The sequence below is a fragment of the Peromyscus maniculatus genome, chromosome 5 (genome assembly GCF_049852395.1).
Source record: "Peromyscus maniculatus bairdii isolate BWxNUB_F1_BW_parent chromosome 5, HU_Pman_BW_mat_3.1, whole genome shotgun sequence".
NCBI lineage: Eukaryota > Metazoa > Chordata > Mammalia > Rodentia > Cricetidae > Peromyscus > Peromyscus maniculatus.
In genome coordinates this window covers 46511240-46583328 of record NC_134856.1, presented here as the reverse complement: position 1 = coordinate 46583328, position 72089 = coordinate 46511240, and positions in this window count along the sequence as shown.

The following is a 72089-nucleotide window of genomic DNA, read 5'->3' as shown; positions in this document are numbered from 1 at the left end:
GATTCAATGTGCAACATGATTTTTACTCTGAAAACATTTTATATGTCTTAATTAATCTAAACTGGAACATATCACACCTAAAAGTCTATACATGGCCTGTTAGGATTTTTAGAGAAGTAGAGCATTAAAATGTGCCTCCATGTCTGCTACCTCTTGCCTCAAATAAAAATCAAACAAGCCCCAACTCTAGAGGAGTCTTTATCATTAAGATATGATCAAGAGGGGATTAAACAATGTGTGGTTTTTGAAACTGTGTTAAAAGTCATGTGTAAAGGTCTAGTCCAGGCTAGCCTTGAATTCACCTTGCAGCTGAGGATGTCCTTGAATCTTCTGGGTCCACTTTCCAAATGTTGGAATTACTGATGTTGCTACCACATGTCACCAAAACACATCTTATGAAACATTAGCTCTAGGCTTAAGAAAGGAGAAAGGCGGTCAGCATTTAAGTCTAACAGCCTTGTGTTTGGGAGAAGTGTAGGGAATAAAGTAGGATCTTGACAAGAGCAAGGACATTGGCATCACAGAGATGGGAAAGACGACAAAGCTAAAACAAAAAAAACAAAAAATAGGGAACCCAGAACCACAAATCAGTATGCTATCTTCAATCTGTGCAGATCAGTTTTAGTTACTGAGTAACAGTATTTCTGGGTTCAAGACATGTGACCTAGAAATCAATTACATCATTGTTTGACACTAACTTGACATCTCTGTTTTGTTTGTTTGTTTGATGGTTGTGAGCCACCACATGGTTGCTGGGAATTGAATTCAGGACCTCTGGAAGAGGAGTCAGTGCTCTTAACCTCTGAGCCATCTCTCCAGCCCCTTTTTGTTTGTTTTAAGTACAAGCCAGAGAGACGTAGCTGAGAGGGAAAAGACACTTGCTGCATAAGCCTGGTGACCCTGATCCCTGGAATCCAAGTAAAGATATAAGGAGAGAATAGACTTTAAAACACTGTCCTCTGCAGGTGGCACACATGTGCAACAGTCCATCTCCATCTTTAGCATACATGCTCATACACAGAAATAATAAATAAAATTAGCAAAAATAAAATAATAAAGCTGGACCTCTTAGCCATTCTTCAGTGACAGGCTGCTTAAGAGGAGTGAAGGCATCTTGGCCTTTCAGAATTCAGTTAGGAAGAGAGTGTGTGGCAGGATGACACACAGGAGCCTTGGAATCTCCTAGATGGTGTGTAGAAGCTGCTTGAGCATTCCTTCGCAGGTCTTACATGTCAGTGAGTAAATTTACATCCTCGTGGTCTAAGAACATGTGTGCCACCCTCAATGTTGCAAAGGAAAATCTGCTGCACTGTGTATTTATTAAAGAAAATTACTACAGCTGGAAAAGGGGCCATAGGAGAGGAAAAGAGATGTTAAATGGGGTAACAGAGTACAAACGCCATGACGACAGAAGGATAGACCGTGTGGGGGCAAGGAATGGAGCCAGCCAGAGGGGAGGAGGGGTCATGGAGCAGGGCAATGTGAGAGGGGGCTGGGTATACAAAGTCTAGAGACACATGTATGAAATGTCATGGCAGAACCCATTGCTTTGTGTGCTACCTAAAATAATTAGCAACAACAACAATAAAAATAATAATAACATGCCAGCCAGCACAGGGCTTGTGTGTAAGCATGAGGACCTGAGTTCAATCCCTAGAACCCACATAATAAACGAGATGCGGTGGTGCATGCTTATAACCCCAGGGCAGTGAATCCCTGGGACTTGTAAGGAGCTAGCCTAGCATGATCAGGGAGCCCCAGGCTCTTGCAACAGTGACTGTGTCTCCAAAAAGCGAAGCGAACGGTGTCTGAGGAATGATGCCTAAGCTTCATATACACACACCAGCTTCCACATGTGTGTGTATATGGGTCCAGTTGCATTCACACATGTGCCCTCCCAAAAGACATGCATACAGAAAACCAAAGCCTATAATATAGCAATCTAATGCCTGAAGCAATAGAGTAGACATGGCAGAGAGACTGCCGTAAGTCTAATAGATGTTTTTTAACCACTGCTTCATTTGAACCTTATTGGTACTGAGACACTCCCAAGGATCTTTAATAGTCATACAGAAAAGTGAAAAAATATTCTGACCCAAGTTATGTAGGGTTCAAACATAAGCTCTAAGTTCTTATGAAAAGGAGCTACTAAAACCTTCTTTAGAAAGATGAGTAGGTGGGGCCAGCGAGATGGCTTAGCAGGTGCTACCAAGTCTGAGGACCAGAGTTCCATCTTCAGGACACACATACTTTGGGGGAGAGAACTGAGTCCCACAAGTTGTTCTCTGACCTCCAAATGAGGCCTCTCTGCTCTCTCAATAAATGTATTTTTCAAAAGGAAGATGAGCATGTATAGACACTGTACATAACCACACATTGTTTTCTTCTGTCAGAACCCAGAAGTCTTGGAAGGAGGGGGGGGAAGAGAAACAGAAGGAGAGAGAGAGGGAGGGAGAGAGGGAGGGAGGGAGAGAGAGAGAGAGAGAGAGAGAGAGAGAGAGAGAGAGAGAGAGAGAGAGAGAGAGAAAGAGAGAGAGAAAGAGAGAGAGCGCTAAGGAGACACAATGTCATTTCAAGCAGCCTGGTCAGGAGATACTAAGGTCTAAGCTGCCATGGCTTTAAACTCCAGGCCAAAAAATTATGCCTCCACCTCCTAGATCCTGCCCTTCTTGTAATTCATTTTTGTGAGTTTTTTTTAAACAGAGTTTCCTTATAGAAACCTCTTATGTTTTACTGCCTCTATGATGAGCAGATTAGCTTTGCGTTTGCAAAATTAAATTACTTTCCCTAAGTATTTCTTAATTTTTGTGCATATGCCACTGAAAATTCAAAGAGCAAGCAATGTCGTTAGCTGCACTTTAAATACCAGGAAATCTCTGTGTAGGAAGGAGAAAGGAAGAGGGGAAATTGACTCTGCTGTTAAGACTGAACACCGGGGTGTTTGTTCCGTGGCGTGCACATCTGGAGCATCAGCGTCTCAGGGGAAGATGATTTCGGAGCTCAAATTTTTGGGTGTTTCTTGTGTCAATCTTCTGGATCGATATCATCTACACAGGAAAAAGAAGTTGCTCTAAAAATGAAACAAAATGTAGCACATGAGGGCAGTGAGATCTGGAAATTGAGTTGGCCTGAGAGTGAGTTGAGATTTGTCATGATGTTATGTTTCTGACATCCTTCCAGCGTCATGCCTGCCTCCCTTCTCTAAACAGCCTCCAGAAACCCCTAACGCAGTGCTTTTGTCTAAAACAAGAGCCAACATTTCCTCTGTCCTCTTAGATTGGTCTCTGGGTCCTGCAGATTAAATTGACAAAAGGTATGTTAATAAACTCACCCATTTGAAGAGTGGGGCCAACAGAGTAACTGGCTTATTTCATGGATAAAATTAAAGATTTATATCCTAGTTAGTAAAGGAAGGTGGAGGACAGTGCTGTTGGGGAAATTAATTAGGTTTCTTTAGAAATGACAGGTTGGTTGCTTTTTTCTTTTTTAAAACTATTTATATTTGGGGACAGGGAATGAGGGACCATATGCCACTCCACACTCGTGGAGAACAGAGGACAACTTGCAGGAGTTCACTGTGTGTGTCCTGGGGATTGAACTCAAGTGAGTAGAGTAGGCAGCAGATGCCTTTACCCACTGGGCCATCTTGCCAGCCCCAAATATTGTTTTGTTGTTTTGAGAACTGTTGGGACTTAAGGCAGTCTGGGGTATGGTGAAGATCACCTCACACAGTAAGAATGGCTGTTTTCAAAAGGATAAAAAAACTAATGAGTTCTCATCATGTGTGTGGAGAAAAGAGAAATGCTGTATTCTGCTGTTGCTGAGGAGGAATACCTGTTATAGAAAGCCATATGGAGGTGCCAGAAAAGTGTTTTAAAAAGATACAGCCACTATGTGAGGCAGCTAGTCAGTTTCTGGGCACTTATCTAAAAATATATGTCTATCAAAGAGATATGTACACTCACATGTTTAATGTGGGACTGTCCGTAATAGCCACAAAACCAAGAGTCTACCAATGAAGGGATGGATAAAGAAAATGTGTTACATACACACAATAAAGTACTATTCAGCTAGGAAAAGATTTTAGTCCTGTCACTTGAGATAACATGGCTCAAATTATCTGCCATTATGTCATATGGAAGAAGCCAGGCAAAGATGAAATCCACATGACCTCACCCCAGTGTGCAGTCTAAAGGACTTGGTCTCATAGAAGCTGAGGGTAGAATGATCATTACCAGAGGCTGGGGATATTAGGGAGAAGTAGGTCATTGAGTACTGAGTTATAGTAGAAGGAAACAAGAAACTTGCATGTGTTGTTACATGGTGGGGTGACTCGATAAATAAGCTGTTGTATTTGTCTCAGAAAAGTAAACTGTACTATGTGTCTCAGAATGCTTGGACAATGTTTTCTAAACTTTTGCCATGAAAAGATCATAAATGGTGGAAGAGGAGCATATTTTTAAATCGATTTAAACATTCCACAGGTTGTGTATCAGCACAACATGCAATGGCCCATGGATGTTTGAGGTGTAAGTGGTTATTAGGTTAAGTGTTAATCTGACTTAATTAAGGCTTAATTCCTTGGAGGTTTCTGTTCTGGGTTAGCTACATCCCTAGAAAGCTTGTTTTCTGTGTGTGAGCCATATGTCTTTGTCTTGAAATCATCTTGATGCCAATGATAGATTTTAAAAATATAAACCATGGCAATTAATCTTGATCAGTAACTCATCCCGATTTAGAATTGTCTGAAGACATATCTCTGGGTGCATCTGTAAGGCAACTTGTTATCAGAGAGGTATAACTAATATGGGAAAACTCCTTCTGAATGTGGGTGGCACTATTTCATCAGCTGGTATCCTACACTGAATTAAAAGGAGAAAGCAATTGGAGAATGGGCTTCCATACCTTGCTGCTTTCTGACTGTAGACAGATCAGATCTCTGCCTCATCCTCTTACAACCACACCTCCTCACCAGGGTGGACCATATCCTTCTTTAAGCCTCAACAAAGCCTCCTCTTCTTTGTCAGGCATTTGGTCAAGGCTACAAGGCAAGTAAAACACTTATAGAAGGATGCTGTTTCTTAAGTGGACACTTCCATACAACTTGTAGAAGAAAAAACATATTCCAAGCCTCATCAACCTAAGTGAAAAAGCCCCACTACGATTCCTTCTAAATAAGTTGTCATCCTGAATGGTAGAGCTATCGTTATTTTTTCCCAGTAATTATTGGCCTGAATGGTTGTTTAATTAGGCACCAAATTTTTCACAAATAGACACTGAAAATACATAAGTGAGGTTACAACTGAGCCACTGATAAGTGGCAAACACCTGGATCAATAAAAAAAAAAGTCAACATAAAGCCAGACTGAGATGATTTGTTTGGTAGTATGCACACACACACACACACACACACACACACACACACACACACACACCACATCACACACCACATGTGCATCACCTCACATACACACGCCATACCCACACCACACACACACACACACACACACACACACACATATACATTGCACACACAAGCATGCACATAAACACATGCACATGGCACACATGCAGTAGTCTGAACTGAGAGTTTTAACCAAGAAAAACAATGACATCATGAAATTTGCAGGAACTATAAAATGTCATCCTGAGTGAGGTAACCCAGACTCAGAAGGATAAACATAGTATGTACTCACTCATAAGTGGATACTAGATGTAAAACAAAGGATAACCAGACTACAGCCCACAGCTCCAGAGAGGATAGCTAAGAAGGAGAACCCTAAGAGTGGTGCATGGATTGTCCTGGGAAGGGGAAATGGATGATATCTCCATGAGTAGATTGAGGGTGAGGGTGTCATGGAGGGTAGGGGATGAAAACATAAGGGAACAGGATGGTCGAGCTGGGACAGGGATGGAAAGGAAGAGCAATGAAAGAGATGTGATAGAGGGAGACACCATGGGTATAGGGAGAAACCTGATGCTAGGGAAATTCCCAGAAATCCACAAGGATGACCCCAGCTACTACTAGTTACAGCAGAGAGGGTGCCTGATCTGGCCTACCTGAGTAATCAGATTAGTGAACACCCTAACTGTCATCATAGAGCCTTCATCTATTAACTGATGGACGCAGATGCAGAGATCCACAGCCAAGCACCAGGCCTAGCTTCAGTCTAGTCGAAGAGAAAGAAGAGAGATTCTGTGAGTAAGAGGCATCAAGATCATGATGGGGAAACATACAGAGACAACCAAGTCAACCTAGTGGGAACTCATGAACTGTGTGGACCAATAGCCTCGGAGCCTCCATGGGATTAGACTAGGCCCTCTGCATAGGCGAGACAGTTATGTGGCTTGATCTGCTTAAGAGGCCCCCTGGCAGTGGGATCAGGATCCATATTTAGGACGTGAACAGGCTTTTTGGAGCCCACGGCCTATGGTGGACCAACTTACACAGCCTTGGTGCAAGGGGAGGGGCTTGGACCTGCCTCAGCTGAGTGTATCAGGCTCTACTGACTCCCCACAGGAAACCTTGCCTTGGAGGAGGTGGAAATGAAGGTTGAGATGGTGAGGGGGAAAGCTGGAGGGTGGGAAGACGGAGGGGATCTGTGGTTAGTATGTAAAATGAATAGAAAGTTTCTTAATAAAAAATACTTAAAATAATATATATATATACTTTATTATTTTATATATAAGAAAATTAATAGATCCACCATTCATGTAGTGATAAACGAATGCCAGAGTTCTAAAGGATAAATCTCATTCATTATTCATACATATTGGAATTACTTTCCAAGGGCTCTTTTCCAATACCCAAATGAAAACAAGTAATGGAGTAAATACAATTATTTTTACCTATATTAGAGAGACATCTAACAGGTAAAGTAAAATGAAAATCTTCTGATATTTTCTTCATTGATAGAGCAAAATCCATGGCTTTAGGACTCGTAAGAGTTTTCTTCACTTTTTGGGGGGAGGGGGAAGTTACTTATCCAAGAAAATATAACAGGAATGTCAATGTAAGTCCATCTTGTTTTTCCACACTAAAACTTCATGGCTATTTTCTTGTAGAAAGTTGACAGCATGAAGGACCATTTAGATGCCAGATGTCTGGCACATTTGGGTCTCTATGTTCCCAATGTTATTTTGGATAGAAAATGAAAGTCTATCTTATCCACCTTAATTTTTGGTTAACAGGTGGGTGAAATGTAATATTCTGAGCACTGAACCAATGCTTCTGCAGCTAAGTGGTCTAACATATCCAATGAGCATATCAGGGTTTTAAGCTTAATTCAGACACCCCCAAGTACAGACATCATTTAGTCAATGCGTTTGCTCCTCTGTGGCCACAGAAAGCAAACCAGCTCCCTTTTATATCTTATACAGTAAGTTTTAAGTCCAAGAGTCTCCATCAAATAATATCAATGACACTCAGCACACTGAGCCATAGTCCCTAGACATATGCTAGCCCAAACGTCTCTCTCTTCCTCCCTCTGTCCCTTCTCCATCCCCTTTTCTTCCTTCCTTCCTTCCCTTTCTTCACTTTCTCTCCCTCTCCTATACCTATGTCATACTTGCTTTGTTTCCCTGGAGAACCATGGATAATGTAACCATCCACCTCTGTAGTTTCTTTGAACAAAAGTGTTTTGGGGACGGTATTGCAGAAGCAACTCTCTGAGTTTAGAACCCATTCTTTTGTACTAAATAATGTCATGACATTGGGAGACGGATTCACACTTCTGTTTCTCATTTATAAAGAGCTAATTTTTAATAAGTGCATTTTAATCAGCTTTGCGTACCAATCGAGATACAGTTTGCTCTGGAAACACTGAGTAAATGTTAGCTGTGATGATGAAGAATCTTCAGGCCATTTTCAGAATATGTCTCATTCCATGACATGATAATTACAAATTAAGGGAAAGATGAGCATTTTTTCCCCCCTTGAGAAACTGCATGCTTCCCAATATCTCATTCCTGGTCTCAGAGACTGAGCAGAAATATACTAAAACTGCACTTGCAGTGGATAATGATAGATACCAACCTGTGGCTGGAGTTTTCTCCAGTCCTGTCCAGGTCCACGGACCCCACAACCACTTATAAAATAATCACTCAGAAGCTCATATTAATTAAACTGCTCAGCCACTAGCTCAGGCCTACCACTGTCTAGCTCTTACACTTAAACTCAGCCCATTTCTGTTCATCTATATGTCGCCACATGTTCCGTGGCTTTACCTGCTGCCTTTACATGCTGCTCCCTGGATGGCAGGCTGCGTCTCCTCCTCTCAGCCTTCCACTTCCTTGACTTCCCCTCTCTTTGTGTCCCGCCTATACTTCCTGCCTGTCTACTGGCCAATCGGCATTTTATTTACCAATCAATCATTCACAGCACCAACTCATTCCCTTACTTTCTCGTGAGATTCTCAAGTAGGGCAGGATTCGTGCACACTAACAAGCTTCCTTACATTTACTATTTATACAGACAGGATGAGCAGGCTTTATTAAGAATTGTAACATTTTATGCTTTGCATTCTTTGCCCATCTGTATTAACTGGAGGATTTGTATGAGTTCATTGTTTCTCTTGAGTGAATTTTCTTGGGGAGAGATGTACAAATATCTGTTTGCCCCAGATAGGGCACCAAGCCAGCTTGCGGAGCTGGCTACTTGCAGAGATGCGGCTGAGAGGATACTTATAACAGCATGTATGATGCAGAAGCAGATGCACCGCCAGGCAGCCCCCACATGGATGACAGCTCGGAAAAATGCATCCCTGGAGCCACTCCTCAGGCAGCTCCACTTTGCAGGCAGCTCCACCAAAGAGTCCACCCCATCCCCCCAGCAACTGTCATTGCATATTCCTTTGGGGAAGGGCCTGTGATTCCTGTGACTTTCTTCGCTTGTGTGTTTCCTTAGCTTCTTAAAGCCACTGGGGTTTCTCTCCTCCCCCAGGAGAGAAGGTTCCTATTCACATAACTGCACCACAGTTTTCCCAGTAGATTTCGCTTAACATCACTAATACAGAGCTATAGCTGTTGATTTAAGATCAGGTGGGCAAGTGTCTCCATCAGTTTGCTGGGTTCTCCTGGAGTAGATGAGTGAGTGTCATTTAGCTTGGTTTCCTGGAAGGTGAAGAACAAACCCCAAATCACATGGCTGGCAAGTAATAGCTCGACTGTCACCCGAGAACTAACTTGGTCCCAAGCTAAGCAAGGCTGTGTTTTGAGACTCGTGATAAGTCTTTTCTCTCTTCTCTCCTTTCTCAAGCTTCTCTCAGTAGAAACCCTTCAGACACATTAAGCCTGTCACACTTTATTTAGAATTTCACTTTGCTTCTTTCAACAAATATAAAATAAAATTAAATCTTTTCCTCCAGGAACTTGACATGAGAGACCTTTAGGAATTAGAGTTTCCTCAAAACTGCTGTCTCATCGATTTACATTTGGGAAGTTTGCCTTTCCTGCAGCGCACATTTCTTAAATGAGGCGAGAGGAAACTTTTGGTTTCTGTTTGGTGGAAAGCTCCCAAGATGCCATAAATCAACTGTAAGGTGACTTTTCTGGAGGAATTCTCCAAAGAAATTAAGCAGATGGCAACTTTAATTGGTCAAAGCAGCGTCAGTATTTATTGCTATAATTTATTCTTCGATGAATCATTTTTGCAGAAATGTACACAGAATAAGATGCCAAAATATCCCAGTTCGAAGGAATCTAGAATATTCCATGCAGGAAACTTCACTCCTTCCTGTCTCCACTTGACTTAGCAAGCAGGACACAAGAGGTCCTCTGACTTATTATGGCCATTAGAATTCATTGGCTGTGGAAATAGTGACAGGATTACCACTATAAAAGGGGGGATGGCAGTTCTAGTTAATTCTAGTGTGGCTGTTGTTTGCAGGGTGGGTGGAATATAATATTGCAATATATGTTCCTTCCAGGTTTCATGGGAAATGTGAAGGCAATCTCATTTGTCTTGCTCCTTTGTAAAGAAGAGGAGTAGTGAGACCCCATTACTATGGCTGTGTCTGCTCCCTGAATGGTTGTTGTCAGGTATCAGATTAATCAGCTTCTCTCTGAATCATGTATTCACCAGCCAGGCACCCACGGCAATTACCACCGTCTACCCAGCTGCTGGCCTGGTTGTTGATGGATGCTCATGTGTTATGTCTACATGTCCGTGTTACTAAAAACACACTGAAGCATGCAAGGAACCATTTTCAATGGGTTTAAGGCATGTCCTAATTTTCTTTTCCATTTTGGAAATGGAAATGGAGGTCTCACGATGATGCCCAGGCTGGTCTCAAATTCCCGAGTTCAAGTGATCTTAGTGACCTTGGCCTCCGAGATTCTGGCACTTCAGGCATGCATGAGCCACCATGACCTGCCCTGATGTCTAAAATCTTTCTAAAATGAAAAGAAATAATGAAACACCAAATGGTGTGGATCCTTATATATTTAACGTGCTGAGTTGTGCTACCACATTCTTTAACGTGGTAGTTTCAGAAATACAAAATGTCACAGCAGAGTGACATTTTATACAATATGTCCCTTCAACTTCTTGAAGTACTGTACTGATAGCTAACTAAATATTCTTACTAAAGTGCAGAGCAAGAACAGAAATAAGTGGATCTTTAAAAAGCTTGTGTGTAAATCCGACATCACAGATTATTTACCAATTCATATTGTCATTCTTTGAGTAATAAACTCATCACTGCCTATTTCTGTGATGGAGTGTAGTAATAGAATGCTTGAAATCATATCAGTATGTCTGTAATACAAGATGATCATTCCAAGTTCAAGTCCCACCTGGTATATAGTGAGCTCCATGCCAACTTGGGCTACAGACTGAGACCCCAATGAAGTCTTCAGCGTCATCCACCATAGTGGATGGATCCACCTTCCATCCCTTATAGTGTTCTGCTTTCTATTCCACAGGCTTTCTTGAGACCCAAGGAGAAGGATTTGATGAGGACATACCATTTAGTGCTGAATGCTTCAGAGTCTCTCACTTTCTCCACAATGTTCAGTTGTGTGTCCTTGTGTTAGTGTAACATGAATCTTAAAAGTTCTTATTAATAAAAACAAAACTGGTATTGGGGTCAACACTGGAAGATCAGAGAAGCAGAACAAGCCACAGCCACCTCACCTTGCCAATTCCTCAGATGATCCTGTTTCCTCAGGCTGGAAGCCTCTGAGTCCTTATCCAGAATGAATCTCAGCTGAACTGCTGCTCACAAGCCTAAAAGCTTAACCAGGCTAGTTCCTGGTTTTCATGCCTTATATATCTTTCTGCTTTCTGCTATCACTTCCTGGGATTAAAGGTGTGAGTCACCATGCCTGGCTGTTTCCAGTGTGGCTTTGAACTCACAGAGGTCCGGATGGATCTCTGCCTTGGAATGCTAGGATTAAAGGCATGCGCTACCACTGCCTAACCTCTATGTTTAATATTGTGGCTGTTCTGTTCTCTGACCCCAGATAAGTTTATTAGGGTGCACAATATTTTGGTGAACACAATATCACCACGTTAGTTCCCATCTACTGATGGTTCTCTGATGAGAGTTGAGCATGACATTGATCTATGGGTATAGCAATATTAGGTACGGAAATATGCCACCAGGAGTCTTTTTATTGATATGCTCCTTTAGTAGAATAATAACATAGGTTTCCCCTAGGCCCGTGGCCTATCTAGTCTCAGGTTCTTGACCACTGCTGGGAACAGGAAAATCAGTTTTCTCCAGGGACCTCTCACTGGATAGATCAAACACACTCCAGGGCAGGCTGATGCCCAGAAGTAGTTGCCTAACACAAAACAGATTCCATTGTTGTTTTGTTTTTGATGTGTGTGTGTGTGTGTGTGTGTGTGTGTGTGTGTGTGTGTGTGCACTTTTTGTTTTGCTTTGATATTTTTTTTGTCTTATTTTCTCTCTTTGGTTTGTTTTATTGATTTTTTCTTCTTTGTGGTTTTTTTTCATGTTTTTTGTTTGTTCTTTTAGAGAGAGAAAAAGAACATGAAGTCGGGTGGGTAGGAAGGTGGGAGGATCTGGAAGGATCATGGGGGAGGGGAAAGAATATGATTAAAATGTATTGTATGGAAAATTATTATAAAATAAAAATAAAGGATTAATTAAATAATAAACTAATGACAGTGACCAATGTTTCCTCATCACTTACTGATTTTATTTTCCCAGTTTCTCTTTTTAGAGATAGGACAACAGGTGAGGATGACACTTTTTTTAAAAAAATTAAGGTTTTGGGGGAAACATACATTTCTCAAACATTCTCATCTTGCTTCCTCAAGTACCTACCATGGTAAGCTGTGATAGTCATTATGAGAAACAGTGTGGAGGCTCCTCAGAGAAGTAAGAATAATGTCTTAGTAGATTTCTAGTGCTGTCATAAAAACACCACGACCACAAGCAACTTGGGGAGGAAAGGGTTTACTTCAGCTTGTTCTTTCACATCACAGTCCATCACTGAGGGATATCAGGGCAGGAACTCAAGCAGGTCAGGAAACTGATGCCAGGGCCATGGAGGAGTGATGCTTACTAGCTTGCTCCTCGTGGCTTGCGCAGCCTCCTTTTTATAAACCCAGGGCTACCAGCCCAGGATGGCATTGCCCATAGTGGGCTGGGCCCTCCCACATCAATCACCCACCAAGAAAATGTACCACAGACTTGCCACAGGCCAATCTTGTGGGGGCATTTCTCAATCCAAGCTCCCTCTACTCAAATGACTCTAGCTTGTGTCAAACTGACATGAAACTTGCCAGCATAGTTGAAACTACCATAAGACCTAGCAATGCCAATGTTGAGAATCTCTCCAAAAGATTTAAAACCATTTTCCTGGGGCCAGAGAGACAGCTTAGCAGTTTAGACCATGTACTGATCATGCAAAGGATCAGAATTTGGTTCCTGACATTTACTTCCAGTTGCTCACAACCACCTGTAACCCCAGATCCAGAAGATCTAACTTCTTCTTTTGGTCTCTGTAGGGACTGCGCGCACGCACACACACACACACACACTTAAAAATAAAATGGTTTTTAAAAGAAAAAATCTTAAGCTTATCTCTATATTACCATGGCCAAAATCACATTGATCACCATAGACAAGAAATGGAAATCAACCAAGAGCCACCTGATGGCTGTATGGATAATAAAATGTGGCGTATGCTTACACTGAGGTGTACTCAACACACACAAAAAGGAAATTCCACCTTCTTCAATGGTATAGATATACATTTATGATATATTATTAAACAAAAAGCAAGACACAGGAAGAAAAATACCACAAGATCTTGCCTGTATGTAGGACCTAAGGAAAGAGAAGTCAAATCCATAGGAATAAGAATAAAATGGTGGCTTCAAAGGCTGGAAGTGGAGGCAGAGGAGAGATGCTGGCCACATGGCAGTTATAAGGAGAATATGTTTAGGAGAGAAAGAATGCAGCATGCATTTCATATTTGAATTTTTTTGAGAGCCTAGATTTTTACTTTTTAAAACACACACACACACACACACACACACACTATGCAAAGTGTTGGATTTGTTTATGAATTTGTCTGTGAGGAAGGCTGTAATGTTCCTACGGAAAAACATCACATTACAAATCACCATGTACACCATTTTCATTTGTCAATAGATACATCTATGACAATGCAAACTCTAGCTTTAGTAACTGGGAAAATACACCCAATTGCAGGTCTGGATGGAGCATGATCTAGACAGGATCTTAAGAGTGAATGCCGGACATGAAGGTGACATAAACCCACAAAGAAACTTTGCTGTTTGAACTTTCATATTTTGGATTGTGAACTTGACAAACTGTGAGCTGGTAAAGAGCACAGTCATAATTCATAGAATATCTGTTAGATTTGTAGGACCCAAGAAAATGATAGATGAGGCACTAGGAGGGAGGACATCATGTCCCTTTCAATTTTATTAAAATATGGTTTAAGTGGGTGTAATTAGATTCCCCAGGCATTTGCTGAACATGAAGCCTGGAAAGGCTGCCGGGGTCTCAACCTGGAGTGGGCAGGAAGATTCTCATTTTGCTCGGAGGACAGCAGCACCTGGGGTCCACCTGGCACAGAGCACTGCTTTGAAGCTGCAGTCGAGAATTAGCACTGCTGTATTTGAGACCCAAATTAATATAACATCCTTCCCACAAAATGTTTATGACAGTGAGAGGATATCTTCCTGAAATACAAGGCAGAAGAAGAACAGATAAAAGAGCACACTTGTGGCTCAAAAGTGCTTATTCAGTCCCCAGTGTGATTAATTCTAAAGCTTTACAGGGAAATGTTATTTTTAACTGGAGAAGATTAGCATGCTTGGCAAGTGGAAAATAATGAAGGAAGATGTAGAGTGGGGAGGATATTGTGAACAAAATAGAATAATGTGTCTTGAATTCAGCTTGTACAAGGCAGAAAAGAATGAAAAGTTAATTTGCAATCAGAATTTGGAACTTAGTAAATGACTTGCTAACTTCAAAAATTGGATTTTTTCCCCCCTAAGGTCAGGTGTGGTGATGCAATCCCAGTCCTTAGGAGGTGGAGGCAAGAGGATGAGGAATTCAGGGCAGTGTTAGCTGCATTGTTCAAGGCCACTCTGGGATTCGTGAGACCTTGTTGAAAGAAAGAAAGAAAGAAAGAAAGAAAGAAAGAAAGAAAGAAAGAAAGAAAGAAAGAAAGAAAGAAAGAAAGAAAGAAAGAACAGAGGGAGGGAGGGAGGGAGGAAGGAAGGAAGGAAGGAAGAAAAGTAACAACAACAAAAAATTTCCACAAAGTCCCAAACTCAAATTAGGTCTTATAGTTAAAAAAAAAAAAAAAAAAAAGTCTGACAATGATAGTACCTAAGATATTATTCATGGTGAGGTTGGAAAGCTTTTTCACTGGGAAAAGTAAATTAGTCATTATAAAACATACTATGGAGAACTAAGAATTTAGGGGCAACCTGACATGGGGGTGGGCACGGGGAAGGGGGTTGTTAAAATAATGTAGACCAGAAAAATGGGGCAGATCAGAGAGGAGAAGAGGTAAGAGTAAAGGTTGAAGAAAACTGGACTGCACTGAGGGCCAAGTTCACTCAACAACTTTCCTCTGGCCTCTTACGGGACTCCAAGGTCTCCTGTGATAGCCATGAAAATGGAATCTGTATCTTTCACGTTCACACGAGAGACGGGACTAAAAACTAAGTTATTAACATCTATTGATGGCAAAGTAGCTTGAATTAAACCAAACTTCTAGCAGGTAACTTCGAACCAATATAAGAAAGTGACATCAAAGGTCTTGAAAATGGTCAAAGGTGTCAGAATATTCCGAATAAGTTATTTTATTTTATTTATTTGTGTGTGTGTGTGTGTGTGTGTGTGTGTGTGTGTGTCCATGCCACAGCATGTGTGTGGAGATCCGAGAACAACTTGCAGTAGTCAGTTCTCATTCCCCAGCACACAGGTTCTAAGGATGAAACCTAGACTTGGCAGCAAGCACCTCTACCCACTGAGCCCTCTCACAGGCCCCCGGTAAATGATTTTGAAGACAGAAGAGAAAACTGCAAGTAGGATTTATTTCTTGCTTTTGCTTTGCCAGAGATCAAGCCTTAAATCAGAAACCATAGTCTTACAGCTTGCTAAGGTCTGAATGGCTCCCATAGTGGTTAGAATATGAGATGAGAAAGAAGAGCCTGGAAGGAGAGCCCAGCATCCTGTGTCAGCTAAGACCTTAGTTTATGTTTAAACTTGACTTGTGGAGAGAAGTATGATCCTGAAGTAGCAGCAGGGTAACTGAAGAGGTATCAGCTGCTGCTCATCCAGAGAATCCTTGTGACACAGTAGCAATTAGAATCAAAAACATGTCAAAAGGATTTGAGCAATGTCAAATCTAGGCAGAATTTGAAGTTTGCCAAATTAACAATTTCCTGATCCCAAAAAGAACACTGACAATGAATACTACCTGACATTTTTATATAAAAAAAAATATGGATATTTGAAGGGAAGATAGCAGACTTCAGAACTTCCTTATTATCAGCAATGTGTTGGGCATGATACGAAAAAGATGCTAACCATGTAAAATCAGAGAACAATGGAACCCTGATTCAAGAGGAAAAGAACAATACATAGAGACAGATCCCAACGTGAGACAAACCTTTAACTGCCAAACAACAACATTATATATATATCTATTATAGAGGTATTTTTCAAGGACTTAGAGGAAATTATGAACATCATGAGGGACTGGAAGAATTCAAATGAGGAATTTTAAAGAATAAAATGGAACCTTAAAGCAATTCTGGAATGAAAATGTAAAATTTGTAAGATGAAGAGAAATGAATGGGTGGATTTAGCAACTAGAAGAAAACAGAAGGATGGGTGGTAAATCTGGAGACATGAAATAGTAGCTGACCACTCCAAAGAGGAGAAGAAGCAGAATTAAAGTCATGGAAATAGGACTGAAACATTTGGGAGGAGGACAGGGATCAGATGGAAGGATGGGGACAAGAAAGGTGGATGAATATGATCAAAATACCTTGCATACCTTCATGAAAGTGTCATAATGGGACCTGTTTTTTTCTTTTATTTGAAAAATAATATTTTAAATTTGTGATTTGAGAATTTCACACATGTATATTTTAATTACACTCAATGCTCTTCCCCACCCACCCATTTTCCAACTTCAACTCCTGTCATGGACACCTACCTCATGACTCCTTCCTAACTTCCAGTCACTTTTCTTAATTTTCTGCATCTAATTGGTGCTACCCATGTGTATATGGTTGTGGGGCTCTTCATTAGAGTATGATTGACCTAAAGGGGGCCATACCCTTAAAGAAAATTGACTGTCTCTCTTCAGCCATCAACTTTGAGTAGCTCCTGAACTCATGAGCCTCTCCTCTGGCCATGCTGGAATGGTGATCCTCTTGATTTTGTACAGGAATTCAGAGTTACTGAGAGTTCATGAGTGCAATGACCCTGTCATTGTCAGAAGACATCATTTTGCCCAGTCATCCCAAACCTCTGGCTCTTGCCATCTTTCCATTCTTTCTTATGGAACATTTTTATACTACTAAAAACAGGAAATGAATCACACCTCAGAGACTCATGAAAGACATGAAACAATATAACAAATACATAATGTGAGCCCAGAAGGAGGGGGAAATTGGGTCATAATTGCTTAAGTGTTTGATAGCTGTGATTGCCCAAAATTTGATGAAAACTACCAAACTCTCAGTTTATTATGGTTAGCAAATGCCAAAGATGGTAGGGTGTAAAGGCCTGGCTGAGCACACACCAGTCAAATTGCTTAAAACAGAGGAAATGGAGAAAGCAGAGAAAGAAGAGAGACATGTGAGGGGACCAGGAACACAAAGCATGAGTGATTGTTTATGAGAAAGAAGCCAGAAGATGAATGACCTGTTACTATTTGTTTAAGAAAAGAGTGGTCAGTCTACACTTTATAAAGATTCAATAAAGATATTTCCAGATAAGTAAAAACTAAGTGATGATGAGATTTAATATAATAAGGAACATCAAAGTTCAGGGCAGGGGAATGTGACAAGTGGAAGCTTGTACCTCAAGAAAGAAATGAAAAGTATCAGAAGTGGTAAATATAAAGTGTTTTATTTTTAACTGTGTTGCTTGGATTCTAATGGCTCCCTCAGGGGAAGGGCTTAGAAGGTGTGGCATCAACAACTCAGACACTGTGAGTCCATTGAAAGCAAATAACAAACTCAGTTATTCAATAACAGGAAGGCCTTATATACCCTCCTCCCAGTGCCCAGTCTGTGTGGTCATCCCTCATTGGCTCAGCACGATCAGGAACTCTGACATCACATCGACTGTTGCTAGGTTCTCAGGCAGACTCAGAGTGATCAGAAACTCTGACAGTGACTAGGAACTCTAACAGCTCCTGTTCCTAGGCCCTCAGGCAGACTCCAGGTTGGCTCTTAAAGAGTATGTTATTTGCATGCATGCCTTGGCTACTGAGCCCATTTCCTCGACCCTATGGGCCTGTCCTACTACAACTATGTTTATATGTATGTGTGTGGGGTGGTATGTGCACATGTGAATGAAATAACTGTGGAAGCTGAAAGAGGGTGCCAGATCCCGTAGAGCTGGAGTTATAGGCTGGTGTGAGTCATCATGCGGGGGCTGAAACCCAAACTCTGGTCCTCTGTAAGAGCAGTTAGTGCTCTTAACCTCTGAGCTATCTCTCTAGCCCTCTATTTTTTTTAATCTTTTCAAAAACAAATACTAATATTTAAATAAAGTGAGGTCATTTCTTGTGGGGAGGATTGTGCATTTGCAGCAATACATGTAACAAGATCACAGATAACAGGAAACACATGGAACTTCACTTCTATGTGTCTTTGCATTTTCGTGGGAAAAGCAAACTGTGGGGAGTTAAGGAAAATGACTGTAACTCCTCAAGTAGCCTCTACTAACCAGAGTTTCACAAGAGAACAAAACACACTGCTGGAAATGAATGTGGGAACTGTATTTTCAATCATCCCTAAGAGGCAACATAATTGTTTTCATGCTGATGGCATGTTAATGAGTTAACTCATTCCCTTCAATGGATGTCTTGGGCTTTAATGGCCTCATGGAAATCAATCTGAAAATGAGTTACACACAAGAGAGTGAACATAGCCATCAACATCAGGGATAAGAGCAGAGACATTGCTATAGATAATCAAAAGATAATCAGGGAATATTAAGGGGAAATGGTAAATGCAGTCAAATGAAAACAATACACTATATCAGGGAAACAGAACCACAAATGATGACTGATTTCTCCTCAAAAAGCCAGAAAAGAAGGTGACCATAAACTTGAAATTCAAGTTCAAAAGGACATACTCATAAAAGACAGAGATGAACCAATGGTGGCAATCAAATTGAAACTATAAACAGCAGCAACAAAATCTCTCTCTCTCTCTCTCTCTCTCTCTCTCTCTCTCTCTCTCTCTCTCTCTCTCACACACACACACACACACACACATACACACACACACACACACACAAACACGCGCGCGCGCGCGTGCTCTCACACTCAATCAATACAATTCTTTATCAAATAACCTTCAAGTAAACACATGGACACACAATGCAAACTCTAAGAAATACCATCAATCAGATAAATTCCCTACCAGAAATTTGAGGAAGTAGAAAGAAATCCCAACTTGACTTATGAGGCCAACAACACCAAGATATTAATGACATCAAAAGAAAATTACAGGTTGCCACCTCTTATGGACATAGCTGCAAAGATCCTTGGTGCAATGCTAACAATTTGAATCAAGGAACACATCCACAGAATTTAATTTAATATTAAACAAATCAATCAATGTGATTTGCTATTTTAAGAGAATCATGGAGAAGTTTTGCTAAAATTGTCATACCTGTCCTGGGATAGATAAAGGATCACTCCAGACAATTAATAACTTGATTATGGTTCAGGCTGAGCTTCCTATTGTGGAAATGGTAGAATCTAATTAATGTCGCATTAAGATCTAAGCAGGAGTGTCTCTGCTAATGCCAAGAGCTAGCCATTGTGCACAGTTGCAGGCTTATGTTGGAGGCAGCTTAATCTGTAGATTATGTTATAAAGGGGAAAGTTATTTTTTAAATATCTCACTGTGATTTTATGCAATTTCTGTCAAAAATATTTATATATTATTCCAAAGTGTTGGAAATCATAGAGTCTGTTGTGACTCAGTTCTGGTTCTATTGACCACTTCACAAGTTAGGATCAAAATATATTTTCAGAACAATGATTCCTATTTTAACTCATTGAGGCCATGAAGGTATACTTTGATTTGCCAGGAATCATGCACACAAAAGCTACTTTTACTTTCTGAAACATCTTATGTAGCATGATACCATGTAAGTTCATCTTCAGTTTATGAATTAGCAAGTTCAAGGTGTGATGTCTACTGGTGGCTGGTTCTAGATGGATCTGACAGTTCCCTACTTATAGAGCAATGTTCTTGTCTAACCCTCCACCCTTCAGAAACTTGTTTTACACTATTTTCAAGATAGACTCAGAAACTAACATTAGCACTATGTTCTGTATCTTTCCAGATAATTTGTGGTAGTGTATGATAAACTTCTTTTAACTATGAATTTCCTATTAAATATTTCTGTTGGGAATTGACTAGATGAAAGTAATTGCAAAAATCTCCTATTTATGAATAACATGAAAACCACCTGTGAACCCAAAGGGGAAATGATTAATTAGATTAAGTAGAGCTCAGGGGCATTGGAAAAGACAAAATAAAACAAAACACCAACGTTGCAGTATCTTCACAAATTAAAAAGTCAACATTTTACTTTTCGTTTCTCAGTGTTTCTTTTCCTGCAGCATAGTTTTTGGAATTAAGTTCTTGTAAAAGTTGAATCTGCTCAATACAAAAAAGATGGTTTTAAAATATACTGAATCGCCGGGCGGTGGTGGCGCACGCCTTTAATCCCAGCACTCGGGAGGCAGAGGCAGGCAGATCTCTGTGAGTTCGAGGCCAGCCTGGGCTACCAAGTGAGTCCCAGGAAAGGCGCAAAGCTACACAGAGAAACCCTGTCTCAAAAAATCAAATATATATATATATTATATATATATATACTGAATCATAGGTTCCCTCTGAAGAAACCTGAAGAAGTTGATTTGTGTGTGTGTTTGTGTGTGTGTGTGTGTGTGTGTGTGTGTGTGTGTGTGTTTTCGCATGCACACACATGTCTGTGTGTGTGTGTGGAGGCAAGAAGTCCACCCCAGACATGGTCCCAAATAGATTGTTTACCTTGTGTCTTGAGTCAGAGTCTCTCATTGGCTTGCAATCCGCTGAGTAGGCTAGGCTGGCTGGCCAGTGGATCCAGACATCGTCCTGTCTCTACGACCCCTCGGCATTAGAATTGTGAGTGAATGCTACCATACCCTGCCATTTTTATGATGCTTCTAGGGATCAAATTTCATGTCTATGTGGCAAGCATTTTATTAAATGAACTATAACCCCTGCACAAGAAATTAAAATTTAAAGCATGAATCAAATGCTCTCTTTTGGAAAAGGTTCCTAACATCTCCTAGTTTTTACCACCTGAAATCAAATCCCTAAACCTGCTGTAGGGTTGCCACAGACCACCATCCTGATTCCCATCTCCCATGGGCTCCCTCCCCATTGTTACACACTTAAACTACCTACCTAGAAAACCACACACCATGTCCCCAGGGCCATGCCCCCAGAGTCTTGCTTTATGCTGTCACCTCTCTTCAGAATGTCCTTCCTCTTGTCAATCATTATGTTGCTTACTTTCCTACATATTGTTTGGACACTTCCCTAACTTTTCTCAGGCAGGATAAATCACTCCACCTTCTGTGATTCTGCATATACATACATGAATATGTATATGTATATAGATATGTCCCATTCATGGGACTTGTGCCTCAATTATATAAATTACAATGAGGCATTTCGGGATTGGTCAGGGGCTGGCAAGGTAAGCTGGCCCTTAGCCTAGATAAGTAAAGGAAGCTTCCCAAAAGCACAAACACATTGTTTGTTTGTTTTAATGTATCATCACCAGGTGATTTTATATCATAGTGACAATATGGCATCATTGCTGCAGAGTCTGCTGTGGGAAAGCCTGCTGTATTCACTCTCTGGGTCGTTATAGAAGTTTTCCAGTCCTACTAGAGTGTGAGCTTCCAGAGAACAGAGAGGTAGTTACCTCTGACCTTCTGACCCACTGCTCCATGCTGCTCCCAACTCTTAGGAACAAATGCATTACAGTGCTAAAGAGCATCAACTCAGATAACCAGCCTTCTCTGCCTAATCTCACCACGTTCTAAATGAGAGACCTAAATAGAGGCCAAGAATCATCTTTGGCTCTGTCCCCCCCTCCCATGGAATGAGGGTGATAATGATAGCCAGTTCACATGGCAAACAGGAGGGTTACTGAATGACATGCACTCAATACTTTTACTATTATTCCTAATTATAAGATGCTATAGTGTGTTAGCAACTGATTTAAGTAATCCACGTCTCACCTCATTTTCATCCCCATTAAAGTGAAAGGGAATGCCTCAAGTCTCCTCCACACCTCCATCATTCCACGATTCCATGGGTAGTTCACCATGTCCTGCTGACCTTTACAATGGCTTGATATGGGGCTGTGAAGGTCAACACTTGACATTGGCTTGGTCACAGAGACCAGCTGACTCAGCCGTAGAATCCAAATTATTCTCAGAGACCAAAAAAACCACCATTTGGAAAACAAGCTTTCATGCTGCAGGAGCTAAAAGCCTCTACCAGTCAAGCACAGCTAAGACTGGACCACGAGCCACCTATGACCCTTCTCAGCAAATCAACTTCTGTAACTCATCCAAATGTCTCTGAGAAGTCTGTAGTAGAGTCATTTGAACATAATGAAAACCACCAAGTCAGCTTTGTTTATTTTTGCTCTATATAGTTCCATTTCAAAAATACATTTTTTCAACTACTTGGAGAGTTACACAGAGAATGTTTCTCTTTTAAATTTAAAAATGTAAGAGTAAATGCTAGCCATCAGAAAGTAACAGGATAATTATATTTTACTACGCATCTGCAAACTTTCTTTTTTTAGCTTCCTATTGCCAAAAGGATATATAATCTTAGATTTAGGGCCTTTCAAAGAATAAACAGAATCTGACTGAAGTACAAGGAATAAAAAATAAATAAATTAAAAAAAAAACATGCTTCAAAACCTCCGAGAAATTGTGCTGTCAATCAAATACAGTGGCTTGATATTTAGCTCCAAACAGAAATGTACTCCTTCTCTTGGTAAGGAAAGGCCCTTACATGCTGAACATGACAGAACACTCTGGAGACATAGTTTTAAAATGTTATTTCACACCTAAGATAAGCATTGTCTATAGTAAGGATCAACAAGGCTGATTAGCTTAAACAGAACCTTAAAACAAGAGAGTTGGAGTCTGGAGAGAGTTGGAAGGTATCAGAGTAAATTTTCCCTTCCTCCCTTCTAACAGTGCTCATTTCTGGACCAGTGACCACAGTGGAATCTACTGGCGTTTGTTACCTTTTGTGAGCTTATTAGTGCTAATCTGTATAATCTGCTAAAGTGTGTATGACTCAGAGGCTACATTTCCCATCGCTTGTACTACACACTTGTATTCATTTCTTTGTTATGTGACATTTAAATAATAAATCAGTGCTTATGGATCTCTCTAACTTTTGTTCTCTCTCTCTCTCTCTACCCACCTCTGTGTGTGTGCATGTGTATCAGTACCTACTTAAAAATAATATAGCCAATTTTTCTAAGATGTATAAGAATTTTCTGAGTGTTTTAATTAGGCAAGAAAGAGGAGGTTAGGTAACTTGAAAAACACATGGAACTTTGTAAATTAAACATGGATCCACACCATGGCAGCCTTTTATTCTATCCGCTGGCAGATAATAATTACATGTTTTGTCTGTGCTTTTTTTTAAGGGCTGTGAATTTTAAATGATAATGCTCCTCTCACCTCAGTGTGAGAAATTGAGTCTGTATAATCAGCTCAAGTTATCCCTGCTTCCCCGGTATCCTGTTATTTAAAGCCTACTCTTTTTCAGTAGTTAATTATTATATATTATCCTCCCTATAATTATTTTTTCTTTTTCTGCATCACTTATTTTCGGATGTCACAATTGCACTTACTTGAATACCAGATAAAAATACACTTGCTTGCTCTGCCCCTCTACTGATCTCAGTTCTTTCTCGTCTTAACTTCATGGGATTCCTTCTGTCTCGTGTTTCCTTTGTGTTCCTTCAATGAGATCAACTTAAAGCCAGGCAAGATCTTCACTGCCCTAGGATAGAGGAATGAGTCTCAACAGCATTTGTGGTAACAAATACTTGTTAGAAAATCTCTTTACTTGTATCTTTTTGTCTCCAAATCCTCAGAGGCTAGATTTTTGAGTTTCAGTCACATTACTATATATAATACAGTCTGTTTCAGTAGGTTTGGCTGTAAGGTTACTAATCAGTTAGAATCCAAAGGTTTTCAAAATTTCAGGGTTTTTATATGGTAGCTTGTACTGTTAAACTAAAATTTATTCTGTAGTATAACTTGTATGTCTTAGTTACCATGCTGTATCTAAGGTAGTACACACACACACACACACACACACACACACACACAGTGCCATTCCACATGATGCTGATGTTGGATGATATTCAGCAGGAATGTAATTCTAGAAATTACATCAATCAGGATCCAATTAGGAGATAGAAATCATACTAGTTGTTTTAGTAGAAGAACTTTGATTGAAAGAGTTTATAACTAAATGTGCTGGTTAATTTTGACTACCAAATTGATTGGATGAAAAAAAAATAGCTATTGGAAATGACAGGGCTGTTATACATGAACTTACCAAAACTGTGGTTACCTGCATACAACCTATATAAGACAAAAGATTCCAGAATGGAAGGGTGAGTGATCCTGAGGCTCCACTCCAAGTTGAGGAACTACATTGTCTATTGATGACTACTATGAGATGGAGAGTCACTTTTCTTGGAGGTTGGCCATTAGCAGGTTGTCCATGCCCCACTGTATGATCATGCAGCCATGAGTAGCCATGGGCATGTGCAGCACTAATTTGTCTCAATGGATTAAAAAAAAAAAGAACTTGGAGCTGGAAGGGAAGGTGGGAATGAAGAGTGGAGTAGAGGGATTGGGGGCATATACAATCAAGATTCATTGTATATACTTACGGATTTTTCAAATACTAAATTTCTTTAAAAAGAAATACCTAGGCCATTAATGAGACACATCTTCAGGTATATCTGTGAAGGCTTTTCCAGAGATTAACAGAGGGTAGAGATTTGCCCTAAGTATGAATGGACCACACCACTCCCATGTATTGAGGTTCTAGAATAAATTATGAGGAAAGGGGAGGAGAGACCTGGCTACCAGCATCCTCTTTGTTGATCTGCTAAGACTAACCTAGCAACCTCATCTTCCCATCACTATAGATGGGAGTGTCTCCTACCTGCTTTCCCCACCATGACGGACAAATACTCTCAAACTGTGAGCCTAAATGCTCCCTCCCTCACATTACTTCATGCCAGGTGTTTGATCACAGCACCAAGACAAGTAATTAACACACCAAGTATAATCAGTTGTTCACTAGGTAACTGCAGAAGTCAACAGAGAAGCCGGAGCCATTGCAGGTAGTGATTTCAACAATAAGTTATTATCACTGGGGTTGTGTTTGAAACACGAAAAATGAGAGACTTGCAGGGAGAGCAATGTGTGGAACCGACACTCAGGCCTCCTAGGGAAGTCATTGCTCAGCTAATGCTGACAGGCTTGATGACACAGGAGGTTCCCAGAAGGCTCACGAACTTTGAAGACAGGCTTGACTTGGTGCAGTCAAGTTCAACCTTTTGACATCGCAACATGTGCTGTCATCTGTAAAGTTCACACTCTAGAACTGCTTGATCAAGTTCCCAAAAACAAATGAGCAAACAAAGAAACTCACAATGTTTTAACCAAATTTAAGATTTTTGTGTCACGCTATGTTTATAGCTATCCTGTGGCCCAGAGACTGAAGGTTGGATATATTTAGCAGCGTTTCTGATAGGAAAGCTTACACACTGAAAAATCCTCATACTGGCTCAATGGCTGCTGTAACCACGAACTATAGCGCCAGGGTGAAGAAGCACAGCCAAGACAATGGTCACAGGAAGAGGAAGGAGACAGGCTGACCAAAGGCAACAACAGGAAACAACCAGGAAGGAATCGTCCTGCTTCCTCCTGGAGCCTGCAGTCCTAATAAGTCTCCTTCCTACAGTCCTAATAAGGAAAATGACTTAGGGGAAACACGACTTGCACTCCCCCTGGCCTGTCTGAGTGTGATTCCTGAGGTACTGATGAGACAGCAAGGCACAGAACGGATACATGACTTAACCATATAGTTATAAGTTCACCCGGTTCTGAGACGAGGACCACAACACATCCAACATCACCACTCTCACCATGGGACCTGGTGACTAAGAGAAAGCTATGTCATAAAGATTATAAGTGCTGAAATACACATATATTGCAAATTTAAGTAAAATATATCAAAGGTTTTCAGGCATTTTTTTTTTTGCAAAGCCCAAAGGAAGATGTTTTCCTTCACATTAAATGTGTAGAGGATCTGACCTTTTGCCTACATCCAGTCACAAAAATAGTTCTCTAGGAAGAAATGACCATTCTGCTTATCAACTAATTATAGTTATGTTTGATTTTCTATTTTAATTTGTGTTATTTTCAGATAATATGCTTTCAGTATGTGTCTGCAACATATTTCTGGGCCATAGTTTTAAACAGTTATAATTAGTGAGACTATTAAGTGTAGGAACAAAGCAAAACCCAGCAGCATCTGCAGCCATGGAGAGAGTTAGAAATTTGTCAACAGGTGTTTGTAATTGTAAAATATCCCCTTTGTGTTAAAACAAGATAATTGCACAGAGGCACTTTTCTGCTACTAAATAAATTTTGTTTATACCGATGTTGGCCATTTTTAGCATAGAGTCACATTAGTCTTGCTGTTTGCTAAAAATATTTGCTAGTCTGAGAACAAAAGGGAATTCAAAGAGAATAGCATTCAGTGGCAGTTTGTACAGGAGCTCTAAAAAACAGGCCTGCTGGGTATGGGTGAGCTAGGGCTTGTGTGATATACCATTTTAATAACAGCTGTGACACAGTATTTAGCCACAGTCATGTGGGAAACCCTGTTCTCTACAAGTCTCCAGTATCTTCAAGTATGTTTCCAGTTGGCTTGGGTAGTGATCTGGAGTTTGATATTTTAGATTATAGCAAAAATTCAAATGCTTTTGAAGACAATGTAAAGATGATAAATGAGCCCGAAAGGCAATATGCAAGTTTCATCCCTCCCGAGAGACCCTCTTGTCTTATAACATCACAGAGGCGATGTCGACATTTACCAACTATTAGGAAATGCTGTTTTCTTAAAAAATATGATTCAATCATTCATGCAATGAGAGTTTATTAATTAAGTCTTCTATTTTCAGGAGAGCTAAATGCTAGGGAGGGCAAAAAAATGACCAAGACTTTGAATGCCCTTACAGAGGTATCAATTAATCATAGAGACAATATTTTTATCCAAAAAACAAGTTGAAAACAGTTTAGAGTGTTAATTAATTACAGCAGACTTTCTGTAGTATCCAGGGAGATAACCCATGATGGATTTAGGATGGAAGAGAAAACTTACTTCTAATTAGTTTTGGAGGGGAAGCTCAAAAGTGAAAGGTTGTCTGCATCTACCCAAATGTGTCTTCCTCCAGACCTGCACTTTTGGATCCCCTCCCAGATCTCTGTTTGCCCTGTTTCCTCATCTCTATGAGATTCAGAGGTGTCCTCACTATGATCCTTCATAGAAGTTTTGTTGTTCTATAATGTGGGCTCTTCTTGCATTTGTCCTTCTGGATCTCGGGGTCTCCTGTGCCCCATCCAGCCCCTGCCCAGAGAAGAGCCATTTGGCTCATCAAACCTGATCCTGCTATCTATGTGCACCCTCTGTTTATTATTCTGGCTGTCAAAGCAGCTTTCAGGTGATTTAAGACTTTTGTCAAGGGAATCTCCTCCTGAGGCAATTTTTAAGAACACCCAAGGTAGCCTATCCCATACAGACCAACACTCCTCAGAAACTGAACTGGTTTGCCCACACACATCATTGGAGTCTCCTTACATCTCATGCACAGGTTGCCAGTCTATGGAAGAAATTAAAATCATGCATGAGAGGAGGTGGGTGAAATCAGGAAAAAAATGCAGTTCTTGGCCAAGATACACTGGTATTTGGTTTAGTGATAGCAAAAACAGTCTTACTTGGAAGACAAAGTTCACAGCTCCTGACTTGGGCCAAGCCTGCTGCAGGGTATAAGTTCCTGGTTAGGTATGGGAATTTTAAGACACGTTCCTATCCATACTTGGAGATCTCATTGTTGTCTGGCCTTTGCTAAATGCTTAGGATCCTGATCCCTGGACTCAATACTATATAGTGTTGTCCACAGATGGCCCTCACTGCCCACATTATCCAAATGCCTGATGTGGCTAGATGAGATACTCTAGAAGATTCTTGAATCTTCAGAGTGTCTGAATCCTGCCCCTTCCCTCTCCCATATGACTCACAGTAATTTGTTCTTAGCCTTACAAGGTTTTTAAATTTCAAAATGTTACATATCATAAAAGTAATAGAGTCCAACTAAAATTAGTGAGAGAGAAGATATATTACTTTCAAGGTACAGTCAACGAAACCAGAAATAAACAACAGAACAACAAGCTTTTGCACAACTAAGGGACTATTCAAGCAGCTAAAAGACCACATATGAAAAAACATTTCCAATTCTGTCTGCTAATGGATTAATCTCCAACACCTGTAAAGAATCCTTGTGAGTTGATTGCAAAAAATTTAATAAACTGGTTTTAAAATAGTCTAAGAACGTAAATCTCTCTCTCTCTCTCTCTCTCTCTCTCTCTCTCTCTCTCTCTCTCTCTCTCTCTCTCTTACACACACACACACACACACACACACACACACACACACACACACCACCTCCAATGGACACATTATAAAAAAAGACCCTCCATGTTACCATTATCAAAGAAATATATGTGAAACCACAGTAAATGATGCCTTATAGTTTTTAGGAGTAATCAAAATGGCCACAGCATTGGCAATGTTGTAGAAGATTAGAACTTGGGGCATAGTTGGTGAGAAGGCAGCATGGTACAGATATTATAGGAAACAGGATAGAAATCCATCAGAAAAAGAACACAGGAAATGCCATATGTTCCCAACAATTCTTCTGGGTATTTACCCTCCCACCACCCCAAAATGAAAGGAAGATCTCAGAGATACCAGCACCTCATTTATTATTCGTATGACAATCTAACTATACACTGACAGATGAGTGGAAAAAGAAAATGTGGAGCAGTGTGGGGTAGAATAAGCTTTAGCCTCAACAATAAAATTCTACAAATCTAACAATAGGGATAAGATTTCAGGGTAATCTGTGAAAAAACATAAGCTATCACAGAAAGACAAGTGCTGATTTCACGTAGAGAAAGTGTCCACACTGGCCAGGTAATATCAAATACAGTACCATAGTTTGAGGGTGGGAGGAGGCAGAGATCTAGACTATTGTCAACTGCATGACATCTCAGGCAGGCCAGATATGTAAGCTCCCCAGGTCTTCTGTGCACCTTTGTCCTTGGAAAATGACCCTGGACAGTCTCTGGTCCCCTGTGGGTTCACATGTACAGATCCTTCAGCTATCACAGGGCTCCTGTCATCCATGTCCTGCAACAGTTGCTAATGAATCCATGAAGGATCTGATTTATTTTGTTTCATTGTGATTAAAAACATTTACATAAGATCCGCCCTCCTCAAAAATTTCAAGTGTGCAAGACTTTATGAGTGATGGCAGACAGGAAGTTTGTACAGAGATCATCAGGCTAGGTAGAGAGCACCTTTGCCTGCTGAGGCCTACACATTTTTTTTGTTTGTTCTGTTTTGTTTTTCCCTGATGCTTTAGATCAGCAGCTCTCAACCTGTGGGTATCAACCCCTTTGGGGGTCAAATGACCCTTTCACAGGGGTCACCTAAGATGATTGGAAAACATAGATATTTACATTACAATTCATAACAGTAGCAAGATTACAGTTTTGAAGTAGCAAGGAAAATAATTTTATGGCTGGGAGTCACCACAGCAAAAGGAACTGTATTAAAGGGTCGCGGCTTTAGGAAGGTTGAGAACCACGACTTTCTATTCTAAAGTTTAGAAGACTTTGGTCTTGGATCCAACAGTGGGGCTGTTTAAACCTTGAGAGGGGGGTTGGAGTTTCAAGCTCTTCCTGTGGGTTTCTCCTTCGTTCTTGCCATTTGAGGGCCCTGCAGGTGTTCATACCCCAAAATAGAATCACAAAGTCACATCTGAAGCTTGCTGGTCATTACAGAGATTATGCTGGCAGTTCATAAAGGGATTATGCAAGCGCATTTAATGACTGCCTGGAAGGCTGTCTCCACAGACTCACCAACCCCATAGGCCCTGTAAAAATAAATAATAGGCAAAATTATACAACAGCACAGTGAAGGCAGCCAAAACCAGAGACGAGGTTGAGGTCTCCGATTTCATTTATCACTTACAATGGCCTAAATGAAATTATCAGGCTAAATTATGGCACGTCTGTTGGACTATGTTTCAGTGGGTCAGACTGATCTGAAAGAGTGGGTTTGTTTTTTAATTGAATGATGATCCTAGTGACCACATGTCCCTAACACAAACTGGGATTTTTAGCTCTGTTAAGTACAGTGCAAATAATAGGGCCAGCTATTTGAACTCAAGGAAACTGGAATTTCTTTGGTGGGGGAGGGTTCTTTTTGTACTCTTTCGTATCGATTTTCTTACTATTGCTTAAGACATCTCCCAAAAGCACGTGTAGAATAAAGAGAGAGAGGAACACAGAAAAGGAAAAGTGGAGAGAGAAGTAAAAGCTTGTTTACCCCCTAGACATAGTCCATGCACCTGTTTAGGCTTGTGTCACTTAGCAGCTGAGAGTCTTGCTCTTTCTAGCTATGATGCTCGCACGTACGTGTGCATGTGCGTGTGCGTGTGTGTGTCTGTGTTTCTGTCCTGTGGCTTTGTTACTTTTCTATTGCTGTGAAGAGACACCATATAACTAAGGAAACTCTAGACTCTATAACTGTAGAAGAAAATGTTTATTGGAGCCTACGGTTCCGGAGGGTTAGAGTCTATGGTCATCATAGCACAGAGAAGGGCAGCAGTCAGACATGGCACTGTAGCAGTACCTTGGAACTTATCTATAAGCACGAGGTAGAGAGAAGCTAATTGGGAATGGGTTGGGCTTTTTAAACCTGAAAGCCTGCCCCCGCTCCCCCTCCCCTGTAATACACCTCCTCCAACAAAGCCACACCTCCTAATCCTTCCCCAAGAGTTCCACCAACTGCTTATCAAGCTTTCAAATATCTGAGCCTATGGAAGCCATTCTCATTCAAACACCCACACCTGGCTGTCTCCCCTCCCGCTCTTTAACTGTTGTGTTTTTCCTAATCTGTCAGGTGTCTTAAAGGTGATGTTTTGTTGAGGTCTTGCCTCTGTGAATGCATTTGAGTGAACTAAGATTACTCTGATCTCTTCATTCCCTTCTCTCCGGTCCATGCCTGCCACCCCCTCCTCCTCCCCACAAGTCTCTTCACCATATTCATGCCTTTTTGTTTTCTTTTGTAACTCACTGACTTTAACTCCAGTTTTGGAACTGTCTGATGGAGTCTGGTGGGCTCACTGCTTGGCACAAAACTGAAGTCAGTGATTGCCTTTCTCCCAGAATCTATCAGTAGTCAATAATTCAACAGGGTGGCTAGTGAATATTTTGCCAAAGAAATAATTACAAAACAGAAATTCTGAAATTTACAATATTATCAAACACCAATCTCTGAGAAGAAATCATATTATCTATTATACAAAGTCTTGAATATTTTTAGCTCATAAATGAGATATCTGTTAACAGTATTCTACAGAAGGAATTTTGTATTGGTATCTCAAGCCACACTGTACATGCCTAGCATGCTATTCACAGACATAACAACTGGCCACCAACCAGGCCCCTGGAAGGAATGGATGGAACACTCTGAGTGCATTGAAGGGAATTTAATGCAGAGACCAGGTGCACAGGAGAGCAAAATCACAAGCAAGGGTAGTGGGGAATCACCTAGAGTCTAGTCCTGGCAGGAAGCTGTTCCTATGCCAAGGCCCAAGCATAAAAGAAAGAATGGGCAATTCTGGAACCTGGAGAAACTTTAGCAGCAACAAGAGTGTCATCTGACAGCCTTTATGGTTCCAGGTGGACAGCCACAACCCAAGCACAGCAGTATAGGGGAGAATCCAGGAAAATGAACATCCTGTCTTCTTTCTCTCTGACTACCAAACATCAAAATCAATTCGATGCCAAAGATGAAGGGAGCCCAGTGAATACAACAGTGATCCTGTGAAAACAGAAAGTAGTACTCCCCTGACCCCAGCATTTTCGGCTCATCAAGTCTCTCTATTCTTTTCTCATCCTCCTCCTTCTCCAACCCCTCCTCTTCCTCCTCCAGGCCTTCTCTTACCTCTCTTCCTCTTGTCTCTTCCTGTATATTTACAACCTCAAACCAAACACATACCAACCAAGGGGGAAACCATGACATCCCCCTTCATCACTGCATTATTTCAAGGGAACTTAATTTAGTCAGAGTCTAACCTGGAAGGTAAATGGTGGCTTTAAGCATGGCTCTTTTCGGTGTACAGGGGGACTGAAAAATGCAGGAGCAACAGTTTCATGCAGGGTACCAATTACTATGTTGATCACTCAACCATCTCCTCCCACCAGGGATCCCAAGATCCTCACAGTTGTCAGCACCCAGTTCTTCATTTCCTTTGGGCCCAAGTCTTGTGTTTGTCTTTTTTAGTTCATTATGTTTCCCAGGATCACGGCTCTTGGTGTATAATCTCTAAGATGCACGCACACTAGTGAATTTCTGAATCCTAAAGTCTGTCATGTCTATTTTCAGCAGTGATTTTCTCTTAGAGGTCTGGATCAATAAGTCCAGCCAGTAGAGATGCACTTACCCCCCAACTCCCACCTTGTCTCTAGTGGCTCAGGGACATGATGAGCCTAAAATGCCCGGCATGGAGGGAGTAGCAATTTCTAGTTTTATGGGATCACCGCTGTGTTCACTGGGGTGGATTTCTTTTTCTCTTGGATATGCCCTTTTCTGACATGCTTTCTGGGTCAAGAAACAATTCCATTAGAAGGTGATTTGGTATGGGCAAGGTTCTGTATATCTAGATCAACCCTTGTTTCCCTGACCCAAGGCAGCAGTTAAGAACCACCGCCTTAAGACACAGCATCTAATAAGACGTAGCTTCTGAATCCATATGGGGTAGTATAGCTGAACACAGAGCTCAATAAAATGTTGGCAATAATAAAAAGTTTCTAGGTGTTCAATGACCAAAACATCAATTCAAAATCAAGTGTGTAATGAATTTGAGGTGTTTCTAGCCTTGATTACCCATATTGCATCATGGGACTTGACTGCAGACTTGCTTCTGAACACATAAATCCTGCACTTTACCGTGTGCATATGCCATCATACCACATATTGAATACTGCACAAAACACCCTAGCTCAGATTCTAGACACTTGTATGTTAGCAATTACAATTATTTTACAGCAGATACAGAATTTTCTGCTCATCTAGAGGCACAGTGCTTGCATTACAAAAAGCAACAGGTTTTTAATATTTCCTACTATCATCCCTCAGCATATAAGTATGAAATTAGTATATCTTTGGATTGAGATTTGTTGAAATGTTTGATTTTTTAAAAAAATTCCTGTCTGAGTTGCTGACTTGAGTGTCACAGACCGCCATTCAATGAACTTTGGCTTGAGATTAGGGCAGATTTTCCAACAATTTCTGAAATGGCACTAAGCATAATTCTGCCATCTTGCTCTGCATATTTATGCGAAGCTGTGCTCTCAGCACTGACGATTTTAAAAGGGAAATATCAGTGGACTCTGGAAAATGCTGATGATGGTCCCTGTCATGCAGTTTCAAACATTCAGCCAAGATTTAATTTTTCATGTGAAAATAAACAAGCACACCCTTCTCATTAGTATGTAAATTTGCTTTCACCTTTAATAAATGACAAAATTATATGTACTCCAAAGAATTGTTTTGAAATAAATTTCTCTCTGATTATCAGTAAATATTTGATTTGTATATCTATTTTACAGACCTATAGACCAAGCATCATCAAAATTGTTGGATTAAAAAGCTCCTTTGGCCAAGAGAATAGGATCTCTGGGTAACATTCCTGGTAGGCGGCAAGGTCAACCACTGTGCCAAGAGACAACCCCTGGAAAGGTTATCTCACCTTAAGCCATGCTGAAAAAAATAGGTGGAATAATTATTCCTATAATGAAAAATTGTACTGCCTCTTCTCAGAATCCCTGTCCTCACCCCCAGCGCATTTCCTTATACCGTAGACACGAAGCTTTGTAATCCTGCCTGCTTCCTGAATTAATCAGAAAAGCATAACTTTTCCTGTTTCCTTTTATATCTGCTCTGGGTATGCATTCCCCCAACTCTGGGCTTTCCCAACATGTTGGGGTTCCTTACTCCTTCTCTAAAGCTTCCCTCCCTGCCATGTGCTGTGTGTCTACCATGTGTCTGACCAGCTCAGATGCGATGGCATTTTTCCTTCTCTCCTCCATCCTCAACCTCTGGGCAGCAGCTGAGATGTACAGATTGCCTGTTTGGGGGTTTGGGTTTCCAGAGCTAGTAAAATTGTCCTTAAGCATCGGGGGAAAAAAAATTCTTGGGTGAAAAGGGTCACGAATGTAAAGTGGTTAAGAAGGCCTGCTGTTGGGTAACCAGGTGGCCTTTCAGGGTTGCCATTAGTGAAGAGAATTGTGGCTGAGGCCCTGCAGTGTTCTGTTGTCACTGCTGCCTCCAGCTGGTAAGGCCGAAAGACCAAGTTCTCCAGCAGGGTGAGTTCATGGCTCCCATTTCCTCAACCCAAAATGAGCTCCTTGGGCCGAGACAGTGGGTATGAGTTGGTTCTCACCATTGTTACAGAATACACAACAAAAAGCATCTTCAAGTAGAGACTTTATTTTGGCCCAGGGTTTGAATTACAGTCCATGATGGCAAGAAGCAGAGGGAGGCTGCAGGATGTTACAATGACTCTGCAAGTCTTAGCAGAGTAGGAAAAAAAATGAAGCAGGAAACAGGGGCAGGGTACCACCCTCAGGACCATCTCTAGCCATCAAATTGGGCCTGCTAGCCACCATGTCTCAAATATTCCACAACCTCCCTAAACAGTGCCACCAGCTGGGGACCAAGAGATCAGAGCATGAGTCTGAGGACTTTTCACATTCAAACTGTGAGATCAAAACTCCTCCATTTTTAAAATAAGGCTTCCAATTTGTAAGAATCTTTATTCTAGGTTTAGATTTTGAGTTTCCACAGTTGATCCAAGTTCCAGGAACCTGAAAGTATGAAGTACAGAATCACAAGTTAACCATGTGATGGTGACTGTGTGACCATGGAATGTCCCAACCCCGGTCTTCCATGGCGATTGTTTAACCACAGAATGTTCCTACCCTCAGGCAGCCAATGAGAAATGGTGACAAACAACCCCCCCCAGCAATAAGATTAATAAAAGGTTTCCAGTAAGTTCCTAAAAATGAGCCAATCAGAAATGTACATGTATAGAAATCCCCTGCTATTGTAATCTTGTGGTTTTTCCTTTAAAAGCTATGCTCAGTTCAGGCTGGGCACCTCCTCCAGCCTCCATTGCATTGGATGTGCTTGACAAGGTCCCTACCTAGGCTTGAATTGCTCCCTAATAAAGCCTGGCTTTTGCATTCTGGTATGCTTGTCTTCAGTGGTCTCTCTGGGAGTTGCAATCTGGGCACAACAAAACCATAACATAGCACAGTTTTTGTTGGGATACCGTGTTGATAAAAAGACATTATAGATTTAGAAGAAGCTTTATAGACTGAGAAAGTGACCCCGTATCCAACTACATATATATTCTTCTGAGAAGAAAGTTTTATCTGGATTGGGTAGATACCCTTGCAAGCACAAGAGCCCAGGTTTAGTCTCCAGAACCCACATTAAAAAGCCAATGAAATAGAAAGCACTTTTAATCTCAGCACTCAGGAATGGAGGCAATCAGCAGTCTAGCCAAGTCAATGAGTCTAAGGTCCTGTCTCCAAAAAATGAGGTGGATAGCTCCTGATGAACAACACCCAAGGTTGACCTCTGACTTCTACATCTACATATGCATGTATACCTGCACACACATACAAGAGAACACTCACGTCCCACTTCCTCTTAACCAATTAGAAAATATATTTCCTTCTGTGATGCATAAACTTCATGTTATCCATGTGACTTACAAGGTAGCTGGCACATGAGGGAATGATGTTGCATCTACTTTAGTATTGACTTCAGGGGTTGGTAGCTTGGTCTTCAGCTTTAGTAGTGGCTGATCATATGTAGAAAGATGTCCAGGCTACTGAGCTCATGCATAGGTCTATTCTTGTTATGATGGCTATTTAATACACAGGACTATGGAGCAAGGACCCAGGTAGATGGGAAAAGGGGGCATCTCTACCCATATGTAGTCATCCATTCATTGATTATATCTTCAGGAAAGCTCTTGAGAGATATGGTATACCTCATAATAAAATATTTACTGTTTCATTAAAGTCATGTCCTGTCCCTTCCCAGAATATAATTAGGGCCAGCTGAATAGTATTAGATTCACCCCCTAAGCCACTGTCCTCATTCATTCACAGTTTACCATAATAATTTCTCAATTTATTTTTTTTTTTTTTACTGTGGATGCCACTTGATGAACAAATTAAATTAATCAGTCACAAGACTGTTAATACCTTTCCAGGGTGCTAAAGTCGATTTATTAAATGCCAAATCCCAAGACAGTGCATGCCCATAAATAAATTCAGCCTACATTTAATATTACTGCCCTTCATTCATATGCTCCTGATGTTGACAGGGGGATTTGGAGTTACTGAGTTCTCCACCTCAAGTATGCTTCACTTAATTCCTCATTTCAAGTGTCAGGATTCCACTTCTAATTATCCAAGACTTTACTTCACTGTTAGAGACCTACAAGCTGCATATTTAACTCCATAGGATAGACACAGGAAAACATTAGACTGAAAGCTGCTTGTTAAGTTGTAATCACCAGTATTTTAAATTAATAGCTCAGTACTCTAAACGTGTTTTCCTTTTATGTACAGTCCTTGGGGGCAGTACCCATAATTTTGGTGAGCACTAATCTTGCTTTATAACCAAGTACCAGTCTTGACCTCAACCCACCCTTCCTCTGTCACCACCAGCCTGTTGACTCAAGTAGTCCTGGTGTTGTGACGACAGACCACAGATTTCCAAGGTCAGTTCTCTGATCTGATGAAATGTTCTTAAGACCTCCTGCTGTCTTCCTGCCAGGAGGGTGAGCTTAGGGAATTCCTCTCCTGTTCATCATTCTAACAGTCAGGGGCTCCTACAGGAGACAGTTGTCACAATCAGAGTCAATTGAAGTGAGTTTAATGATGTGCCATTGAATCACCAAGGGACTGCTGACGGCTAAAAACTGTTACCTCTGTCAAGCATGAAGGACTGTGGGAGGAATCTGTCTCTGGAATGGAGACAGACACTGTAGCAGAGAAAAGGAAGAGTGACAGAAGTTTCAGATGAAAGAATCGACCACTGATAAATCCATCATCTGGCAGGGAAGGAGCAGAAGGAACAGAGGTACCTTGGTTTTATCCTACAGGTCATGTTCCTAGGTTTTGTCTATTTCTCCTTTGCCTACTTCTCCTCTCCTCTTCCTTTGTGTGTGTGTGTGTGTGTGTTGTACACATGTGTGTTCATGTTTTTGTAGAAGCCAGAGGTCAATGCTGGGTGTCTTTCTCAATCACTCTCCACATTATTATTATTATTATTATTATTATTATTATTATTATTATTATTAGAGGGTCTACTGTTTCACTGGCATTTTGGTTAGTCTTGCTATTCAGCAAGGCCACAGGATACTCACTTCTCTATCCTACCCAGAAATTAAAGATGTGCCATGGTCCACAGGAATTATGAGAGTGCTGGAGGTCTGAACTGAGGTCCTTAGGCTTGTGTAGCAAGCACCTTGTTCACCAAGCCATCTCTGCAGCCCTTCTGGGTCTCTCAGTCTTACCTACCAGCTAGCTGGCAGCAGATAAACCAAAAAGTCAGGGGATTTCAGTCTGGATATTTCAGCCTTTCAAGTCACATCATAGAGAAGATTGGAAAGAAAGAAATGAGACTTAACCAGAAAGCAGGACACAGTGCAGAAGGAGGATAATGTGACCATGTTGTGTGTTTTGAGAGTACTATAAAACAACTTACACAACCCTGGGCAGTGACATCGTATTCATGTCTTCACCTTTCTCAAAGCTCAGAGGGCCTTGGGACCAGTCAGCTATCTGTCATCTCCATCTTTTAATGTTTCTACAGTATCTTTGAGTTTTCATTCTTAGACATTTCAGGTATGCTGAGGTTCAGAAACAGAGAGGCTTGACATCTTGGCTAAAAATATGGTGGATCTAATGGACTTCATTCCATTGGAATGGAACTTTTAGGTCCTTGACTGCTTAACTGAAAGAAAACAAAGAAAACAAGACACATGGGTTTTACTGAAACATTCAAGCAGAGCAGGAAGTATTCATGCCTGGGATCTGGCTTTGAATCCTGGCTTGGGTGAGCTGCTCTATGCTAAAATCTGGGTTTTAGCTGCCCCTAAAGGTCTGTGTGGCAACAGCTTTGTTTCCAGTGTGGCCTTGTTACAAGGTAGTGAGAAGTGTAAGAAGTGGGACCTGGTGTGTGTGGAGGGTCTGGTCCATTGAATGTATGCTCTTGAAGGGGCTATTGGACCCTATCCTCTGCCTTGACTCAGTTATATGTACCTACCATCAGCCCAAAGCAATGAGATTAAGAACAAAAACAAAAAATAAAAACAAAAACCAGGACTGAAACAGCTAAAACAGTGACTCAAAATAAACCTTTTCACTTTGTAAGCTGCTTATCTCAACTGTTTGTCACAGTGACAGAAAGCTGACTTACACACTGTAGACTGGAGAAATTACTTAAAGCCTAAGTCACAAGCTGGTAAGAAGAGTCCAGTCCTCTCAATATTAGAGAATGGGAATTAAAGTTGACACATTACAAAGAAGCATCTACTCAGCAGGGCTATAGGGTAAGACCTGGCCATAGTATATCTTTTTCTCTAGCATTTTATCTAAGTTCTATTCACAGTTTGGAGTTGCCTCAAAAACTTTTGGGAGCTTGTAGAGGTGTGTTATTTCTGGAAACCAGATGAAGTATAATATAAGCAATACATCTTTCCAATTTCTGTGCACTGTCTTCCCGAGCAGAATGAGAAGGAAAGAATGACAGAAGAACACCCTGCCCCTTATAAGAAGATAGTCAGGGCAAGGGAACACACTGCCTTATTATTTCCCATGCCTACTGCATGATTGGCAACCAGAGAGTCCGAATTAATAATAAAGAAATAACTCTGAGGTGGGTGAGCTTGAGAATGCATTATGAAGGAGAGATGGTCAATTTTTCATGCAGACAGACATCTAATGCTCCCTCAGCAGCAGTTACATTTAAAGCTGGTGCAAAGTGAAAGAGAACATAAAATGTTGATGTCAGATTACAAAGGGCGACAGTGGTGGGTCTAATTCTTTCTCTTTTCTTTTTATTGAGACAACATTCATAGGTGGTGAGAGGAAGAAATAGAAGAGAAGAAGGAAGGGAAGAGGGAGGACAAAGAGCTCTATTTATGTTGCCATTTGTCTCATTGTGGGTGTGGCAGTTTTAGACAGTCTAGGATTTCCTCCAAATCTCCCAGGACCTTTTGGATTTATAAACCCAAATGCGGATATCCATTCCTATGACATTCTGTGTTAGCTGCGACACAACTCCACCAGAGCAGAAATACATTTTCTCTCTGCTCAATAGAAAGTTAAATAACTTTATCCTACTTACCCATCTAGCACAAGACCTATTATTACGTATTTCAAAGTGCGTTATAACTAGGGTTTAAAATCACATTCTCTTTTGCTGGTCACTGTGAACTAGGTTGAAAGTTCTAAGTGTAACAAGAAAAGAGCAAGAGTGCTGTTCTCAGGGTTCCAATGAGTAACTCATCTCAGCATACCCCCTCTGCACCTAACATGTCTTCCACAGCACCACAGGAAGGGAATATATGATTTTAATCTATTTAATTTGATAAAGACAAAGTGGAATGTCACCTCCTATGATGAATATCTACCACCAGTTCTCTAATATCTGACGAAAAATGCAACAAGCTTCAGGAGTTGGTGTGTGTAGATTGCTAAATAATGTTCAATAAATGTCATTTCTCATGAAATAGTCTCATTTGAACATTTATTCTGATTAGTATAGATTCAACCTACTTTATAGTCCCTAGGAGTAGTTGATTTTGGAATATAGCATGATCTGTTGTAGATTACGGCTCTTTTTTGGTGTAAAACTTTCATCATTGATAGCAATTATAAGCCAAATTAAGTATGTTAATTGAGAAATGAGCGAATATCTCAGGGAACATACACTGACTCTTATTTTTCCTGATGCAATGTAGACTTTATTTGATCTGTTAACTGGAGACATAGAATAGGCAATTGTTTGTCTAAAGCCAGAGTATTCTCTTGCATAGATTAAAATCGGGATTCCATGTAGAATGGAATTGGCTGGGGAAAATATCTTCTATTAGTTCTCTCAAGCCATTTACTTTTTTATCTCCTCTTTGTGATGTTTAAGACATTTGATTCCATATTGATTTTTTTTTTTTAGTCATTTCCAAGGTTGAAATCTTGACTCCTTGGGCATTTGGAGATATTCTTGTTTGCCTGTCTGCTGTGTTGGGTACCTATGTTTTGGTGAGTTTTGAAATTCACAGTTTGGGGCACAGTTCAGTAGTAGCGTTCTTGCTTAGCATGTGAAAGGCTCTGGTTCCAACCCAACCACCATTAAAAAAATAGTCCATGGAAACTGATGACTGTTCTGCAAAAGCTGGTAGAACAAGGTTTGGCTGGAAATTTCTTCTACTGATTGTTTTATCTATCTCAATGTTTTAGAAATCTTTTTTTTTATTTGAATTCTGTGGTGATAATTTGTTTGTGATCTAACAAATAAAGCTTGCCTGAAGATGGGAGTGCAGATATAAGCCACTAGCTAACCATAGAGCCCAGGCGGTGGTGGCGCACACTTTTAATCCCAGCACTCAGGAGGCAAAGGCAGACGGATCTCTGTGAGTTCAAGGTCACCATGGGCTATAGAGGATTGATCCAGTCTAAAAGAGAAATAAAGCCAGGCAGTGGTGGCACACACCTTTAATCCCAACACTTGGGATCTCATGTAACTAATTATTGCACTAGGGAGGTAGAGACAGGAAGTGATATGGCTGGGTAGAGAGAGGATATAAGGCAGGAGGAGACAGGAACTCAGCCCCCTTTCAGTCTGAGGATTCTTAGAGGTATGGAGTCTTTCTAGTGGCTAGCTGTTCTGCTTCTCTGATCTTTCAGCTTTTACCCTGATATCTGACTCAGGGTTTTTATTATAAGACCAATTAGAATACACGCTACAGAATTCCCATCTCCCATATGGATCTTATATTTATTTATTTTGTCCATTTTCCTCTCTTTTCTACTTCTTTCCTTTTGTTATCATTGTCTTCCTCTTTCTATGGGTCATCTTTTCAGTTTATCTTTCAACCTTTCTTTTGAATTTTTCATTATTGTTATTGTATCATAATTTCCAGAAGTCTTTTGTTTCCTAGGAACACTCTCTGTTGAGTCTTCTTGTTCTTGTTTTATCAATAAAATATTTCCTCAAATCTCACTAAAGCTACCAATATTAAAAAGGAAAAAAAAAAAAGACTGCTCTAAGTGCTATGTTTCTGGCACCCTGGGTGTGCTTTTGTCTCAGTCACAGCAGAAGATCCATCTCAGTGCCTGGTGGTGTCTCCTGTTTCTTGTATTTCTAAGAAATTTACTTCAAAAGCCTTGAGAAGTTCAGGAATGAGAAGAGCACAGGCATGTCCCTAGTTGTGTTCTATGCATGGTGAAGCAACACAGCTGATCTGCAAGGGCCTCCAGACTGCCCATATCATGGCCTGATGTGTTTCTCAGTAAGGCTGTGACTCCTAAGGCTGACTACCTCAGTGATTCTCAACCTGTGGGTTGTAACCCGTTTGGGGACGTCACATATCAGATACCCTGCATATCGATATTTACATCACAATTCATAACAGTAGCAAAATTACGGTTATGAAGTAGCAACAAAATCATTTTATGGTTGTGGGTCACCACAACACGAGGAACTGTATTAAAGGGTTGCAGCAATTAGGAAGGCTGAGAGCCACTGGACTATCTGAACTTAGTTGGTTCATGGTTTCTTTCTCAGTCTTCAGTGTGAAGATTTTCCCATTCTCTCTCTGTGTCTGTCTGTCTCTTCTTGCTGCCCCTCTTTCTTCTCTCTTTCAATAAAATCCCTGTGCCATGCAATCGTGGTGGCATGATTCGGCAGCTAGGAGAGGCAGGCTGACAAGGTTATGAAGGAAATGTGGCTTCCTTCCAAATCTCATGTTGCTGCTTCCTAACTTCTAGGTCTCATTGATGTGATCCTTGTCTTAGCTTCATGTGCTTCTCCAGTACAAACAAGTTTCCCCTCCAGTGGCTCAAAACAAGAACAATATGCTCTTTCTTACAGTTTTCCTGCTAGGAAGTTAATGAGGGAGGGGCTTAGCTAGAATAGGTCAGCAGGGGGACACCTGCTCCTCTGTTATCTTCCATATCCCCAAGACTAAGTTCCCTTTCTCCTAAGATGACAGCCTCATTGCATGAGAATTCTCGAATTTCAGCACTTACCAAGTGTCTGTTAACTTCTCATTTGCTGACATCTGTAGATGTAACCGTCTTGTTAAATAAGAAACACAGAGCCAAATACAGAGTTAAAAGCCAAGAGGTCAGAGCAATAGCTAAGAGCTGAGATTAAAAACCTTACCCTTCACTGCCACTGCTGTCCTACCTCTCTGCAAGAGAGCTACTTCCTGTGTATCTGTCTTTATATAAACTTTCTGTCCTGCTTTCTCATTGGTTGTAAGCCCAACCACATGACCTCCTCGCCACTGCCCATCTATATAGACCTCCAGGTCTTCTATGGTTGGTATTGAGATTAAAGGCGTGTGTCTCTATGCTGGTGGTATCCTTGAATACACAGAGATCTACCTGTCATGTGATTGGGATTAAGGGCATGTGCTACCACTGCCAAACTTCTGCTATGGCTTGCTATTAGCTCTGACCCCCCAGGCAACTTTATTAACATACAAATAAAATCACATTTCAGTACAAATAAAATATCACCATAGATGTCTCAAGCTAGTCTCAGGACCACACTCAAGATGATGGGGCACTGTAAATGGGGACTGAAGTAACAACCAACCACAGTGGCTGCAGCCATTTGTACCGGGCAGCAACAAAAGCATGTTCCCATTGCTCCAGTCTCCATATTTCATATTTTCCTTTTTAGTAGCCATGGAATTTTCAGTGAGCATGGAATGCACACGTCACATGTTCATTCTGACTTTTAAACATTTTAATCAGTGACGTCAAACATCTCTTTGAGTACCTGTGTTAAACTCTCATTGCTACTGCTGTGCATTACCACAAATTTAGTGTCTTCACCCAAGGACTTGTCACCTTACACTTCCAGAGGTCACAGAGTGTGAACATTAAGGAGTCCTCAGGTTTCTACTCTTTCTGGAAGCTTCTGAGGAAGAACTTGTTTCTGTGTCTTCTCCACCTTCTGGTGACTGCCTGTTTTTCTTGGCTATTGTCACCTTTTATTACATTTGAAGCCAGGGTTTTCCAAAGGTGCCTCCCTCCTCTCTTCTTCTCCTCCTCCTCTATCTGTGGTGGTTTGAATAATTACTCCCCTCGGGGATCAGGGTACCCCGCTGAAGAGGAGGCAGAAAGACTGTAAGAGCCAGAAGCAAAGGATGAAGGAGACCAAGAAAACAAGACCCTCTAAATCAACATGGGTAAAGGACATATGAATTCAGACTGAGGTTCCATGCATGGGGCCTGCATGGGTCTGCAACAGGGCCTCTGTGTGTATGCTATGGCTTCCAGTTTAGTGATTTTATTGGATTCCTGAGTGTGAGAATGAGTGGGTCTCTGATTCTTGTGCCTTCTCTTGGGCTCTTTTCTTTCTGTTAGTTTGTGTTTGTTTTACCTTATTTTATTTTATTTTTATCCCTTAGAAGCCTCTTTTTTTTTTCCTATGAGAAGGGAGTCGATCTGGAAGGAAGGGGAGGTGGGGGAGGAACTGTGAGTAGAGGGAGAAAAAACCATAATCAGGATACATTATGTGAGAAAAAAATCTATTTAAATAAAATGCAGATAAAAAGAAGGTGTTATGATAAGATAGATAGCTCTTCATTCCTGCCCCTTCCCCTCTATACACATAAATAATATTTATATTTGCCCACTTAAACAAATGAAAATAGCTATTTATGTATTCATCCAGAATATGCTGTATAGTTTATAAAACAATTTTAAAAATCACATTCACTATTGAAAATAAAAATTTTAATTTCATTCTGAGCTATACATTAATTCAGCCTGTAAAGTTTGATAAGGGGAAAAACTCAAGGACACAATGAGTAATTTGTAAGTCTTTGGATCTAACTTTCACACAGCTTGCCTGTGATCTCTGTCTACTTTTCTACTTAAAATAGACCAAGAGGAGAGTCAGTGGAATTTCACACTCTTTTCATTCATCAGCTCAGGAGTTTATTCTCCCCAGAAGAAATACCACAGGCACTTAGAGAGCAGGGAAGGGGTGACCTGGATCTGTCTTAGTCTTTCTTCTAGGAGAAGGGGATTTATGATTGTTTGCTGAATGAATTAATGAATGACTAAAAATACTGGAGTTACTTTTCTGTGCCATCACCTTGGTCTCTTTTGTGTAATTTGTTTGGGTATCCAATGCCTTCTCCCTTGCTCTGAATATTCTTCCTTAATTTTTAGCTGTATCCTCTCAATTCACATAGGTCCTTGTATCCCTTTTCCTGATAGATTTTTCCCTTTGCTTATTAAACTCATTTCCATGGAACTTAAATACTCATTCCTGAAATAAAGATAACATTTTTCTTTTTTCCATGTCTTGTATTTTTACTTGCATTTTAAACATTCCTACTAGGAACTTACCATGTATTGTGTCTGTGTACTCGTTGATATTGTCCATTCATCCAACTAGCCATCTATTCATCTGCCCAATTATCTCTTCTTCTCTACCTCTTTCTGTTTTTTTAAAGATGGATTTTTGTTATGTATGGAAATTTTAAATTAATTTTATAAGCTCCAGAACTTGAGGCTGGAGAGATGGCTCAGTGGTTAAAAGCACTTACTTCTCTTACAAAGGACTCAAATTTGGGTCCAGCTTCCCTGACAGGAGGTCCACAATTGACTGCACTTTCTGCTCCTGAGGATCTGAAGCCCTCTTCTGGACTCTGCAGGTACCTGCACTCACATTTTGTCCCATGCTCCAAATGCATACTCTTAATTAAAGATAAAATAAATCTTAAAAATAAATAAATTACAAGAGTCTTCAAAGTAGGTAAGGAATGTATATTCTTGATGTTTTACAGGGACCATTCCTTGTTAATTTAAGTAGGAAGCTGAAGGAAGGGTAGAAATTTGGCCATGTACCTTCTAGACATTGCGTTTCCTGCTACAGGAGGACATCAACAAGTCTGAGCAAAATGTTTTATGGGCTGCCAATGCTTAATTTACATTGATGTATAAAAATCCACTACTGATTATATTTGTATCAGACATCTTGGGATTTGTGGAATAGCAGGAGACAGACAGAGGAGGGAGCATTGACAGATGGGTAGAGAGTCTCGGGTATTGGGAAGGAACATCTTTTCTCATGAATGTCATTTCCTATTTAATTTTGTGTTCTCATTCAAAGATCCTGATGCATCAGTTGAAAGAAAAGCCTTGTAGGAAATGACATTTGGGAAGGGGCCAATATGGGACACAACTCAAGGCTGCAAACACTGGGATTCTTGGCAGCTGTTTGGAGAACAACTGCTCAGCAACAAATTACTTGGTAGAAAGCCTCTAGAATCAGCAGAGGATTAAAAATAGAAAGAGAGGGTGGGTTTCTGCAGCTTTGTGGAGAGAGAATTGAATTCCCCTGGCTTCGGGGATAAATGTGCAACACCAGAACCTTTCCCAGAGTTTATGGACTGCAGTGTCAGATGACAACCAGGATGGTCACAGTAAAAGAGGTAGTTAATTCCCTTCTAAATCATTCTACCAGTCACGCTCCAGGACTTTGCATATTACTTAATTAAAATGTATCGGAATTGGCTCATAGCATAATAATGCCCTTCCTCTCTCACAGGACACATTTCAAGGCTCTGTAAGTAGAAGATGTGAGATATGCCATCTTGACTATGGTATTCCATAAAGCAAGATCCTCAGTCCACGCTTTGATCTTATTAAGAAAATTGGGGTGGGAGAAGTTGGCTTCTTGGCATATATTTGTATTTATTTTTCAGAGTATTGTCTTTTGTGACTAGAAAAGCTTTCTCTATGATAAATCCAAGAGTCTTAATCTCTTTGCTTTGTTCTTCTGAGAGTGAAACTGGTAATTGCCAATGAATCATGGGCCCAAGCTTCTCAAAACTTAATTTGCCAATGAATCATCTGGGATCTTGTTAAAAGGCAGATTCTGATTCAGTAGTTCTGGTGGGAGAAACTCTTCCACTGTTTGATTTTTAAAAGTGTAAAGCAGGATAACCAATGCCCCAGAATCTGACTCTTTTGCTCAGTGTGGTGCTCTTAACCCTCCTCATTTCATGGTCTCCTCATCCTCACAGGATGATGGACACTATGGTAATAATTCTTTCCACTTTATGACTTCATTGTTTTTTTATGAACGATCTGATTGGATTATTTGTTGGGTGGGGAGAACAAGGTGGGGAATTGAATCAAAACCAAAATATCTTGGTAACAAATGATGAGGCACATAGGAGTGTTGGCCTGTGAACCAGCCTCGGTGATCTGACAATGCCATTTCTTGCTATCTCTATAAACATATTGCATCTCCTCTCTTTTACATAGCACTTGCTACACTAGAGAACAGGACTTACACACTTGTTTCTTTGCAAACAAACCTTTTGAAAAAGGCATCTATTCTCTACTGACTAAACTGTTTTGGTAACATGAAATAAATCATGTTTATAGCTTACAATGAATGATCAGCACAAGGTAATTAATATTGATTTCTTGAGACAATGTTTGTCTTATGATACTGTAGGTCAGCACTTGCTCTCCTGTTGTGTATCCGAAGGTTTGGTGGCCATGTGCACAAATTGTAGAAATTCAGCATGTAGTACAATTGCCACTGTCTTACTTGACTCATAATTGTATTTTACACATTTTAAAGCCTTTTTGGTGAGTCTCAGGTCAATGAGAAACATTGTCTCAAAAAACAAGGCAGATAGCTCCTAAGGAACAACACACTAGTTGATTTTTTGGCACACACACACACACACACACACACACACACACACACACACACACACCCATACAGAGCCTTAAAGTCTGATAAAACTGGCCAGTCTGCTTTGGCTAGATAACCCAGCTATTTGTAGATGAGGGATTTTTTTTTTTTACTATTGAAGATATACTAAGTATTGAAATATCAATGTATTTCTGCTCATTATCTGAGTTACTAGGTCAGTGGTCTATCATTTAGTAATAGAAATACTACCTTAGGTATCTTTTAAAAAAGACTGAGATAGAGAACTTGGTGATTAAATTTTGTTGGGAAGACTGCAGAAGCTACCAGCAGGTAAAAAAATTTTTTTTCTGGGATTATCACTAGAGTTCTGGTCCCAAGTGTCAGGAAGGCACTGGTGAGGTATAGATAAGAGGACTGGAGGAAGTCCCTGCTAGTGATCATTGAGATGAATGAGCAGGGAAAGTCCCTGTGGAGTTTACTATCACACATCTACCATCACAGGCCTTTGCTCTTCAGATCTTAAGAGTGGATATGGCAAGGTGGAGCATGGCCTCCTTGCCTTTTTCAAAATCTCATGAGATGAGGAGGATTAGGAGAAAAGAATTGACTGAAATGAAATATGCATGGAAATCCTACATGAAAACCCATTATTTAACAAGCTAAAATAAAAATAAAATATTTTTAAAATGCTATGGGAATGAATTGCAACTGATATAAAACAAATCAGATCTGTAACCCTTGGAATAAAGGGAATTTGCAAAATGTAGTCCTCACTTGACTCTGGGAAGAAAAAAGAAGCAGAGTCAAATGCTGGTAGTCATTGACAGAGAACAAATCATTTGCCCATTGAAGTGCTTAAGGTAATAGGACATTCTCAGTGATGCTCTGTACAATCAGTGTGTATTGGCTCCAGGAACACCATTTTCTGGTTATTCTACCTATTCTATCCTCATGAAAGGAACTAATCTGAATGGGAGTATATTTGTAACTTCTACTCATTGTCTCTAGTAGTTAAAGGTATCTCTTGCTTTGCATGATGGCCCATAGGCTACAGAAGCAGTTTCTAGGAATTCCAACTTATTGGTGTAGCTGGGTGAGCAGTAAAGGTCTGTATCCAGTTTATTCTGCTTCAAAATTTTGCCAGTGGATCTGCCTTCTTGGCATCAGCAATTGTACTCTAGCGTGGAGTCTTGTGGTGGTCAAGTGTCTAGGAAATCAGGTCTAAACTCAGTGTTGGTTGACTTCCTTTTCTTGGTATATATATATATATATATATATATATATATATATATATATATATATATATATATATATGTGTGTGTGTGTGTGTGTGTGTGTGTGTGTGTGTGTGTGTGTGTGTGTGTTGCTAGTACATATGGTGCACAGATATAGTCAAAAGGCTAAGAATACAGTGAAGATATTATGCAAGCTGAGAGCACAGTCTTTGTTGACTAACACCTATCTATTATATTTTCTCTCTGTGTCTCTCTCTGTCTCTTCTCTTCTATTTCCTGTATTGTCAACAATAGATTAGTTGTATGATCCCATTTCCTCACCGAGATCAAATACCACTTACAAAAGTGTTTTCCAGACTACTGCCACTGGGAAATGGAAGGTGTGTAGTCTCTGAGCACCATGCTTCCTTTTTTCTTCAGTTGCTGTTTATATCAGCTCATTCTTTCCTGCTGTTCTTGGAGGTCTTTGCCTTTCTTTTCGTTCTTTGCAGTGAGGAACAGGAGGTGGGCAAGGCAGATCTTGGCTGGTTTCCAGGAAACATGGATTTCTGGGAGTACAAATGGTCTTTATGGCCTCCTGTGATGGTCCAAGAACAAAGAAATAGGAATAAATAGCTCTTAAAATCACAAGGCATCTATGTTCTCTATATATTGTTCGGATTTTCCCACAGCATCTTTAAGATCCATTTTCATTTTCTTTGTTTAAAAAAAAAAAAGTGGGATGGAGGTAACATCTTGGGCATTTGAAATGGCAGGTGAAAGATGTCTTTGTATGTCATCTATATTATCTGTAGACTTTGTGAAAACCCCTACCTGTTGGTTACTGCTTCATTTCTGTACATGAAGCAGGTTTTTATTAACCACTGATACCAAAATGTTGCTTTATTTAAAAAGGGGCTCGAATCAAAAGTTGTATTTTTGTTGAAAGACACATCAAAGGTCCATTGTTCCGGATCACACAAATGCATCTTACTGCAAGGCTGGGCTCCACAAGGAGCAAGAATTTGTGACAGTTACCTCTTCATTTTCTTACAAATTTGCTGAATAATTTGGAAATGGATACCATGGGCAGCAGATGACTTTAAATACAAGTCTGAATTTGGTTCAAAGATGTGTGCTGCTTTCCTTTACAAAGCTCCTGATGGCTTTGATTTGAATATACATTTCTAAGAGTGCTAGTCATATAAGAAAGGAGGAAGGAAGGAGAAGGGAAGAGAGAAAAACAGGGGGAAAGGATGATAACGAGGAAATCTACTTCAGATACCAAGCAAAATATGGTTCTGAGGGCAGTGCCCTTGCATATAGATAGGAAGTGGGTCTCTTATTGCGTGCCTTCCCTGCAGCTGGGATGCTTCTCTAAGCATCCAGGGTAATTGAGGGGAAGTTGTTTAACTAAAGAAGCATCAAGAATAAACCTTCACTCTGGGTTCCAAACTCAGAATTGGCCAAAGAGACCCCTCTTTCTCATAAATTTGGAAATGGTAATAGAATTCTATTATAACTTTAACCTTACAGAATATATCAAATTAAAATGCTCTTAGATCCGTGATCACATTACATTCTCAAAATAGAAATATAAGCTATATACAGATAGTATGAGATTTTCCCCTTGAAGAAGGAAGATTTCTAAAATGACTCCTGGTGATTCAAGCCCTTTCTTAATCTATCTGATTGCTGGGAGAAAGACGTAGGCTATGATGGGGTAAACACTGTGCTTTGTGACTAGATTATGATGAAGCACAGTTGGCTTTGAGAAAAGGACCATGCTCAATGGGTCTGATCCATTTTAAGAGTCTGAGCTTACCTTGCAAAAGATATTCAAAGTGTGACAAAGAGTCAACACAAGGAAGAATTTTATTGTCTGGAGGGGCCATGCACCATGAGATGAATTAGCTGGTAGAAGTTGAGTCAGGGAATCCTCTGATAGACAGTTAGGAAGCTTTTGAGTTTAATTTGTACTATTAATACTTTATTTATTTATTAAGGTCAATAAACATTTCTGGTAAAGTATGTGCTGGAGTTTCAGGCTTTGCAAATACATGTATACCTCCACATTCCTCTGTCTACATCTCTCCTGTGCCAATTTCAATAATACTCTAAAATGCAAAACACACGAATGAATGAATGAGTGAATGGATGAAATATTTCTTGGGGATGGGGAGATTGCTCAGTGGTTGAGATGAACCTACTCTTCTTGCAGAGAACCTGCATTTGGTTCCCAACATTTATGTCGGGTGACCCGCAACTGTCTATAACTCCTGCTTCATGAGGTCTGATGCCCTCTTCTGGCCTCTGTGGGCACCTGGATTCATGTGAACATATCTACACTCAGACACACATTGCGGTGAGGCCTCCTGACATTTTCCCCACCTCCCTTGATGCATCAACCAGTGTTGTCATTATGCAGGTTTTTGCTTCAGAAGTCATGTTGTTGAGATTTCCTAACTGCAGGTTCCCTGCCCATGCCTAGAAGACACTGTCTCTGAGCAGGAGTCCTTGTCCTATGGCTCTTACAAAGCTTTTGCCCCAAATTCTAAAATGTTCTCTGAGAGTCTCTCTCTCTCTCTCTCTCTCTCTCTCTCTCTCTCTCTCTCTCTCTCTCTCTCTCTCTCTCTCTTTGTGTGTGTGTATGAGAGAGAGAGAGAGAGAGAGAGAGAGAGAGAGAGAGAGAGAGAGAGAGAGAGAGAGAGAGAGAGCGCTACATGTGTGCAGGTACTCTCAGAGGCCTGCAGAAATGTCAGATCCCATGGAGCTGGAGTTACAGGTGTTAGGAGCTACCAAATTTGGATGTGGGAAAGGGAATCCAGATCCAGCCAGTCTGCTTAACCACTGAGCCATCTCTTCAGCACCTGCAATTTAAATGTTAATGGGGTCTCTGTTTAACACACAACTCAGATGTTTCTTGAAAATGTAACAAATGGCTCTTGTGAGCCAGTGTTGAGTAGTTAGTTCTCTTGCAAGGCCGGCTATACAGTTAAAAGGCAGAGTGGCTTTCTCTCTATGTTTTCCCATACTGTCACCTGGAATGTGAATAGAGCAAATTAGTTAATGGGCACCTTCACTAGAGAGACATGGCTGCCTCTGTTAGAAGTGTTAAAATGACAAGGAACAGCAGAGCTGAGTTCCCGACTCTGTAATGGCCACACCAGACCTGAATTCCTATGTTCCTACCACAGAGGAGCAGGAGAACAAATTTTTATCTTCACTAAAGCTCTTCCCACTATAGATTCTTGTTATAACAATTGCTCCTGCATCCTCGTTATTATGCTATATGTATTTGTGTTACATAATGGTCTAAGGCTCAGACATCAAATGGCTGGGAGTCTCTTGCTAGGCATCTCAAATCTATTTTTTTTTTAACTTCAAGTCCAAGGTGGTACCCATTACATCATGTGGCTTACCCAGTCAATAATTCATTCATGCAGGCATACATTCATTTATTCGTCAGAATAATCATTCAGTTTTGGAATTAGCAGGGATACAAGACTGCCAAGTGGTATTGTCTCTAGAAATGTTTTACTATGAAATAAATGAAGACAGCAGCATGAAGGTTAGAAAAAGAGAGGACCCTATGTGAAGAGCCATCGAAGAGGACAGAAGTTTAATAGCACAGTTTCATATCTGAAAGAGTACCAAATGCAAGCAGTCAATGCATTGCTGGGCTAGATACTCACAGTAACCCAGAGGGAAATGTAATACAATATCCAAATGTTTGCATATCCCTCATGCATTAGCTTTAATTTTCTCACATTAATATGCTTCAGGGCCGTTTTTAATGATTAGAGTCATAAGACCATGTGTGCCTTGAAGAACTGTTTCATTCATAACCTAGACACCAGTACATAGACATGTTTGATAATCACTTAGGAATTGAAATTGTCTATGTCCTTATAACATGAATACATATTATTTAAAATAATAATGTTATTGTTTTTATGTAATTAGCATTTCCTGCTCAAAATTTTTAATTTTTTTTAGGTTTTTAAAAAATGTGTATGTATGTCTCTGTGTTGGGGTATGTGCATATGAATACAGGTACTCTCAGAGGCCAGAAGGGGGCATTGGATTCCCTGGAGCTGGAGTTTCAGGTGATTGTGAACCTCCTGACATGGGTGCTGGGAACTAAACTCAGATCCTTTGCAAGGGCAGTATGCACTCTTAGGCCCTGAGCCATCTCCCTAGCCCCATAAAAGATTGCACTGCACCCTCAATTTGATGTTTGCAGTGTGTTTTTCCACCCATCTTTGTTTGACTGGTTATTTCTTTGCCAAAACTGAAGATTGAACCTGGGCCATGTGCATGTTGGTTAAGCACTCCTCCACTGAGCTACATCTCCCAGCAACGAAACTAGCCTTTTCCCCCAGTGAATACAGCCACTCTCCAAAACAGTGTGGCATTCCACCAAGTGTGAGTTTTCCTTGAATTAATGCTCCTTGCTTGTTATGTGTGTAGGAATATGTTTTCACATCAAAAGCAATATTGATCTTTTCCCTCAGAATAACTGCTTTCAGGCATAAAACTATGTTTTATGCTTTCTTTATATTTGTCTTAGTCCTGGGCAGCCTAACTCAATCCTTAATCCCAGGGGGTAGATTAATTTAATTTTCACCGTTGCTTCTCTAGACTCACACCAGCTGAAGACAAATGATTTGGGAGCTAGTATTATTAAATATTGTGATTTTATTTGCTCCCTGTGTTAGAAGAGCAGGTGGCTATTTATTCCAGCAACATAAATTTTACAACACATAGCTTTTTCTTTCCACATTTTGCAGAATTTTTTGCTGTCTTTCTTTCTTTGAAGGATTGGGTTGCCTTTAATTTGTTGTGGCAATTTTCTACCCCCCACCACAAGCAGCTCTGCCTACAGCCACATCATCTAGTGGCAATGAGAGCGAGCTAGTACTCTTCTGAGAGATTGCTACACCTGGAACCTGGTGTTGAAGAGGATTCTTCTGTCTTGGAGACACAGACACTCCAACAGAGGGTCCACACTGATGGACCCACCCTGGCTTTGGCTCTTGGCTCTGGTTCTAAGCATGTATGAAGTGGCATGCATGTGTGCTGTGAAGCCCATGGCTTCCCCAGGAGATAAAAAACAGAATTAGAAAGATGTTAACTGATAGAGGGACAAACTCGGACCAGTGAGAAGTAAGGTTGACAGCAAGCTGGCAAGTATATTACACTCTGCCCTCTGACTTGTCAGTGTGATATAGGTACTTACAGTACAAATAGCTCAGAGATGTCCTATAGGACTGAGAGACATGATGCTTCTTTTAGTAAAGCAGTGCTCATCTATGTAATGTACAGCCTCATCTTGAATTCCCATAATTCCTCACTTCTCTTTCTCCTTGCCTTGTTTTTCCTGGGAGTCCATTTCCCATTAAAAACTATCATTTTTGCTGGGCAGTGATGGCACATGACTTTAATTCAAATACCCAGGAGGCAGAGATGGGAAGATAGGGGTCTTTTTTTTGAGTTTGAGGCCAGCCTGGTCTACAGAGCGAGTTTCAGGACAGCCAGGGTAGTTAAACAGAGAAACTCTGTCTTAAAAAAAATACCACTTTTTAAAACTTCTGAATTTGTAGTATATATATTGTAAATCACTTGAGCAAAGACAAGGGAGGTTACTGGAAAAATAGTTCTTGAGTTTTCCTTGTGAATATGGTACAAACTGAAAACAACTCATTAATTCATTCCTTTTCAACTAACAACCTACTGGCATTCATGCTGAGCTGGGACCCATATAGAACATTAGACATAAAAACATAAGCTAGTAATATGAGATAACTCTTTAAAATTCATTATTTCTTCACTATTTCATGTACATATATGATGCATTCTGGTCACATTCATCCTTCTCATCCTTTTTGTCCCTCTTCCATGGAAGTCCCATTGCACTTTCATGCTCTTTTGTTTCTGAGTTTAAGCTGGATTGTGTAATGTGAGCATGGGTGTGGCACTATCCACTGGAGTATGGGAAATTCACCAGAGGCTATACCACTGAAAGACAATGACTCTCCCTTCTTCAACATCTGATAGCTAATAGTTCCCTAGGAATGGGTAGAGTTCTATGACTCCCTTCCTCTTCCCAACCCCAGATAGTGTTTCACAGTCCTCTTCCCCATCATCCAACTCTTACATTCTTTCCTCCCTCTTCCCATCATGTTTCCCAAATATATGTCCTGTTTCAGGCTGAATATTCAATGGTCATTTTTTCTCAATAGCTTGAGTGGCCATGGATATTTGCATTCACTGCTTTCTATTGCAAAAAGAAGCTTCCCTGATTGTGACTGAGAGCAGAGTATAGACGGATCTAAACATAAATATTTAGAAAGCAATTTGACATCATATACAATCAGTAAAATAACTCCAGTATGTTTCCCTTAGGGCCCATGCTTTCACTAGCAATGGATTTTTGACAGTTTTCAGGACCAGTCATGAATTCCTTCCTGTGGAGCAGGCTCGATTTCAACCAGAAAGTGCTTTGTTACCCCATAACAGTCATGTCACTATTATACAGGGGGCACATCTTTACTGGCAGGCTGATATTGTAGTGAGTAAAGTCTGTCACATCACTCAGTAAGACTGTGCATGACTCTTTCCTCCAGTGGTGGCGCAGAACCTCTGTATGAAAGCTCATAAGCAAGGAAGAAGATTCCAATCCAGTACCAGTTTAGATATTTCTATGTCCTTCAACCAAGATGTGCACTGTCTTCCTCAATAGGGTCCTTCCCCTTAGATCTGGTGAGGCATGAAGAACAATGTCAGCAGCAGCCTGTGTTGTTTGAGGGCTGCTGAAAATATGATGACTAACAGCTTATAGTGAGGTACCTCACTGGGCACTGGGCACTGAGATTTTTGTTTGATCACTCGTGGATTCTGGGGTCAACTTTATCCACGCATGTAGGGCACCTCCATTTCTACTCTTTCTTAATACAAAGTAGTAGGTTCTATATGGCACCAGCATCAGCCTTTGCTTTTGTTAGCTACCCCCTCTTTCTTATTTTTTTCTCTCTCTTCCCCATTTAAATCTTGGCACTTGAATTATTTACCTCCTCTACTTTCATTTTACATGCACTATCCCCACTCTCCTTCGGGCCTCTTACCCTACACCATGGCCCTTTTCTGACATCTTGGTCTCTACAGAATGGGACCTGAAGTGTTTTGGATTTCAGATTTCTCTCTCTCTCTCTCTCTCTCTCTCTCTCTCTCTCTCTCTCTCTCTCTCTCTCTCTCAGATTTTTGAATATTTGCATATATATGAGATGTCTTAGGGATGGGGCCCATGTCTAAACATGAAATTCATCTATATTTCACCTGCACTGTTGAAAACAGCCTGAAGGTAATTTTATACGATATTTTTAGTGTTCCTGTTTTGACTGTGGTGCGCCAGCTGCTATGTGAAGTCGGGTGTGGAATCTTCCACTTGCTGTGTTACGCAGGTACACAAGGTGTTTCAAAGATTGTAACAGTTAAGAGTTCTTATTTTCAAGTAAGCGAAATGATTCATCTCTGCAATGAAACAATTGGTTCTAAGTAACAAATTAAGGAGTCCAGTTGCTCCTGAACACATACTTATGGATTTGCTCTGTGAGGGAAGATATCATATGTCAAACAGTAAACTAGGATAAAACCATGTTCCTGGCAAGAAATAGTCACTGGAAACAGCAACAGAGAATCTGCCCCTGCTTATAGGACACTTACACTGAAGTTTTCTTATATGCCAATCCACAAGAACCATTATTCTCCCTACTCAGCTGAAAGAAACGATGACAACCAGGTGTCAGCAAGCATTACTAATACTTTAGAGTTTATTGAAGCAGATAACTAACTACTATCTCTTCACATTTAGTTGAGATTCCAAAGCAAGAAGATAAACAATACTTCACAGACAGAAGGGGTTTGGGGTATGATGTCCCGATTGGTGGCTGTTGGCTTGGAGAAAGTGGGACCTCATATCAATTGAATAGGGGTGAATTTTTTAAAATTAGATCTGATAAGGTTTTCTCACATTGGTACTAAGTTCCAAGCAAGGTCAAGAGTTAGAGAACCTGTCAATTGCAAATTGAGTCATTTTGAGCAATTGCTAATGAAATCCTTGAATGGTTGCTGCATGAGGGGTTGGTTGCTAGTGTGTACTGTGGCTGAGAGTTGGTAACAGTGTAGATCACGCTGCAGAAAGAGGCTCTTCCAGATCTGCTTGCAAGTGTAATCAGAACTTTGTCTATTATGTTGTCTATTCCTTCAGTCTCACCACCTTGATCACAGTCAAGAGGCCAGAAAAGCAGGGGAACCGCATTTAAGTGCTATGCAGATGAAATATACCAATATCAAACACAATTCATCCCTTTTAGACTTATTCGTTTCATCTTTTTATGTGTATTAATATTTTACCTGCATATATGCCTGTGCACCATATGCATGCCGGGTGCCTGCAGAGATCAGAAAAGGTGTTGGGCCCATTGGAATTGGAATTATAGATGCTTATGAGCCACTGTGTGGTCACTGGGAACCTTACCCAGGTCCTCTGAAAGAGCAGCAAGTGCTCTTAATTGCTGAACCATCTCTCTAGCTCACAATCTGTTCATAATTATGGTTTCTCTGGAGACACTGAGGTACCCTAAATTTTTTTGTTAAAATTAGTTTCAGAAAAAAAGTACTCTTGATACAACTTTAAATAAAAAGGAAGATGTGAGATTGTAGAAGGTGGTAAAATATGATTAGAAGATTGATAGGGGTAAATGCCATCCTTAATATCGTAATAGCTGTATGATTGACAAGCTAAGGGACAACTCATTCTGAAAAAGAAAGCATTTATGTTATGGAGTGATATGTGTTGACAGCAAGTTACCTCACACTCATAATATTTAAAACCTTCAAGTCACGTATTGTTACCTGTTTTTTTCTTTCTTGATTATAGAAAAGTTCCCATTTCTGGTTTTGGTGTTGAATGGTCAAAAAGTTAGAAGTGAGTAGAATGATGTCAATCACAGTGGGGGTTTGGTGGGGTGCAGTGTCAGTGAACGACGTCCCAGTACCTCAGTCCAGCAGGTAATGAGTTAAGTGCATACAAGGATAATATTGGAACGCTGTGCAAATATCTGGGCATCTGTTTGTTTCTACAGCTTCCTCTCACTAGATACAGTCCCCCCTCTTTTGTAAAGTGTTTGTGTGTGTGTGTGTGTGTGTGTGTGTGTGTGTGTGTGTGTGTGTGTGTGTAGCTACTCACAGAGTCCAGAAGAAAAGGCATTGGATCCCTTGAAGATGGAGTTATAAGTAGTTGTGAGCTGCCCAATGTGGGTGCTAGGAAACAAACTCAGGTCTTCTGGAAGTGTAACACCGCTCCTAACCACTGAACCATCTCTCCAGCCCCTGAAATAGAAGTTAAAGGGACCCATTAGAAATCTGAACTACCTACAAATGGATCCTCTTCTGTCTATAGATGCAGTATTACACATAGCAGAGCAATAAACGTCAGCAAAGTTCTTATCTATTCGGAACACTTGGTGATTTTTATGGAACTATTCAAAAGCATATTTAGGGGCAATGACATATTGTCTGCCATCCTTCAAAATCCTAAGCTATGCAAAGATTCTGCACAAGTGGATACTACATATACAAAATTGTATATCTACATTTTTAAAGGTGCAATTATTTAATACAACAACCTGAAAACATATCATTTGATGGGCCTCTGTCCATTTGCATTATAGATCTTTCACTCTCATTATTTGAAAGAAAGAATTGAAGATCGAAATATCCTGCAATTATAAATAATGTTTAGTATAAGAATAAAAATCCATCTTAGAAAAGTTCTATTTCTGAGACATAATAGTGTGGTCTGTTGGAACCTAAACTATATTATTGTGATGTGGGTTTAGTCACAAAATTACCTATAAAACAAAGCAGTACTTGTTCGATTGTACTTTTAATTTTGGGTAAATGAGTCTCTCTATATCTTTGATAATTCCTTTTTATCTCCAGTGGCAACCAAATCAGAACTTTATTTGATGTGGAAACAAAACAAAGACACTTGGTAGGTGTCAGTGGCTAAACAATAATACTATTCTGTGATCACACAGCATCTGTATGGAAAATGAAATATATAAAGGGGGGGAGAATAATCTAGAAGAGGGGGCAGAGCAGGACTCCAGCAAAGCCTACACTCACAATTTTCTCCTTGGCTTCCAACACAGTGCCTGTCACCAAGCAAGCACAGAATCATGCTGAGTAAGTTCATGATTAGCAGCCGACTAAGTTTCTAGCGATCAAGGATAACTATAAATGAATCTGGATATTCTCAATCAGCCAGATGGCTGCCAGATGAGTCCCTCTCCCTTCACACTCTGCAGTGATGACTCTCAGGCAGAGAATCCTTTGAAATCTTTAAATTTATTTTAGGATCTGAAAGCCATTGTTTTGAATATTGCCGATTATGGTATCTCTTTTTGTTCTTCCTAAAATGGAAAGCTTGATGTTTTATGAGAAGCTAAAAGCCATGTAGTGTCTGAGGGCAGGGGGAAGCTGTATTTTATTAACTCTACATTAGAATTACTAGAGCCATGAACCATTTCTAAACTGAATAAAATTAGGTGTGGAAAGCACAAAATGTATTAATTAGCAGTGTTGGAGGCTCTAGTGGCCTTCAAGTAGGACGTTTTTGCTTGTTTTCTATTTACTTCTTTATTATTTTTTTCTGGTGCTCAGGATCAAATCCAGGGTTCCACACATACTGGACAAGCATCCTGCAACTGAACTGTTCCCAGCTCTTTAGAATGCCCCTTAAGAACTGTCATTCCTTTAACCCTCTACACATGGGTTAGAAGAACTAATATCATGTCCATGTTATATCACACAATGTACAGATTCAATGCCACCTCTATTAAATTATCAATGGCATTTTTTAAAGGGTAGTGAAAAATAATCCTGCATTGAATTGATACAAAATCACAAAGGATTCTGAATACGGCCCGAGCAATCTGAGAAACTGACAAAGCCAGGGGTGTCATAGTTCCATCACATATCTGAGCTTCATTAACATACCATGAATAACTATTAATGATATTAATCAAAAGAATGCAAACCATTACAGTTGAGTTCTACCGGGCACCTTTAATTAGGAAGAAGAGAAAGTGGAAGAGGAGCTAAATTACTAATAGCAAAGCAGACCACAAAGCTATACTAAGCAAAAGATCATATGCAGAGACCAATGGAAAGGAACAGAAGACCTAGAAGAAACCTGTGCATGCATGGCCAAGTGTCCTTTGGGATAGGCACTGTCAGCATAGATTATGGCAAGAACAGTGTCTTTAATAACTGATGTTGAGGAAACCAGACATCCACATGCAGGAGACTGGAACCACTTCTCTCTATTGCCATAAAATTAGTCAACTTAAAGTGGATCCAATTCATCTTAGATGTGAGCCCTAGACTAGTATACTGCCCAAATAGTATGAGGAAGGCACTGCAACTTATTGTTATGGTACTAGGAGTTTAACCTGGGGCTCTGGCCTTGGAAAGTCAGTACTCTGCTCCTGAGCTATACCCACAGCCATGGGAATAGTTTAAGCCATATGGTAAGTAATGGTATTTTTGACTCCAGATGCAGAAGCAAAAGAAGTCAAAGTGGACGAGTGGGATAATAACAAACCAAGACGCTTATTCACAGCAGAGGAGGGGGAACTGCTGGAAGAAATGACAATGGAATGGGAGAAAAATCTTATAAACTCAAGAGATTAATATTCAAACTATAAGGAACTTGAAATCGCCAACAGAAACAAAAGTAAACCAATGGCACTTGATTCTATATACAAGCAAGCAAAGGATCCCATGGGCCTTTCTCAAAAGCAGATCTGTATATGATCAATAAATACAAGAGAATGTTCACATCACTAATTATTAGAGCAATGCAAATCAAAATTCACACTGAGATATCATCAAAGCCCAGATACAATAAATATATATATATATATATATATATATATATATATATATATATATATAATTTTTTTTTCTTCACAAAAATAGCCAATACTGGTGAGGCTGCCAAGTAGGGGGACCTCCCATACATTGTTGAGAATTTGAATTTGTATAGACATTTGAGAAGTCAACATAAACTCTCCTTAAAACCAAAAGCCAATTATAGAACTACTAGATCATGGATATCAGATACTCTCAATCTCCCTACTTCTCTCCTTACATCTCACTGTGTGTATAAATAGTGAGTACATTTAAAAACAGTTATTATGGTTTTGTTTGTTTGTTTGTTTGTTTGTTTTTTAAGAATTAGAAGTTCAACTAACCTGGGCTCATAGGAGCTCACAGAGACTGAACCAACAACCAGGGAGCCTACATGGGGTTGTCCTAGGCCTTCTGCATATATGAGACGGTTGTGTAACTTGGTCTTCTTGTGGAACTCCTAACAGAGGGAGCAGGGACTGTCTCTGGCTCTGTTACCTGCTTTTGGGACCCTTTCCTCCTACTGAATTGCCTCGTCTAGCCTTAATAGAAGAGGAAGTGCCTAGTCTCACTGGAACTGGACTTACCATGGCTGGCTGATATCACTGGGAGACTCATCCATATCTGAAAAGAAACAGAGGAAGAGGAGTGGATTGGGGGAGAGAGGGGAGGGGAGGAACCGGAAGGAGAGAAGAAGGGGAAACTTTGATTGGGATTTAAAATAAAACATAAACAAAAACAAAAAAAATACAAACAAACAAAAAAAATTAGAGGTTTATAGGTTGCCAACACAGAGAAACAATGGACATTTAAGAAGAGATACATAGTATGTATTAATTAGCCTGATGATCACTATACATGTATCTGATTATTGCTTGCACTCCATACATGAGTGTAGTCAAAAGGTCTAAAATGATTTAAAGTACAAAATAAGAAAAATCATACTTCTTTGTTGTATTCAGTGTTGTGATGGCTACTCTTGGTAGTCAATTTGACTACATCTGGTACACCTGTGTGGGATTATTTCTTAATTAAATCACTTGAAGTGGGAAGATCCACTTTTATTTTTTCTTTCTTTCTTTCCCTTTAATCCATATATCTTTACTTGTAAGTGTTCACTGTAGAGTCCTTGGTCTGGTTCGAGGCCTCTGTTGTCTGCTACACTATTGATGCTGGGCCCTCACTGGGACTCCTCTTGGATACCCTGCTGTTGTCCTGTGTTGTGGAAACCCTGTAGCTTTGGGTCTGCAGGACTGGTCCCTTCACATGCTCCAGCAGATCACAGATGGGGTGGATGTTGGGGTGGGCCAACATAATACCCAGGTTCTAGGCCTGGGTAGTTGTAGGGTTGGTCAGCCCGGCAGCTCTCCCTTGTCCTCACCACCAAGGGTGAACTGCATTGCCCTGCTTGGTCCATCCCTTGCAGCAAGGGGTGGGGCCAATTTCCTGCTTTCATGTCCTCAGGCTTGGTTCTCCCACACCTATACCTTGAGGGCCAGCTTTACTGTTTTGCCCAGGCATGGCATAGGGGCCACTTCCCAGAGTTCTGCCGCTGATGTGGGGTAGGGGCAGTTCTCTTGCCCTAATGACTTCAGGGTCAGCTCTCCCACCTGCCTCAGGATGATGGGTGGGGTTGGGAGGTGGTGGGGGGCAGTTAGGGGAGTACTTGATTTTGACTCAGTTCTTTGGAGGTGGAAAAATCCTCCTTTAATCTGGGCCACACCTTCTGGTGGCAGTTCATATGAAGGACATGGAAGGAAGATGTCCACTCTCTTTTGCCTGCTGGCTCTTGCTCTGGCTGGCAAGTCCACTCCTTCACTGGCATCAGAGCTTGCTTCTTAGCCAGATGGTGGTGGTGCACACTTTTAATCCCAGCACTTAGGAGACAGAGGGAGGCAGATCTCTGAGCTTGAGGCCAGTCTGATATTTAGAGCTAGTTCCAGGATAGCCAGAACTAGAACTGTACAGAGAAACCCTGTCTCTCTCTCTCTCTCACACACACACACAAAAGGCTTACTTCTTTGGAATTCTGACATGTACTGAAACCACCCAGTCTCATGGATTGAACAACTACTGTATTCTTGGACTTTCTCTTGGTAGACAATCACTGTTGAGTTAGCAGGACCACAGCCTGTTTATTAGAATATATCATAGAATGAATATATACATATATCTATATATTATATACACACATAGATACATATAAACATGAAAAAAATACATATATACATCCATTCTATCAGTTCTGTACCTCTAGAGAACTCTGACTAGTACAGGGTTGCTCAATGGTTTTATAATGGATAAATATCTAAGTTTTTATATGTTTGTCTCTATGATCTTTTGTATGTGTGTGGCATGCATGCATGTGTATATTGCATGTATACACAGATGTTTGAATGCATGTGGAGGACAGAGACTGACCTTGGGTGTCCTCAGCCCCTCTCCACTTCTATATATTGAGGTGGGATTACTCACCAAATCTGGAACTCATTAATTCAGCTAGCCTAGCTGCTCAGCTTATTCCAGGAGCCCCCTTGGTTTGCTGCAGGCACTGGGATTAGTGGAGGGCTGCCACACCCACCTGATATTTACACGGCTCCTAGGGATCTGGACTCTGTTCCTCACACTTATGTGATGAGCAATGTACCCACTGAGTCATCTCTCCAATCTCTGGGATAGTTTTAATCTTTAATTTTTAATCTTTTGGTGCACATCCAAAAATAAAATATTAGACATATTAGTTATATATGTGTTAAATGCTCATGTCAATTTTATGATGTATATCTGATTTATTTTATGGCAGTTTACCAAGGCATCTATGAAAAATGATTTCCCAAGTTTGCCTTATAGTACTACTTAGGATATTCAGAAATGTCAGAGTTGAGGCGTTAGAGTATTAGCAGGCACCTTTGGTTCTGACCTCAGGGAGAAAGCTTTCACTATTTTACAAGGGAAATGAGAATTTTCTTAAAGATTTTTAATAGATGCTCTCCATCGGACTAATGAAGTTCTATTTTATTGCAGTTTTGCTAAGAAAATTTTCATTAAGGCTCAATTTTATAAATTGCTTTTTCTGCATCAGTGGTGTGATGATTTTATTATTTTCTTCATTATTTTGTTAATGTGATTAATTAAATTGATTTGTTCCCTTCTTTGGGGGGAAATATTATGAAGTATAATGTGCATACAGAAAAGTGCACAAACATTGGATACACAGCTCAGTGAATTCTGACAAACAGATCTAGTGTGATTGATGATCAGTCAGATGAAGACGCAGAATGTCCAATGGGGGTTCCTCCCAGTGTAGAGACGAAGTCACCGGAACCTCAGTTTCTTGTAGCACACATGAGCTTTCCAGATTTGAGGAAGGGGCCATCTGGCTTTCCTCATTCAACAGTATGTTTGTGTAATTAATCCTAGTTACTGCAAACACTACGCATTTGTATTGTGTTTATTCTCATTTTGGGACAGATTTCTCTTAAATGAATATGCGGCAGTTTATTTGCTCATTCTACTGCTTGTGCATGTTTGGGGCTTATTTATTTTGGGCTGTGCTAATTAGTTCTCCTGAAGACACACATGCATACACCACTAGGAGTGGTATTTCTGAATTAGAGGCTATGGGTGTATCCAGCTTTTGTAGAAACTGTTTAACAGCTTTCCAAAATGATTGTGCCAGTTAACACTTTCTCCAGCAGTGTATGAGAACTCACTAACAAGCAAGTGTTGGTATTGTTATAGAATAATTCCTTCCTCCCTTCCTTCCTTCCTTCTTTCTTTCCTTCCTTCCTTCCTCCCTCCCTCCCTTCCTTCTTTCCTTCCTCCCTTCCTTCTTTCCTCCTTTCCTCCCTTCCTTCCTTCTTTATTTCCTACAGAAGTGATAGAGGGTCAATAAGGTCAAATGGAGTGAATAGTGTAATTTCTAATTATGTGCATTTTCTAGCATATGAACACAAAACCTTCAAGGGGTAGCCAAAAGATGCATTAAAGGAGTAGACAGGAAATGCTAAAAAGCCTCCATAATGAGCCCTTTGCAGTGATCAGGCACATGGGTGTTAAATCATTGACCATGGGAGTCTGTAAGCTCCATCATAGACCAGAGTGATGGGAGAGTAAGAATATGGAAATGCATGGTGGGAGGAGCTTGAAGACATGTTTTCTGCCTTGGCTATTATATTAGTATTGTTTGTGATAAATATATGTGATTGATTATCTTGTATATTATTCTTAAAAGGAAAGATTGTCCTGGGAGCAACTATACAGATAAGGGGGTTGCTGTCTCCTATCATCCAGGAACTCAATTTCTCACCACAGCCAACTGGGAATTTCTCACTCTTTCAATGGACTTCTGAAGAACATTTGCTTCAACAATATTGTTTTTTTCAAAAAAGGAAACATCATTGACACAGTGAAATATTTTTGTTTCCTAATAAATGTTGTTTTGCATTTCCTGTCTCAACCACTTGTTTGGCTTTTTAAAATTTTTTTAGCTGTCTAATAATAATAATAATGTAAGTGTATTCCTTCTTATTACAAGGGTTATCCTCTCTCTCTCTCTCTCTCTCTCTCTCTCTCTCTCTCTCTCTCTCTCTCTCTCTCCCTCTCTCTCTCATTTGACATTTGACAGAATCTCCTTCTGTAGCTCAGACTAGCCTCTAACTCACATGTAGTCCTTGGTACCTGCAAATCATTATTTTCCTTCCTTAGCATGTATAGTTCTAGGATTGCTCGCAGGTGCCACCATGGCTCAGTTCTATTGATCTTATTAAATTTTTTGTTTGGTTTTGAATCATAGCACCTGTTGTGGTCTAAATGTGACTTATCCCTCAAAGGCTCATGTGTTTAAACACTTGGTTTCTAGCTAGTGGTTTGTAGCAACACCACTGAACTCTAACTTGGTGAACCAATGGTTTTTTTGGTGTTACTTAGAGGAGTATGATGAAGGGTTACTTACAGGAGCATGGGAGATTCAAAGGCAACTGAATCATTAAAAGCCCACCTAAACATGGGAGTCAACTCATGAAAACGAACATCCTGGGGCTCTCTGTATGATTTGGGGCAGCTCAACAAGTCTGAGTCTCACTTCTCAGTTATTGAAGATAGTTTTTCTTGTATTAGTTATAAGCTTTTTTAATTTTAGACAAAAAGAGAGGAAATGTGGTGGTATTGTGTTCCCCAAAATATTGTGTACTCTAATAAATTTATCTAATAAATTTATAATATTTTTCTAGATACCTTAGAAGGGACAGAACCTTATGCGTCTAGGGTTAGAGACTTCCTTGGTTTTGCCCATTGTTTACTTCCCAAGTCTTAAAGAGCTTCCCTCAAGGATGCCATGCTTCACCTCTGAGGAAATTTCAATGTAACATTTGGTAACAGCAACAAGGAAAGTGCTCAATACACTGTTCTTAACTGGTAATTTCTGTGGAACAATATTCTCTTTATATTTTAGTGATGCTTTACCTTGTGGTTCTAATGCCTGCCATTTTTTTTTTTTTTGCCTTATGATTTTCATGAAATGGACACAGTACTCTGTTGCAGAGTCCTGCTGGCCTTGGTTTCCAGTGGTGGTCTCTATGGCAACTGTTCAGCCTGTTTGAGGCAGTGGTGGTCCTTCAAGGCTTCAGGGATTTAAGTTCTGGACAGTCACTACAAATTTTTATATTAAGGTAGGCTTGGTTCAATTTTAAACACTGGAAACTTTCCAAATTTCCATGCATTGTTTTATGTGAAGTAATCCTCCATTAAAATTGAAGGGCAAAGACTTTAGGCTTTAAAATGTAGCAACTGAGTATTATAGCAGCAGCATATGATATTATACACAGTGTGAAACACATGGGCATGGATAAAAACATCAAGAAGCCACATCTGTGTGTAGTGACAGTTTCATGAGGACTTTGTCATAGAGTCCTAAAGCCTTGGAATGAGAATAACTCATGAGTGGTATATTTGTGTATTTAAGCTTAAAAAATGAAACATAGTCATGGGCCATCTCCTTCAAATCCTATTCTTCTTCCTCAGTCTACTATGTCATTTAAGTTACATTAAGTGATAATAATGTCATTACTTAATGCAATTTATCATTATTTCCAGCCTATATGTCCATAACTGTAAATTTCTTATTTTCCATTCCTTGTTTAATTATTTTTGACAATTTCATACACTGTACAATGTGTCGTGATTGTGTCACTTTCCCCTCATCACCTTATCTTATCTCCCCCTCACTACTCCCTGGGCCCTTCTTTTTCCTAGCTACTGTTGCTCTTATCGTGTGTGTGTGTGTGTGTGTGTGTGTGTGTGTGTGTGTGTGTGTGTGCAAGTGGTCATAGTTACTCTGTTCTTGATTTCAATAGCTATGCCATATCAAGAAATCAGTGTTAGATAGCATCCAATTGCATTTTCAAGCTCTTGCACTCTTTCCACTTCTTCTGAAATGTTCCCCAGGCCTTTGGGGAGTAGTTAGAGAAGCCCCGTTTAAGGCTAAGCACTCAACAATCACTTATTCCCAACATACTGACCAGTTAAGAGTCTCTGCTTTCACTGTTGTTCACTGCAAAAAGAAGCTTCTTTGACAAACAATGAGAATAAGTGGAGTATGGGAGTATATCTAAAGATTTAGAGAGCAGATTGACTACCTATCCTCTAACAAAACAACAGTATTACATTCTTTCCTAACTCAGTGGGTTTGTTGCCAGGTTTACAGTACCAGACATACATTCTCTAATATGGAGCAGGCTTTGAATTGCTCCAGAAAGTTGTTGGTAACCCCTGGAACAGTCATACCACTATTGCACCTACAGGCACATCTTGCCTGGCAGGTGGTTACTTTAACATGCAAGTTCCATAGATGGATAAGATTGTTGACGAGTTGCTTCCTAGACAAACTGCATCGCATCTTCTGGCATTGTGTGCTAGCCAGCAGGGAAGAAACTTCTAGCTCTGTTCCACTCTATCCTGTATCCAACATTTATGGTGTCTTCAGCGACTGGGTCTTCCCAGCTAGTTCTGGTGGACAACCAAGAACAGTCTTGCTATATTATCTTTCTTGACCCAAGCACAGAGCAGGTTTTTTTTTTTTTTTAACACCTTACCATCTTACTTGTCTTCATTGAAGAGGGGCATAAAGACAGATGGTCCTGGATATTTAAGAGTTAGTTCTGGGCCGGGCGGTGGTGGCGCACGCCTTTAATCCCAGCACTCGGGAGGCAGAGGCAGGCGGATCTTTGTGAGTTCGAGGCCAGCCTGGGCTACCAAGTGAGTTCCAGGAAAGGCACAAAGCTACACAGAGAAACCCTGTCTCGAAAAACCAAAAAAAAAAAAAACAAAAAAAAAAAGAGTTAGAGAGTTAGTTCTGGGAACTGTGACACTTTAGAAAGCCACTTGATTTAAAAATTAAAGCATTTTCCCTTCTGTTATTAAATATCTTTTATCAGTGACAATTTGATATTGGGATAATCTTTCCAGGACTCAAGTTGGTAGAACTTACCAAGCTCAGATCTGCTGGTTAATATTTCATTGCATTTAACCACTTATAGTGGGAGCAAAATATGGCAATCTGAGGAAGGTGATTAGCTGCCCAGCCATGCTGAGGCTCCACTATCAGAATCTTCTCTGCAACAGTAGCAGAGTATATGACTGCAGAAATCAGCATCCTGGTAGAGTTGCAATCCTTCTACGGCATGTAGGTGATTGCAACTCTGTCTTAGTTAGGATTTTTTATTTCTGTGAAGAGACATCATGACCAAGACAGTTCTTATAAAGAAAACATTTACTTGGAGTGGCTTAATTACAGTTTTAGGGGTTCAGTCCATTATCATCATGATGGGGAGCATAGCAGTGTGCAGGTAGATGTGTTGTTGGAGGAGTAGCTAAGAGTCCAACATCCTTCAGGCAGCAGGAAGTCGACTGACAGTCACACTGGAAGAAGCTTGAGCAAAAGAGATCCCCCAAGCCCACCCCACAGTGACACACTTCCTTCAACAAGGCCACATCTTATAATAGTGTGACTCCTTTTGGGGGCCCTTTTCTTTCAAACCACCAGAAACTCCCTGTATGTAATATCAAAAGAGACAGACTTGCCTTCCTTTTTGCCCAGATCTCCATTGGATCACTCAGATCATCTCCTCCAACCTTTCTTACCACTTATTCCATTGTCCCATCCCCTAACCCAACAGCGTCCCCTGGAAACCTGCTGGTCACAGAGGCCAGAGAAGCAGGTAGGCTAACTACAAACCTTCACTCTCCCTCTTCTCCTTCAAATTCAATCCCCCAGTCTCATCCTCATCTCTGTAGCAGACCATCTGCTTCAGCATCTCTCTCTTCTCTGTTCTCACTCCCACCAGACCATGTATGTCTTCTCTGACTTTCTTTCCCACTCATCCCTTTGTACCAGCCCCCAAATGCAGCAGGCATTTCTTGGGAACTCACCAAGTCAAGCCTGCCAGAGAAGCCAGTATTCCAGTGAAACAGGTAAGCAAGCTTAAGATCTTCAGTATCTTTCCTGTCCTCTAAACCCAATCCCCCAGTCTCACACCCAGCTCTGCAGCAGACTACCTGTTGTGGCCTCTTCTTACTCTTTGCCCCCATTTCTAGGGGACTAGGCAGATCCTTGAAGATGTAACCAACCATCTTATTAAATAAGGAACACAGAACCAATGCAAAGAAGAAAGCCAAGAGGTCAGAGCTAAGAGCCTTACTGCCTGTTGCAGCTAGCCTCTTAAGCCAAGAGACCTCTCCAAAAAGAGACCTATTTCCTGTGTGTTTGTCTTTATATAGTCTTTCTGTTCTGCCTTCTCATTGGTTGTAAACCCAAACACATGACTGCCTCGTCACTGCCTGTCTGTAGAGACTTACATAGGTCTTCTATGATTGGTATTGAGATTAAAGGCATGTGTCTCCAATGCTGGATGTATCCTTGAACACACAGAGATCTACCTAGCTCTGTATACCAAGTGTTGGGATTAAAGGTGTGCACCACCAATGCCCAGCTTTTGCTATGGCTCTAATAGCTCTGACCCCCGGGCAACTTTATTTATTAACATACAATTAAAATCACATTTCAGTACAAATAAAATACCACCATAGATCCTGGTGGAATAATCTACTTTTATCTCTCCTGGGGACACTTTCCCTCTTCTAGCACATCCGCATTCAAAACTGTCAGCTCTCAATACCTTACTAGTAACACACTGTATTTAGAACTCCCAATGGCCACATCTGGCAGGATCTCAGAAGCATTCCCTTTCAGGCAACACACAGCCACCACACTCTCCTGAGAATCAAAGAGGGCAACAGAAATCATGAAACAAAACACCCACTCAACAGAGACATTACCAGATATCAGCACTTAGAAGTACAATCAAGCCAAACCCAGATAACCAAGATGCCAGTGTAAAAACACAACCATTAACAGTCAGGACAACATGTCTCCACTAGAGCCCAGCAACTTACTGTAGCAGGCCCTGAAATATACAACATAGCTAAAGCATAAGAGAAAAAAGACTCTTACAATAGCCTTTATGAATATGATAGGGGTCCTTAAAGAGGAAATGAATAAATGCCTTAAAGAAATTTATGAAAACACTAACAGTGGAAGGAAATAAATGCAACAGACCAAGACCTGAAAGTTGGAATCATATCAATAAAGAAAATCCAAACTTAGAGAAAAGTGGAAAATAAAAAATTTAAGAACTTAAACAGAAACTCAGAGGAAAGCCTCATCAACAGAATACAAGAGGTAGAAGAGAGAATCTCATTAGACAGAATTCTGTCTCATAAGACAGAATCTAATTCTGTCTTGTCTTCAGGTAAATGCATACCTTGGTCAAAAAAAATGTTAAATATAAAAACACTCTTGACACAAAACATTCAGAAATCTGTGAAACTATAAAAAGACCAATAGGCAAATAATAGGAAAAGAAGAAGAAACTTAGGGCAAAGGCACAGCAAAAATATTTTCAACAAAATCAAAGGAAAACAACTTCCTAACCTAAAGAAGGAGATGCCTAAAAATGTACAAGAAGCATACAGAACACCAAATAGACAGGACTCAAAAAAACCTCCTTGGTGTATAATAATCAAAACCCTAAATATATAGAAAAAGAAAGCTTTTAATATTAATATTAAAAGCTGCAAAGGGAAAACACTGAGTAAGGTAGGCAGACCTATTAGGATAACACCTCACTTCTCTATGTAGGCTCAAAAAGCCAAAAGGGCCTGGTATGGGGCTCACAGATACTCCATAGTGAGGCCTTATTCTATCTTGACTCAGGGTCCGAGTTCGAGCTTGTTTTGCCCGGCAAGGCTGCATAACAAGATGTTATGGCCAAAGGCATGGTTACCTGAAGTCTTGAGTACTAAGGAGGTGTTTACACTTGTTTGTACTTTGTTCCCTTGAGAGGGGGAAGTCTTTTGCCTCTCCCCTTGCTGGCAAATGAACAGGCTGTGAATAACAAACTCAGGGCAACTGTGGTAGTGACACAGAGCCTTCCTGATGCTATTCTGTGTCTCTGCCTTTTTCTTTTACACCTGCGTCTTTCATATCTATTATTTTTCTTAATCCTCACTCCTTCATTTAAGACTGTTCAATAGTCAGATGGGACCAACAGCCTGGACAATTGTTTTACAAAACTCTAATTGACAACAGATACCAGCCAATACTACCATACCAGAAAAACTTTCAATCACAATAGATAGAAAAAGAAAGACATTCCATGATAAAACCAAATATAAGTAGTATACACATATAAATCCAGCTCTAGAGAAGTCTCTTGAATGAACACTTCAACTTGATGAGGCTAACCACACCAAAGGAAACACAAGGAAGGAATAATCAGGATCAAAAAAATAAAATAAAATAAAAAGAGAGGAAAAAATCACAGTACCACAATTAAATAACAGGAATCGACAAACACTGCTACTTGGTAACTCTCAACATCAATCGTCTCAATTCCACAATTAAAAGACAGAGACTAACAGAATGGATGTGAAATCAAGTTCCATCCCTGTACTACATCTAAATAACACACCTTAACATCAAGGGTAAAAGGATCGAAATATATATTCAAGGCAAATGGACCTAAGAAGCAAGTTGGTGTACCCAATTTAGTATCTAACAAAGTAGACTTTAAACTAAAACTAATAAGATGGAAGAAAATACTCATCAAAGGGAAAAAAATCAACCAAGAGAACATTGCAATTCTTAACATCTATGCACCAAGCAAAAAGGCATGTGCATTCATATAAGAAATACTACTACAGTGACACACAAAACAAGGTTGTCCACTCTCCTCATACCTACTCAATACAGGACTTGAAAGTACTAGCTAGAGCAGTGAGACAGCTGAAGGAGATCAGGGGGATACAAATTGGAAAGAAGAAAGGCCAAGTACCTTTATTTGTAGATAATATGATTGTATACATAAGTGACCCTAAAAAATTCCACCAGGAGACTCCTACCAACATTTTCAGTGAAGTAGCAGGCTATAAAATTAACGCACAAAATCAATAGTCTTCCTATGTACAAATGACAGATGGACTCAGAAAGAAATCATGGAAACAACACCCTTCATGATAGGCTCAAATAATATAAACTATCCTGGGGTAACTCTAACCAAGCATGTGAAAGACCTGCACTATAAAACTTTAAGACATTGAAGAAAAAAATTGAAAAGACATCAGAAAACATAAAT